Source organism: Oncorhynchus mykiss, chromosome 12 (assembly GCF_057628025.1).
Source record: "Oncorhynchus mykiss isolate SJ-2025 chromosome 12, ASM5762802v1, whole genome shotgun sequence".
In the NCBI taxonomy this organism is placed as follows: Eukaryota; Metazoa; Chordata; class Actinopteri; order Salmoniformes; family Salmonidae; genus Oncorhynchus; species Oncorhynchus mykiss.
In genome coordinates this window covers 13,032,790-13,097,500 of record NC_143033.1, presented here as the reverse complement: position 1 = coordinate 13,097,500, position 64,711 = coordinate 13,032,790, and the positions used below count along the sequence as shown (strand labels likewise).

General features: G+C 43.5%; 1 protein-coding gene across 1 annotated transcript; it reads right to left on the bottom strand.

Annotated features, from left to right (window-relative positions):
- Positions 1-5,744: 5,744 nt before the first annotated feature.
- dbh (dopamine beta-hydroxylase (dopamine beta-monooxygenase)) lies at positions 5,745-54,694 on the bottom strand. Its single transcript, XM_036936939.2, has 12 exons — positions 53,898-54,694; positions 49,976-50,122; positions 40,082-40,339; positions 38,487-38,663; positions 32,921-33,023; positions 32,201-32,367; positions 31,243-31,386; positions 30,184-30,222; positions 28,883-28,942; positions 23,958-24,085; positions 14,678-14,837; positions 5,745-6,376 (listed from the first exon to the last, which is right to left on the bottom strand). The coding sequence occupies exons 1-12, from the start codon at positions 54,261-54,263 to the stop codon at positions 6,239-6,241; spliced, it is 1,887 nt and encodes a 628-aa protein (XP_036792834.2). The 5' UTR covers positions 54,264-54,694; the 3' UTR covers positions 5,745-6,238.
- Positions 54,695-64,711: the final 10,017 nt, after the last annotated feature.

The following is a 64,711-nucleotide window of genomic DNA, read 5'->3' as shown; positions in this document are numbered from 1 at the left end:
AGATAAAGGAAAGGAGGGAGAGAGGGAATGGGAATCAGAGGACAGAAGGAGGGAGGAAAGGACAAGTGAGCGAGGGGATGAAAGACTAAGCATGAAGTACTGACAGGAAGAGAGACAGGAAGAGAAGAGAGAGGTGCGAAAGAGATGGTGTGAAATAACGATTTGGAATGGAGCAGGCTAAGGAGGGTCTTGGCTAGGCTGGGTCCATGGGTTAGAGGCTAGGCCAGTAGACTTTTACTGCGGTTGAGCTAGTGTCCAGGCTTGGGCCTGGGTTAGACAAGCCTCCAGACAAGCTCGTTTGTGGAACAGAGCCAAGGTTACAGCGCTGCGAAGGAAGGAAGCAAAGGAACAGACTCAAATGGTTTTGACATTGAGACGTGAATGAACTGGTGTAAGTGTTTTGTGACCTCATCAGAGTCTATCTTAGACCTCTTTTTTTAAATGCGGTTTTCATTAAAGAAAGAGACTACTGGTGGGACGGAGCTTTCGGGCCTGTAACCAAAAGGTTGCTGGATCGAATCCCGAATCTGACAAGGGAAAAATCTGTCGTTCTGCCCCTGTTCCCTGGGCGTCGAGGACGTGGATGTTGATTAAGGCAGCATCCCCCCTCACCGCTTTGATTCAGAGGGGTTGGGTTAAATGCGGAAGACACATTTAATTTGAATGCATGCATTCATTTCTACAACTAACTAGATATCCCCTCTCTTTCCCTATTTCCCTACTAAAATCCATTAGCTGATGTGTCCATGTAACTGTTGAATTGTTGGGAGCACTTCCTGTCTTTATTTTTCTACATTAAAGAAAAATAAATTCTAAAATGTTTAGCATGGAATAGTTATTTTGAAGAGAGGAGTCAGGTTTAGTTTAGTATCATTAAGAACAGTCTCAGGTTCTCTGAGCCGACAGTTCTTAAGGATGGATTAAGAACTGTCTTTAAACACTCTGGGCCAATTGCAACCATGGATGAGCCACCAGTTTATTGCCAACTGATCTCTCGTTAAACCATCAATACGCGCTGAAACCACCTGCACTGCTGATCTCAATTGCAACCAACATTGGCCCGCAATTTACCACAATCTAACTCAGATGTTGAGGTTATCTTTATTCTTGATGGCAGCCAACATTTTTCAAGACTATTTCGTCCCTCTGGTTGGTATTATCCTTGGAACAACCCCTTACAATAAAATATTGCAGTCAGAGTGCAGTATAACTGCAGTTAGAGTGGAGTATAACTGTAATACCGTGTGCTGCAAATACTGTATTCTTATCAGCAGACTTGGTTTCTCTAGTGACTGCCTCACCTGGTTCACTAACTACTTCTCAGATAGAGTTCAGTGTGTCAAATCAGAGGGCCTGTTGTCCGGACATCTGGCAGTCTCTATGGGGGTGCCACAGGGATCAATTCTCGGGCCGACTCTTTTCTCTGTATATATATCCAAGATCACTGACGTGATCTTCCTGTCTAGGTTGGCACACCCCCTTGGGTTGTGCCGTGGCAGAGATCTTTGTGGGCTATACTCAGCCTTGTCTCAGGATGGTAAGTTGGTGGTTGAAGATATCCCTCTAGTGGTGTGGGGGCTGTGCTTTGGCAAAGTGGGTGGGGTTATATCCTTCCTGTTTGTCCCTGTGCGGGGTTATCATTGGATGGGACCACAGTGTCTCCTGACCCCTCATGTCTCAGCATTCAGTATTTATGCTGCAATAGTTTATGTGTCGGGGGGCTAGGGTAAGTTTGTTATATCTGGAGTACTTCTCTTGTCTTATCCGGTGTCCTGTGTGAATTTAAGTATACTCTCTCTAATTCTCTCTTTCTCTCATTCTTTCTCTCTCCCGGAGGACCTGAGCCCTAGGACCATGCCTCAGTATTTCTACTTGCAGATCCTCATCTGCACATATGTCACTCCAGTGTAAATTGCTAAATTGTAATTACTTCGCCACTATTGGCCTATTTATTGCCTTACCTCCTTATTTCATTTGCACACACTGTATATAGATTTTTCTATTGTGTTATTGACTGTATGTTTGTTTATCCCATGTGTAACTCTGTGTCGTTGTTTTTGTTGCACTGCTTAATTTATCTTGGCCAGGTCGCAGTTGTAAATGAGAACTTGTTCTCAACTGGCCAACCTGGTTAAATAAAGGTGAAATTAAAAATGTTTTAAAAAAAGTCCAAAATAACAGTTTTTTTTGCTGCAGTAGTTTTGCTGTGTAACTGCAGTTACAGTACAATATAAATACAGTTTATTCTGCAATTACTGCGCCAAAATACCACAGTTACTGCACTTTAACTGCAATTTCAAAACTGCAATCTTTTTTTGTAAGGGAACTTAGTCCTATTTTATGAGCAGACTAAGGGCGACGTTGTCTATTTGAAAATCGTTTCATACAACTGAAATAAAGTATTTCCTCGTTTACTGTGGCAATTTACCCAACACGTTATATGAATGGAAAACCAATGTTAATGGTGTTGCATACTAGTATTATTTTATTAACAATTTTTTATATAAAATTTTCCAATGTGGTCATTTCTTATCAAGATTGTGGCAAAAATATCCCTGGACAGTCCATATTTGAAATGTTTAACTAAATCAAGTAAATAGTGATTGAGTTATTTAAACTTTTTTTAAAATCAAATTAAAATGGGGTCTAAAGTTATTTATAATGGCATGCACTATATTATTTAGCCTTTTAAGTGAAACATTTGAATGAAATATAGGCCTACTACTTCTCTATTCTGACATGAATACAGTGTTTTTACCTTGGTCTTTACTTATCTCTTCAGTATGATTGAGTGTAGTCTGTGCTAGGGGTGCGAAGGAGAACCGCAAGAAACTAGAGTGAAGAACCGCCCTTGCTCTCTCTCCCTGGCTGGCACCCCTCTCTCCTCTGAGATTCTCTATCTCTGACCCTATTACGGAGGCTGAGTCAATTGCTTACTATTGCTCTCCCATGTCGTCCCTGGAAGGGCTGCGTCCCGTCGTGCCAGGCTTTTTCCGCTATACTCGATTTGAGTGGGTAGAATCACTGACGTGATCTTCCTGTACGTTTGAAAATCTTGAAGAACGATGTGGCCTTAATGTAGAAGCTTCTACATCCGCATTGCTTGCTGTTTGGGCTTTTAGACTATGTATCTGACTAAACACATTTTATTTTTATTTATTTTATTTTACCTTTATTTAACTAGGCAAGTCAGTTAAGAACAAATTCTTATTTGCAATGAAGGCCTAGGAACAGTGGGTTAACTGCCTTGTTCAGGGGCAGAACATACAGTTAAAGTCTGAAGTTTACGTACACTTTAGCCAAATAAATTCAAACTAAGTTTTTCACAATTCCGGCCATTTAATCCTAGTGAATATTCCCTGTCTTAGGTCAGTTGGGATCACCACTTTATTTTAAGAATGTGAAATGTAAGAATAATAATAGAGAGACTGAAAAAAACACACGCTTTTTCAGTTCTGCCCACAAATGTTCTGTAGAATTGAGGTCAGGGCTTTGTGATGACCACTCCAATACCTTGACTTTGTTGTCCTTAAGCCATTTTGCCACAACTTTGGAAGTGTTCTTGGGGTCATTGTTCATTTGGAAGACCCATTGGCGACCAACCTTTAACTTCCTGACTGATGTCTTGAGATGTTGCTTCAATATATCCCCATCATTTTCCTGCCTCATGATGCCATCTATTTTGTGAAGTGCACCAGTCCCTCCTGCAGCAAAGCACCCCCACAACATGATGCTGCCACCCCCGTGCTTCACGGTTGGGAGAGTGTTCTTCGGCTTGCATGCCTCCCCCTTTTTCCTCCAAACATAAGGATGGTCATTATGGCCAAACAGTTCTATTTTTGTTTCATCAGACCAGAGGACATTTCTCCAAAAAGTACGATCTTTGTCCCCATGTGCAGTTGCAAACCGTAGTCTGGCTTTTTTATGGCTGTTTTGGAGCAGTGGCTTCTTCCTTGCTGAGCTGCCTTTCAGGTTATGGTGATATAGGACTCGTTTTATGGTGGATATAGATACTTTTGTACCGGTTTCCTCCAGCATCTTCTCAAGGTCCTTTGCTGTTGTTCTGTGACTGATTTCCACTTTTTGCACCAAAGTACGTTCATCTCTAGGTGAGAGTGGTATGACGGCTGTGTGGTTCCATGTTGTTTATACTTGCATACTATTGTTTTACAGATGAACGTGGTACCTTCAGGCATTTGAAAATTGCTCCCAAAGATTAACCAGACTTGTGGAGATCTACAATTTATTTTCTGAGGTCTTGGCTGATTTCTTTTGATTTTCCCATGATGTCAAGCAAAGAGGCACTAAGTTTGAAGGTAGGCCTTGAAATACATCCACAGGTACACCTCCAATTGACTCAAATTATGTCAATATCCTATCAGAAGCTTCTAAAGCCATTACAGAATTTTCTGGAATTTATCCAAGCTGTTTAATGGCACAGTCAACTTAGTGTATGTAAACCTCTGACCCGCTGGAATTGTGATACAGTGAATTGTAAGTGAAATAATCTGTCTGTAAACAATTGTTGGAAAAATGACTTGTGTCATGCACAAAGTAGATGTCCTAACCAACTTCCCAAAACTATAGATTGTTAACAAGAAATGTGTGGAGTGGTTGAAAAACTAGTTTTAAAGTGTATGTATACTTCCGACTTCAACTGTATGTGCTGATGTAAAAAGGTCTTCACAAATAATTGATTTATTTTATTTAACCTTTATTTAACTAGGCAAATCAGTTAAGAATGAATTCTTATTTACAATGATGGCCTACCAAAAGGTAAAAGGCCTCCTGCGGGGACGGGGGCCTGGGATTAAAAATAATAATAATAATAAATACAATATAATATAGGACAAAATACACATCACAACAAGAGAGACAACATAGCAAGGCAGCAACACATGACAACACATTTGGTTGATTGATCAGCCTTACGGTTTCCAATGCTCCTGATGGGTTGATATTTGGGGGCGAGAGTAGAGAATCTAGACCAGCTGTCTGGTATCGTAGTCACTTGACACGGTAACAACAGCAGATCAACTAATCTGATGGTTTATCCTTGTAGGTTTTTCCTAGCAATCAAGCTTCAGGGGTGAATGTGATCTCCTGTTAGTAGCATTGTAAGACATCCATCGCTAACCTGCAGGAGGTTAAGTTCTGCCTGTTCATTGCAATCAAGCCTCAGAGGTGTTGATTTAACCATGTTTGTGTGTGCTCTCTCTCTCTCATGTCAATGCTGACTTTTTAAAGATTGAGAAGTTCACTCTGGGGGGAATCGGAGTGGTATTCGAGGCTAAGGCATACCTCAAGTTGCACTTTGACCCCTCAAACAACTGCGTGAAGGACATTTACCCTGCCGACCACCTTATCCTAGAGAGATATACACGGTTATGAAAATGTCACATCAGGGTAAGCCTACACAAAACACAGCCCTTATTTGAACTATTTCTAAAATCCCCCATGGGAAAAATCTATGGTGGAAAACCGATTGGAACCATTTCCCTGTTTGACCGCTAGGGTTTATGGGTATTATGACTCTTACTGTGGCATTCTATATGTGAGCATGTTATATGATCCCATTGGTTTCATTTAGCTGTTGTGTTCATATTAGTGTTGTATACTGCGCTATGTTAATTGTAGAACTGAATACCCAGTGTTTTCTTCTTGATGAATTGAAGTCAATGATAATGAATTAACGAAAGATAATTACTTGCCTGTATAAAACAAAAGGTAGAACTGCTTGCCTGTGAATTCTTCAATACACTTTATTGATTCATTTCAAATGCAATGCAGGAATTCTTTCTTTGGGACAGACAATAATGTTATTTGTTAAGCATGGGACTAGAACTAGGCTTAATCTGTCTCTGGGAAACTAGTCCTATATGTCCAAATCAATTGAGTGACAGGTTTAGAAGACTTTAACATGTATCATTGATATGCAGTTCTTGATGTCAATGATTAACATACAGCTTAAAATGATAAACCACGACGACCAGTAAAATCAAGCTTCATATTTATCCACCAGTATCTTCACCCAACGATGTGACAATGTTTTCAGATTCATTGGACAAAACATATCTGGTGAGAGATGTTGGAGTATGTTGTCGTAATTCACTGTGTAATAATACTGGAATGTGATGATGACAGAGCTGATATCATGCTAGTCCTTGTGTTGTTGATGTGGTGGAGGTGAAGTAGATCACCAGAGAGAGAAAGAAGGGGGTTGATATTCAGAGGGGCATCAGACCTCCTCCCCCCTGTCAGGCTGCACCACGGTGGGCTCACTGCTCTGGGAGGGCAGCTTGCCCCCCTCACACGGGTAGCGGGGCCTCTGGAGCTGTGATGTCACAACAGGAAGCTCCTGCCTTTCCCAGTCGCCCTGGCACAAAAAAAAACACAGAAGCAGTCAGGCAAGGTGTGTGTGTGTGTGTGTGTGTGTGTGTGTGTGTGTGTGTGTGTGTGTGTGTGTGAACATCATTGTACTGTGAAGACCTTAAATGTACTGTGAACCTTTGACTTGTTTTGGGTGATGGTTAAGCGCACATTTGAACTGTGTGTTTGTGGAATTGTGGAATGTGTTTCTGTGCAGTGTTTCTCTATGAGAATATGCTCTATACGATAGAGTTAGTCTCCAGTCACCAGACTCTATACGATAGAGTTAGTCTCCAGTCACCAGACTCTATACGGTAGAGTTAGTCTCCAGTCACCAGACTCTATACGATAGAGTTAGTCTCCAGTCACCAGACTCTATACGATAGAGTTAGTCTCCAGTCACCAGACTCTATACGATAGAGTTAGTCTCCAGTCACCAGACTCTATACGATAGAGTTAGTCTCCAGTCACCAGACTCTATACGATAGAGTTAGTCTCCAGTCACCAGACTCTATATGGTAGAGTTAGTCTCCAGTCACCAGACTCTATACGGTAGAGTTAGTCTCCAGTCACCAGACTCTATATGGTAGAGTTAGTCTCCAGTCACCAGACTCTATATGGTAGAGTTAGTCTCCAGTCACCAGACTCTATATGGTAGAGTTAGTCTCCAGTCACCAGGTCTCTATACAAATCAAATCAAATCAAATTTATTTATATAGCCCTTCGTACATCAGCTGATATCTCAAAGTGCTGTACAGAAACCCAGCCTAAAACCCCAAACAGCAAGCAATGCAGGTGTAGAAGCACGGTAGAGTTAGTCTCCAGTCACCATGTCCCTATACGGTAGAGCTCCCGAGTGGCACAGCGGTCTAAGGCACTGCATCTCAGTGCAAGAGGTGTCACTACAGTCCCTGGTTTGAATCCAGACTGTGATTGGGAATCCCATAGGGCAGTGCACAATTGGCCCAGTGTCGTCTGGGTTTTGCTGGGGTAGGCCGTCATTGTAAATAAGAATGTGTCCTTAACTGCCTAGTTAAATAAAGGTTAAATAAATAAATAAAATTGAGTTAGTCTCCAGTCATCAGATGATTGGCTGGCATGGCCCTCAGGCCCTCTGAACACAGGGACCAGTCAGTCAAAGATCAATGGCCGCAGGTGGGGATACCATGGGATACCATGGTAAATTAAACACTCACTAAATGCCTCCCTCACCTTCCACTATCCTTGTCTGTTACTGTCCCAGCAGCCATCAGCCAGTCCAGTCAGCCGCATACACACCTCTCCAGCCAGCTATGCGCTCACCCAGACTACTGGTGAATGATTTCAGACTGACAGCGATGGGTGAGGAGGGTTGTTGTTATGGTGGTGCTCATATACGGTATCAGGGCCAGTCTGAGAGCAGAGTAGCAGTAAACTGAGACCGTAAATGATCAGAACAGACTGCACCCTGCAATCTATACTCCCATTTCGTTTACGCAGCATGCGCTGCGCAAACTCTTTTTAAAATTTTATGAATATCGTTTTGGATTTCCAGCAGCAGCTCAGAGTGTGTATGTACCGGTATTGTACTAGACTGTCCTGTACTATACTCACAGGGAAGAGCTTGGTGAAGGGCTGGTAACAGGCCATGGAGATGGGATAGGCGTTGTAGAGAGAGTTCAGCACCTCTCCACTGTCCTGAACTATACATAACTATACTCTACTGTACTGTCCTGAACTATACATAACTATACTCTACTGTACTATACATAACTATACTCTACTGTACTGTCCTGTACATAACTGTACTCTACTGTACTGTCCTGTACTATACATAACTATACTCTACTGTACTATACATAACTATACTATACTGTACTATACATAACTATACTCTACTGTACTATACATAACTATACTCTACTGTACTGTCCTGAACTATACATAACTATACTCTACTGTACTATACATAACTATACTCTACTGTACTGTCCTGAACTATACATAACTATACTCTACTGTACTATACATAACTATACTATACTGTACTATACATAACTATACTCTACTGTACTATACATAACTATACTCTACTGTACTGTCCTGAACTATACATAACTATACTCTACTGTACTATACATAACTATACTATACTGTACTATACATAACTATACTCTACTGTACTATACATAACTATACTCTACTGTACTGTCCTGAACTATACATAACTATACTCTACTGTACTGTCCTGAACTATACATAACTATACTCTACTGTACTATACATACCTATACTCTACTGTACTGTCCTGAACTATACATAACTATACTCTACTGTACTATACATAACTATACTCTACTGTACTGTCCTGAACTATACATAACTATACTCTACTGTACTATACATACCTATACTCTACTGTACTGTCCTGAACTATACATAACTATACTCTACTGTACTATACATACCTATACTCTACTGTACTGTCCTGAACTATACATAACTATACTCTACTGTACTATACATAACTATACTCTACTGTACTGTCCTGAACTATACATAACTATACTCTACTGTACTATACATACCTATACTCTACTGTACTGTCCTGAACTATACATAACTATACTCTACTGTACTATACATAACTATACTCTACTGTACTGTCCTGAACTATACTTTTCTGTACGGTACTGTCCTGTACTATACATAATTATACTCTTCTGTACTGTCCTGTACTATACAGAACTATACTCTACTGTACTATACATACCTATACTCTACTGTACTGTCCTGTACATAACTGTACTCTACTGTCCTGTGTTATACTATAACTGTACTACACTATCCTGTACTCCAACTGTACTCTACAGTCCTGTACTATAACTGTACTCTACTGTCCTGTACCATAACTCTCCTCTATTGTCCTTTACTATATTTTAAATATACTCTACTGCACTGTCATGTACGATACTATAACTATACTGTACTGTCTTGTAATATACTACACCTGTACTCTACTGTCCTGTAGTATACTATAACTGTACTCTACTGTACTCTACTGCCCTGTACTATACAATCAAATCTAAAGCCATATAATTGCATGAAATTGATTAGAATCATAAAATTATAATCAATTTATGTGTGTAGTGTTAGTCAGTAAAATTATAATAAATTGTGTGTGTAGTTTTAGTCATGATGTGTGTAGTTTAACTCAGAATTAGGGTAAAACAATATAACTGTAACAATGTCTATTATAGTATCTAAAAAACAGACTGTCTGAGCAAGTTTCGGTGCCGACCTTGGCTGGGGGCCACTGAGGGTACTTCCCAGGGTCTCCCTATCTTGAGAGAGGACGGGGAGTGATTCTCACGGACTCCCCTAATCTTTATCGGCTGGGTAGCAGGACAGTGTGTGCGTAGGATGCCTAATGTTTGTTTGTGAAAGTATGTGCGTAAGAAGCCAGTATAAAATGAATGGTTTTGTACAACTAACCAGCTCTCTCGTGAATAAACCTTATTGACTATTTTTGTTACGGTGAGTGAATGAGGACCCAAAAGCGAACTAACTTAAACAGAGCTTCTTTAATAACCAAACATAGGTAGGCTCAGATAGACCGGCAGATTCCGACAGGACAGGACAAGGTTACAGCAAACATGACGATAGTCTGGCTCAGGCATGAAACACAACAAACAAGAATCCGACAAGGACAGGAACAAAAACAGAGAGAGATATAGGGGACTAATCAGAGGGAAAAGGGGAACAGGTGGGAGAAGGGGTGACGAGGTAGTCAAGAGGAGACAAGGAACAGCTGGGGGAAAGCGGGGGAGAAAAGGTAACCTAATACGACCAGCAGAGGGAGACAGGGTGAAAGGAAAGGACAGAAAGACACAACATGACAATACATGACAGTACCCCCCCACTCACCGAGCGCCTCCTGGCGCACTCGAGGAGGAAACCTGGCGGCAACGGAGGAAATCCTCGATCAGCGCACGGTCCAGCACGTCCCGAGAGGGAACCCAACTCCTCTCCTCAGGACCGTTAGACTGGGGGTGAAAGCCGGAAGAGAGACTGACGGAAGCCCCAATCAAACGGCAAAACTCCCTCCAAAATTGAGACGTGAATTGCGGACCTCTGTCCGAAACGACGTCTGACGGAAGGCCATGAATTCTGAAAACATTCTCGATGATGATTTGTGCCGTCTCTTTAGCAGAAGGAAGCTTAGCAAGGGAAATGAAATGAGCCGCCTTAGAGAACCTATCGACAACCGTAAGAATAACAGTCTTCCCCGCTGACGAAGGCAGTCCGGTGACAAAATCTAAGGCGATGTGAGACCACGGTCGAGAGGGAATGGGAAGCGGCCTGAGACGGCCGGCAGGAGGGGAGTTACCGGACTTAGTCTGCGCGCAGACCGAACAAGCAGCCACGAAACGACGCGTGTCATGCTCCCGGGTGGACAGGCGATGAGAAAAATACGCGCATGGGTGGACCTTGTCGTCAGAGAGGGAGCGCTGAGAAAGAATGGCTCCCACGCCCACCTCTGACGCGTCAACCTCGACAACGAACTGTCTAGAGACGTCAGGTGTAACAAGGATAGGAGCGGATGTAAAACGATTCTTGAGGAGATCAAAAGCTCCCTGGGCGGAAACGGACCACTTAAAGCACGTCTTGACAGAAGTAAGGGCTGTGAGAGGAGCTGCCACCTGACCGAAATTACGGATGAAACGACGATAGAAGTTCGCGAAGCCGAGAAAGCGCTGCAGCTCGACGCGTGACTTAGGGGCGGGCCAATCAATGACAGCTTGGACCTTAGCGGGATCCATCTTAATGCCTTCAGCGGAAATAACAGAACCGAGAAATGTGACGGAGGAGGCATGAAAAGTGCACTTCTCAGCCTTCACAAAAAGACAATTCTCTAAAAGGCGCTGGAGGACACGTCGAACGTGCTGAAGATGAATCTGGAGTGACGGTGAAAAAATCAGGATATCGTCAAGGTAAACGAAAACAAAGATGTTCAGCATGTCTCTCAGGACATCATTGACTAATGCCTGAAAGACAGCTGGAGCGTTAGCGAGGCCGAAAGGAAGAACCCGGTATTCAAAGTGCCCTAACGGAGTGTTAAACGCCGTCTTCCACTCGTCCCCCTCCCTGATGCGCACGAGATGGTAAGCGTTACGAAGGTCCAACTTAGTGAAAAACCTGGCTCCCTGCAGGATCTCGAAGGCTGAAGACATAAGAGGAAGCGGATAACGATTCTTAACTGTTATGTCATTCAGCCCTCGATAATCTATGCAGGGGCGCAGAGACCCGTCCTTCTTCTTGACAAAAAAAACCCCCGCTCCGGCGGGAGAGGAGGAGGGGACTATGGTACCGGCGTCAAGAGCTACAGACAAATAATCCTCGAGAGCCTTACGTTCGGGAGCCGACAGAGAGTATAGTCTACCCCGGGGGGGAGTGGTTCCCGGAAGGAGATCAATACTACAATCATACGACCGGTGTGGAGGAAGAGAGGTGGCCCTGGACCGACTGAACACCGTGCGCAGATCGTGATATTCCTCCGGCACCCCTGTCAAATCACCAGGCTCCTCCTGTGAAGAAGAGACAGAGGAAACAGGAGGGATAGCAGACATTAAACATTTCACATGACAAGAGACGTTCCAGGAGAGGATAGAATTACTAGACCAATTAATGGAAGGATTATGACAAACTAGCCAGGGATGGCCCAAAACAACAGGTGTAAAAGGTGAACGAAAAATCAAAAAAGAAATGGTTTCGCTATGATTACCAGAAACAGTGAGGGTTAAAGGTAGCGTCTCACGCTGAATCCTGGGGAGAGGACTACCATCCAGGGCGAACAAGGCCGTGGACTCCCTTAACTGTCTGAGAGGAATGTCATGTTCCCGAGCCCAGGTCTCGTCCATAAAACAGCCCTCCGCCCCAGAGTCTATTAAGGCACTGCAGGAAGCTGACGAACCGGTCCAGCGTAGATGGACCGACAAGGTAGTGCAGGATCTTGAAGGAGAGACAGGAGTAGTAGCGCTCACCAGTAGCCCTCCGCTTACTGATGAGCTCTGGCTTTTACTGGACATGAAGTGACAAAATGACCAGCAGAACCGCAATAGAGACAGAGGCGGTTGGTGATTCTCCGTTCCCTCTCCTTAGTCGAGATGCGGATACCTCCCAGCTGCATAGGCTCAGCTCCCGAGCCGGCAGAGGAAGATGGTAGTGATGCGGAGAGGGGGGCAACGGAGAACGCGAGCTCCTTTCCACGAGCTCGGTGACGAAGATCAACCCGTCGCTCAATGCGAATAGCGAGTTCAATCAGGGAATCCACGCTGGAAGGGACCTCCCGGGAGAGAATCTCATCCTTTACCTCTGCGCGGAGACCCTCCAGAAAACGAGCGAGCAAAGCCGGCTTGTTCCAGCCACTGGAGGCAGCAAGAGTGCGAAACTCAATAGAGTAGTCTGTTATGGATCGATTACCTTGACATAGGGAAGACAGGGCCCTGGAAGCCTCCTCCCCAAAAACCTGTATCATCTCCTCCTTAAAGTCCTGATACTGGTTAGTACACTCAGCCCTTGCCTCCCAGATTGCCGTGCCCCACTCACGAGCCCGTCCAATAAGGAGAGATATGACGTAGGCGACACGAGCAGTGCTCCTGGAGTAAGTGTTGGGCTGGAGGGAAAACACAATATCACACTGGGTGAGGAACGAGCGGCATTCAGTGGGCTCCCCAGAGTAACACGGCGGGTTATTGATTCTGGGCTCCGGAGATTCGAAAGCCCTGGAAGTGGCCGGTGGATCGAGGCGGAGATGGTGAACCTGTTCTGTGAGGTTGGAGACTTGGGTGGCCAGGGTCTCAACGGCATGTCGAGCAGCAGACAATTCCTGCTCGTGTCTGCCTAGCATCGCTCCCTGGATCTCGACGGCTGAGTGGAGAGGATCCGGAGTCGCTGGGTCCATTCTTGGTCGGATTCTTCTGTTACGGTGAGTGAATGAGGACCCAAAAGCGAACTAACTTAAACAGAGCTTCTTTAATAACCAAACATAGGTAGGCTCAGATAGACCGGCAGATTCCGACAGGACAGGACAAGGTTACAGCAAACATGACGATAGTCTGGCTCAGGCATGAAACACAACAAACAAGAATCCGACAAGGACAGGAACAAAAACAGAGAGAGATATAGGGGACTAATCAGAGGGAAAAGGGGAACAGGTGGGAGAAGGGGTGACGAGGTAGTCAAGAGGAGACAAGGAACAGCTGGGGGAAAGCGGGGGAGAAAAGGTAACCTAATACGACCAGCAGAGGGAGACAGGGTGAAAGGAAAGGACAGAAAGACACAACATGACAATACATGACAATTTTAGCTTGGCCTCCGTCTGTTTCATTTCCACCAGTATCTTACAAATCCTGGTTAGTAGACTGAGTAGTTAATTGAATTGGTTTATGAATATCGAGAACATAATTCTCATAACAGGAATACAGCTCATTCAATGCTGTCTTAGTGCCAGCCTCTGACTGTGATGGTATGTAAACAGCTACGAAAAATACAGATGAAAACTCTCTAGGTGGATAGTGTGGTCTACAGCTTATCATGAGATACTCTACCTCAGGCGAGCAATAGCTCGTGACTTCCTTAGATATCGTGCACCAGCTGTTATTTACAAAAATACATAGTCCGCCGCCCCTTGTCTTACCATATGCAGCTGTTCTAGCCTGCCGGTGCAGCATATAACCAGCCAGCTGTATGTTGATGACGTTGTCGTTCCGCCACGACTCCGTGAAGCATAAGATATTACACTTTTGAATGTCCCGATGGTAGTTTAATCTTCCGTGTAGGTCATCTATTTTATTCTCCAAAGATTGCACGTTTACTATCAGAATGGAAGGAAGTGGGGGTTTATTCGATCACCTACGAATTCTCCGCCTCCTCTTTACGCATATCACAGGGATCTGGGCCTGTTCCTGAGAAAGCAGTATATAGTTTGCGTCGGGCTCCTCAGACTCATGAAAAGAAAAAAAGGATTCTGACAGTCCGTGGTGAGTAATCGCAGTCCTGATGTCCAGAAGTTATTTTCGGGTCATAAAAGCTGGTTGCGGCAACATTATGTACAAAATAAGTACAAAAATAAGTTACAAACAATGTAAATAAACAAATAAAAAAATACAATCGGTTGGAGACCCTTAAAACGACTGCCTTCTTCTCCGGAACCATATTTAGAATATTTACTATAACTGTAATCTATTTTCCTGTACTACACTATAACCGTACTCTACTGTCCTGTCCTATACTATAACTGTACTTTACTGTCCTGTACTATACTCACAGGGAAGAGCTTGGCAGAGGACTGGTTACAGGCCATGGAGATGGGAGCGGTGTTGTAGAGAGAGTTGAGAACCTCTCCACTGAAGGAGTCCCAGGACAAAGAGGAGAACTGGTCCGTCACACTGGCCTGACCACAGCTACACACATCACCACCCTGGAACCTGAGAGGAGGAGAGGGGAGGGGGAGGGGAGGGAGGAAGGTGAGGTAGGGGGGTGGGGGGAGAAAGAGGGAAAGAGGGGGAGGATGAGAGGACAGTGAAGGAGGGTGAAGTAGGGAGAGGGGGAATAAGAGGAGGAGGAGGAGAGGACAGTGAAGGAGGGTGAGATAGGGGGAGGGAGGAGGGTGCAGGGGGAGGGAGGGAGGGAGGGAGGGAGGGAGGGAGGGAGGGAGGGAGGGAGGGAGGGAGGGAGGGAGGGAGGGAGGGAGGGAGGGAGGGAGGGAGGGAGGGAGGGAGGGATGAGAGGACAGTGAAGGAGGATTGGTAGGGGGGAGGAGGGAGCGGGAGGAGGATGAGAGGACAGTGAAGGAGGGAGGGAGGGAGGGAGGGAGGGAGGGAGGGAGGGAGGGAGGGAGGGAGGGAGGGAGGGAGGGATGAGAGGACAGTGAAGGAGGATTGGTAGGGGGAAGGAGGGAGCAGGGGGAGGATGAGAGGACAGTGAAGGAGGATTGGTAGGGGGAAGGAGAGAGCAGGGTGGAGGATGAGAGGACAGTGAAGGAGGATTGGTAGGGGGAAGGAGGGAGCAGGGTGGAGGATGAGAGGACAGTGAAGAAGGATTGGTAGGGGGAGGAGGGAGCAGGGTGGAGGATGAGAGGACAGTGAAGGAGGATTGGTAGGGGGAGGAGTGAGCAGGGGGAGGATGAGAGGACAGTGAAGGAGGATTGGTAGGGGGGAGGAGGGAGCAGGGGGAGGATGAGAGGACAGTGAAGGAGGATTGGTAGGGAGAAGGAGGGAGCAGGGTGGAGGATGAGAGGACAGTGAAGGAGGATTGGTAGGGGGGAGGAGGGAGCAGGGTGGAGGATGAGAGGACAGTGAAGAAGGATTGGTATGGGGAGGAGGGAGCAGGGTGGAGGATGAGAGGACAGTGAAGGAGGGTGAGGGAGGATGAGACATTGAATGTCCAAGCATGGTCATGCTCATGCTCATTTTAGTACTCCCTCATAGACAGAGCTTGTTGTGAAAACAAATAAGGAGCATACGGAGAACCAGGTTTATGTGAATGAATATGGAGTGGGAGGTAGATCATCTATGAAAGAACTGGAATCTATCAAATACCATTACCTGCATCCTTTCTAATCCCCTTTTATACTGTGTCTTCAGAAAGTATTCAGACCCCTTAACTTTTTCCTCATTTTGTTACGTTACAGCCTTATTCTAAAATTGATTAAATACAAAATCCTCAGCAATCTACACACAATACCCCATAATGACAAAGCAAAAACAGGTTTTTAGATTTTCTGCAAATGTATTAAAAATAAAAAACAGAAATGTACATAAGTATTCAGACCCTTTGCTATGAGACTCAAAATTGAGCTCAGGTGCATCCTGTTTCCATTGATCATCCTTGAGATGTTTCCACAACTTGATTGGAGTCCACTTGTGGTAATTCAATTGATTGGGCATGATTTGGAAAGGCTCACACCTGTCCATATAAGGTCCCACAGTTGACAGTGCATGTCAGAGCAAAAACCAAGCCATGAAGTCAAATGAATTGTCCGTAGAGCTCCAAGACAGGATTGTGGGAAGGGTACCAAAAATTTCTGCAGCATAGAAGGTCCCCAAGAACACAGTGGCCTTCATCATTCTTAAATGGAAGAAGTTTGGAACCACCAAGACTCTTCCTAGAGCTGGCCGCCCGGCCGAACTGAGCAATCAGGGGAGAAGGGTCTTGGTCGGGGAGGTGACCAAGAACCTGATGGTCACTCTGTCAGAGCTCTAGAGTTCCTCTGTGGGATGGGAGAACATTCCAGAAGAACAACCATCTCTGCAGCACTTGACCAATCAGGCCTTTGTGGTAGAGTGGCCAGACGGAAGCCACTCCTCAGTAAAAGGCATATGACAGCCCGCTTGGAGTTTTCCAAAAGGCACCTAAAGACTATCAAACCATGAGAAACAAGATTCTCTGGTCTGATGAAACCAAGTTTTAACTCTTTGGCATGAATGCCAAGCATCACGTCTGAAGGAAACCTGGAACCATCCCTACGGTAAAGCATGGTGGTGGCAGCATCATGCTATGATGCTATGGGGATGTTTTTCAGGGGCAGGAACACTAGTCAGGATCGAGGGAAAGATGAACGGAGCAAATTACAGAGAGATCCTTGATGAAAACCTGCTTCAGAGCTCGGTTCACGTTCCAACAGGACAAAGACCCTAAGCACACAGCCAAGACAATGCAGGAGTGTCTTCGGGACAAGTCTATGAATGTCCTTGAGTTGCCCAGCCAGAGCTTGGACTTGAACCCGATCGAACATCTCTGAAGAGACCTGAAAATAGCAGTGCAGCAACACTCCCCATCCAACATGACAGAGCTTGAGAGGATCATTAGAGAAGAATGGGAGAAAATCCACAAATACAGATGTGCCAAGCTTGTACATCATACCCAAGAAGACTCGAGGCTGTAATCGCTGCCAAATGTGCTTCAACAAAGTACTGAGTAAAATGTCTGAATACTTATGTAAATGTGATATTTCCGTTTTTTTATTTAATACTCAGCATTTAATACTCTGGGGTTTTGTGTGCAGATTGATGAGGGGGGAAATGTATTCATTTTCTGTAACCTACAAAATGTGGAAAAAGTCAAGGGGTCTGAATACTTTCCGAAGGCACTGAGTGTACAAAACATTAAAAACTATTTTCTTGACATAGACTGACCAGGTTGTTAAATCCACCAATCAGTGAAGATGAAAGGGAGGAGACATGTTAAAGAAGCATTTTCATGCCTTGAGACAAATCGAGACATGGATTCAGAGGACAAATGGGCAAGACAAAAGATTTAAGCGCCTTTGAACAGGGTATGGTAGTCACTGCCAGTCGCACTGGTTTGAGTGTGTCAAGAACTGCAACGCTGCTGGGTTTTTCAATCTCAATAGTGTCCCGTGTATCAAGAATGATTCTCTACCCAAAGGATATCCAGCCAATGGCAGGCCAGTGGTCGAAAATGGGTTATTAATGAGAACAAACAACAAACATTGTGCATAGCAATAGAAGGGCTACAGTTAGTCAACAGACAGTCCAACATTGGTGCCCAAAGAGCCATAAAATAATGCAAACTTGTTGTACCTTGACATGAATGGGGCAATGGCAGCCGACGACCGTATAGAGTTCCACATCTTTCAGGAAAAAACAAGAAACTGCGGTTGCAGTGGGCTACGGAACATAAACACTGGAGAATTGGAAAAACATTGGCTGGTCCGATGAATCCCACTTCCTGCTGTTTCACGCTTAACTAGAAACCCAGAGTACATGCATCCATCATGCCACGTGTCAACATTTCAGGCTGGTACCCAGGGTTGGAGAGTAACGGACTACATGTAAAGGAGTACCAAAAAAACGGTAACTGTAATCCGTTACGCGATGTACGAGATCATCAGTTTCTTGGCAATTTCTCGCATGGAATAGCCTTCATATCTCAGAACAAGAATAGACTGACAAGTTTCAGAAGAAAGTTCTTTGTTTCTTGCCATTTTGAGCCTGTAATCGAACCAACAAATGGTGATGCTACAGATACTCAACTAGTCTAAAGAAGGCCAGTTGTATTGCTTCTGTAATCAGAACAACAGTTTTCAGCTGTGCTAACATAATTGCAAAAGGGTTTTCTAATGATCAATTAGCCTTTTAAAATTATAAACTTGGATTAGCTGACACAACGTGCCATTGGAACACAGGAGTGGTTTCTGATAATGGACCTCTGTACACCTATGTAGATAGTCCATAAGAAATCAGACTTTTCCAGCTACAATAGTCATTTACAACATTAACAATGTCTTCACTTGTATTTCAGATCAATTAGATGTTATTTAATTGGACAAAAACATTTGCTTTTCTTCCAAAAACCAGGTCTAAGTGACCCCAAACACTTGAACGGTAGTGTATATCCACTGATTCTTGAAGAATATAACTTAAATGCCTCATGAGCTTAGTTCAATTGACACATTCCATGAGAACCCGAAATATAAGCTTGTTTATATGCAATGTTTATAAGTATTGTGAATGTAAACAAACACTGTATAGCCTCGTAACACGGTTAAAACAATAATGTTGATATCATGGATGGCCAGTCCTTGCATCCATAGCTCTGTCTATTAACCTCAGAGTGGTTACATTTCTCCAGGCCCATCCCTCAGCTTTTTACCAAAATAGAGGCGGGTCAACCGTTTTGTTATTGTTTCATCTGTGAATTTGCACTTTAAACAGCTGCATATTATCAATATCTCAAAGTGTCACCAACAAAAAGGTAAACAATAGGCCTTTAGCAACTGCAGAATATGGCATTCATTTTTCACATGTAAATAGCAGTTTTCTGTAGTGCTCAAAGCATGCCATTCCATGAGCGCAAAATCATAAACAACAGAGTAGGGCTGGCTAATAAGTCCTTAGTTGTGGGGTTATGCTCAGGTAAAACAGTTTGGCTAATCTATACTTCCATATTTCCAAGTCCTATTCCTGATGATCAAGGGTTATAACAGTAGGCCGTCATTGTAAATAGGAATTTGTTCTTAACTGACTTGCCTAGTTAAATAAATAAATACAAATAAAATGCATTTATTGGAATGACTGAACTTCTGATAGACTTTGGTTTTTAATGTAAATATATAATTTAATCATATTATTATGTTTGGTAGAAAGTGATGGGTTAGAAGAAGCCTACATAACCAAACCATAAAGTAAAAGTTTAAATCCATGTATGGCCAGCTATGTAAACTTTAACATTGATTTATCCTGCAATAGATGTCATTCAATTGGGAAACTGCTTTTTTGTCTTCTTCTAATGCCTCTTAAGATTAAGAGGAAAGTCATCTAAAAGTAACGGAATGTAATCAGATTATGTTACTGACTTTGGTTGATCCAAAACTTACGTCACTGATTACAATTTTGGACGGTTAACTAGTACCTGTAACAGATTACATTTAGAAAGTAACCTACCCAATCCTGCTGGTACCAGGTGGTGGTGTGGGGTGTGTTTTCATGGCGCACATTGGGCTCCTTGATAAAAGTGGAGCAACGTTTGAAAGCCACAGGATACATCATTGTCAATCAGGTGCATCCCTTCATGGCAGCAGTGTACCCATCTCCCCCCCCAAAAATTCAGCAGGATAATGGTCCTTGACACAAGGTTAGGAATGTCCAGGAATGGATTCATAAACATGACAGTGAATTCAGCTTACTGCAGTGGCCTTCCCAGTCACCAGATCTCAATCCAACTGAGCATCTGTGGGATGAGATGGAATGAGCTGTTCGGAGTAGAAATCCACTACCAGCCATCTTGACACAACTATATGGGAAGCATTGGAGTCAACATGGGCCAACGTCCCTATGGAATGCTTTCGACACCTTGTAGACTCCATGCCCCAATGTCTTGGTGGAAAACATTACAATTCAATATAAATTAAGTAAGTATTCACACCCCTTAACTTCTTCCACATTTTGGTTGTATTACTGCCTGAATTTAAAATGGATTAAATGTAGATTGTGTGTCACTGGCCTACACACAATAACCCTTATTTCAAAGTGGAATTTTGAAATAAGTTTTTCATTTTTAGAAATGAATTACAAATAATTGAGCACGAAACTGAAATATCTTGATTCAATAAGTATTCAACCCCTTTTTTAGGGCAAGCCTATTTAAGTTCAGGAGTAAAAATTCACTAATTCTTTGTACCCCACATACAATTATCTGTAAGATCCGTCAGTCGAGAAGTGAATAAAAAAAAGATAATTACGCATCCTTTTGGCAATAAGGCACTAAAGTAAAACTGCAAAAAATGTAGCAAAGAAATTAACTTTATGTCCTGAATACAAAGCATGGTGGTGGCTGTATCATGTTATGGGTATGCTTTTCATCGACAAGGACAAGCACATTTTTTAAGGTAAAAAAAGCATAGGCAAAATCACAGACACTGGGAGACAAATTTACCTTTCCGCAGGACAATAAGCTAAAACACAAGGCAAAGTATAAACTGGAGTTGCTTACCAAGATGACTTTAAATGTTCCTGAGTGGACTAGTTACAGTTTTGACATAAATCGGCCTGAAAATCTATGGCAAGACTTGAAAATGGCTGTCTAGCAATGATCAACAACCAATTTGACAGAGCTTGAAGAATTTTGAAAGAATAATGTGCAAATATTGTACAATCCAGATTAGAGACCTACCCAGAAAGACTCATAGCTGTAATCACTGCCAAAGCTGATTCTAACATAAATTGACTCAGTGTGAATACTTATGTAAATGAGATATTTCTGTATTTCATTTTCAATACAATGTCTAAAACCATGTTTTAACTTTTTCATTATGGGGTATTGTGTGTAGACGGGTGAGATGTTTTGTTTAATTCAGGCTGTATCACAACAAAATGTGGAATAAGTGTATACAGTGCCTTCGGAAGTATTCAGACCCCTTGACGTTTCCACATTTTGTTACATTACAACCTTATTCTAAAATTGATTATTTTTTAAATGCTCATCAATCTACACACAATACCCCATAATGCCAAAGCAAAAACAGGTTTTTATAAATGTTTGCTAATTTCTTAAAAATGAAAAACAGAAATATAACATTTACATAACTATTCAGACCCTTTACTCAGTACTTTGTTGAAGCAGCCTTGAACAGCAATTACAGCCTCAAGTCCTCTTGGGTATGACGCTACAAGCTTGGCACACCTGTATTTGGGGAGTTTCTCCCATTCTTCTCTGCAGATCCTCTAAGGCTTTGTCAGGTTGGATGGGTGCACATTGCTGCACAGCTATTTTCAGGTCTCACCAGAAATGTTCAATCATGTTTGGTATTTGGTATTTTAGAAGGATCCCCATTAGCTGTTGCAAAAGCAGCAGAATCTCTCTGTACTTTGCTCTGTTCATCTTTCCCTCGATACTAACTAGTCTCCCAGTGCCTGCCCCTGAAAAACATCCCCACAGCATGACGCTGCCACCACCATGCTTCACCGTAGGGATGGTGCCAGGTATCCTCCAGACGTGATGCTTGGCATTCAGGCCAAAGAGTTTCATTTTGGTTTCATCAGGCCATCTGTTTCTCATGGTTTGAGAGTCTTTCGGTGCCTTTTGGCAAACTTCAAGCGGGCTGTCATGTGCCTTTTACTGAGGAGCGGCTTCAGTCTGGCCACACTACCTAAAGGCCTGATTGGTAGAGTGCTGCTGAGATGGTTGTCCTTCTGGAATGTTCTCCCATCTCCACAGAGGAACACTAGACATCTGTCAGAGTGACCATCGGGTTCTTGGTCACCTCCCTGATCAAGCTCTAGGAAGAGTCTTGGTAGTTCCAAACTTCTTCCATTTAAGAATGATGGAGGCCACTGTGTTCTTGGGGACCTTCAATGCTGCAGGCATTTTTTGGTACCATTCCCCAAATCTGTGCCTCGACATAATCCTGTCTTGGAGCTCTACGGACAATTCCTTTGACCTCATAGCTTGGTTTTTGCTCTGACATGCACTGCCAACTGTGGGACCTTATATGGACAGGTGTGAGCCTTTCCAAATCATGCCCAATCAATTGAATTTACCACACGTGGACTCCAATCCAGTGTTAGAAACATCTCAAAGATTATCAATAGAAACAGGATGCACCTGAGCTCAATTTCGAGTCTCATAGCAAAGGGTCTGAATACTTATGTAAATAAGGTTTTTATGTTTTTATGTGTAATAATTTTGCCAACATTTCTAAACACTGTTTTAGCTTTGTCATTATGGGGTATTGTGTGTAGATTGGTGAGGATACATTTTTTTAAATCCATTTTAGAAAAAGGCTATAATGTAACAAAATTTGGAAAAGGTCAAGGGGTCTGAATACTTTCTGAAGGGACTGTATATAGTTTATATCCTAATCGTACTGGATTCCAATTATATTGGCCAATCAACCAATCACTCTAATCTTAATTCCAACCCTCAGATGTCTACAGACTAACCCATCTTTACCCATTTACTCTTTCCTTTTGCAATACATCCCTCTATTTTACTGTGATGTCTTACGAGGGTCACAAACCTCTCTATTCCGTACCATTTCTATTGAGATTTCCCTGAAAATACTTTACCTAAGAGCATAATCATATTTCCTTTTGATTGTGGATTTTCAGATCTCCTAACAATACTGCTTGTAGGTCCATCTGAACACAGACATTATGACTTCATAACCACCGAAGGACAGTACCAAGAGAAATGATCCATTCATTCTGTTTTCTCGTGGCAGTCTGCACAGTCTGACTGTTCAATGCCCCATGGATAGATGTTTTTATTGTTTTGTGACGATAATTTATAAATTTTGTTTAAATTGAATAGGACATTTTGATGCGTACATTGCTGTTGTTGTATATCAGTTCATAAACACGATGCCATGGTATTGGGACATCACAAATCTGTTCCCAAACTCTTTGAGTTTTATGTGACATAGTTGTCACACCTCTCGACCTTGTGTTGGTGATTGTTTTATATAAGGAATGGAATGAGCAGTTTTCTTCTGCTGGTTCGTGTGAAGTCTGTGTGAGTGGATTTCATCTGCTGAACAATAACAGCTGTTTGATGAGGAGAATATTGATTGTTCTCCAGAGATTGATTTTCTAATGGTAGCTGAGTCAGCAAAAAACAGAAATGAAGATGCAGTGTGTGTTTGGTTAAAGATGACAGCCAGCTCTTCTTAATAAAGAGGATGGGTGTTACCTGGAAATGAAGCTATCCTGTGTGTGTGTTACCTGCCGATGAAGCTACAGTACTGTGTGTGTGTGTGTGTGTGTGTGTGTGTGTGTGTGTGTGTGTGTGTGTGTGTGTGTGTGTGTGTGTGTGTGTGTGTGTGTGTGTGTGTGTGTGTGTGTGTGTGTGTGTGTGCACACGTGCCCGCCCACTCCCCCAAGTTGGTGTGCCCATCACAGGAGGTTTGTGGCACCTTAATTTGGGAGGATGGGCTCATGGCTGGAGCAGAATTAATGGAATGGTATCAAAAACATCAGGGAATCGTATCAAACACATGCCATTTCATTCACTCCGTTCCAGACATTATTATGAGCTGTCATATCCCCTTTACCAGCCTTCTGTGGTGCCCATGTTCTGTATATTACCTGTTGATGAAGCTGAAGTACTTCTGCAGGTATCCAGGGTCAATGTTACTCTTACAGAGTTCTAGTTGAGTTCTGGGGTAGTAGTGTACATAGTTCACACACATCTCCTCCATGATCCCAAAGCCTCCCTGGATTAAAATGAGGAGAGAGCGACAGAGCAAAAGATAGGGAGAGAGGGGGAAACAGGGGGAGAGAAAGACAGGGAGAGAGAGGGAGGGAGAGGAAGGGAGAGAGAGATAGAGAAAGAGAGAGAGAGAGAGAGAGAGAGAGAGGGGGAGAGAGAGACAGAGAGAGAGACAGAGAGAGAGACAGAGAGAGAGACAGAGAGAGAGAGAGAGAGAGAGAGAGAGAGAGAGAGAGAGAGAGAGAGGGGGAGGAGTCAGGTTCCTGGGTTTAGCTCCATGCCTTCATCATAACCCCAGAAACAGCTAGTTCAGGCATCACTGACGACAGTGTGTGAGTTCAAAAAAACATCCTTACCCCAGTATACTTCATCTGCTGACTATCATTCCTTACCCCAGGATACTTCATCTGCTGACTATCATTCCTTACCCCAGGATACTTCAACTGCTGACTATCATTCCTTACCCCAGGATACTTCAACTGGTGACTATCATTCCTTACCCCAGGATACTTCAACTGGTGACTATCATTCCTTACCCCAGGATACTTCAACTGGTGACTATCATTCCTTACCCCAGGATACTTCAACTGGTGACTATCATTCCTTACCCCAGGATACTTCATATGCTGACTATCATTCCTTACCCCAGTATACTTCAACTGGTGACTATCATTCCTTACCCCAGGATACTTCAACTGCTGACTATCATTCCTTACCCCAGGATACTTCAACTGGTGACTATCCAGGAAAATAAAGAAAAAGCAGCTCTCCGTTGCTGGGTAAATCTGATAGATTTATTGACAGGACAAGAAAACAATCAGCTTACATTTCCGCATCAATCGTTTTCTTCAGAGCTTTGAGTAGAAAAAGGGTGGGAGGCACCTATATATCCTCCCAGGGGAGTGTCCCGCTCATTATGTCAATCAAACGTGTCAATAATATCAATACTGTCAGTAGTAGCGACTACACAGGTTATTCAAGCAAGAGTATGATCATCAGTCAAGATTCCTCTCATACATTCTAGATTCCTCCCATACATTCCAGACCCCTCCCCATATATTTACATTCCAGAACCCTCCCATACATTCCAGACCAATCCCCATACATATACATTCCAGACCCCTCCCCATACATATACATTCCAGACCCCTCCCCATACATATACATTCCAGAACCCTCCCATACATTCCAGACCAATCCCCATACATATACATTCCAGACCCCTCCCATACATTCCAGACCCCTCCCCATACATATACATTCCAGACCCCTCCCCATACATATACATTCCAGACCCCTCCCATACATTCCAGACCAATCCCCATTTCAGACTCCTCCCATGCATTCCAGACCCCTCCCTATACATATACATTCCAGACCCCTCCCATACATTCTGGACCCCTCCCCATACACATACATTTCAGACTCCTCCCATGCATTCCAGACCCCTCCCCATACATATACATTCCAGACCCCTCCCATACATTCTAGACTCTTTCCTATACATTCCAGACCCTCCCCATACATATACATTCCAGACCCCTCCCCATACATATACATTCCAGACCCCTCCCATACATTCCAGACCCTTCCCCATACATATACATTCCAGACCCCGCCCATACATTCCAGACCCCTCCCCATACATATACATTCCAGACCCCTCCCATACATTCTGGACCCCTCCCCATACATATACATTCCAGACCCCTCCCATACATTCCAGACCCCTCCCCATACATATACATTCCAGACCCCTCCCCATACATACAGTGCCTTGCGAAAGTATTCGGCCCCCTTGAACTTTGCGACCTTTTGCCACATTTCAGGCTTCAAACATAAAGATATAAAACTGTATTTTTTTGTGAAGAATCAACAACAAGTGGGACACAATCATGAAGTGGAACGACATTTATTGGATCTTTCAAACTTTTTTAACAAATCAAAAACTGAAAAATTGGGCGTGCAAAATTATTCAGCCCTTTTACTTTCAGTGCAGCAAACTCTCTCCAGAAGTTCAGTGAGGATCTCTGAATGATCCAATGTTGACCTAAATGACTAATGATGATAAATACAATCCACCTGTGTGTAATCAAGTCTCCGTATAAATGCACCTGCACTGTGATAGTCTCAGAGGTCCGTCAAAAGCGCAGAGAGCATCATGAAGAACAAGGAACACACCAGGCAGGTCCGAGATACTGTTGTGAAGAAGTTTAAAGCCGGATTTGGATACAAAAAGATTTCCCAAGCTTTAAACATCCCAAGGAGCACTGTGCAAGCGATAATATTGAAATGGAAGGAGTATCAGACCACTGCAAATCTACCAAGACCTGGCCGTCCCTCTAAACTTTCAGCTCATACAAGGAGAAGACTGATCAGAGATGCAGCCAAGAGGCCCATGATCACTCTGGATGAACTGCAGAGATCTACAGCTGAGGTGGGAGACTCTGTCCATAGGACAACAATCAGTCGTATATTGCACAAATCTGGCCTTTATGGAAGAGTGGCAAGAAGAAAGCCATTTCTTAAAGATATCCATAAAAAGTGTCGTTTAAAGTTTGCCACAAGCCACCTGGGAGACACACCAAACATGTGGAAGAAGGTGCTCTGGTCAGATGAAACCAAAATTGAACTTTTTGGCAACAATGCAAAACGTTATGTTTGGCGTAAAAGCAACACACCATCCCCACTGTCAAACATGGTGGTGGCAGCATCATGGTTTGGGCCTGATTTTCTTCAGCAGGGACAGGGAAGATGGTTAAAATTGATGGGAAGATGGATGGAGCCAAATACAGGACCATTCTGGAAGAAAACCTGATGGAGTCTGCAAAAGACCTGAGACTGGGACGGAGATTTGTCTTCCAACAAGACAATGATCCAAAACATAAAGCAAAATCTACAATGGAATGGTTCAAAAATAAACATATCCAGGTGTTAGAATGGCCAAGTCAAAGTCCAGACCTGAATCCAATCGAGAATCTGTGGAAAGAACTGAAAACTGCTGTTCACAAATGCTCTCCATCCAACCTCACTGAGCTCGAGCTGTTTTGCAAGGAGGAATGGGAAAAAATGTCAGTCTCTCGATGTGCAAAACTGATAGAGACATACCCCAAGCGACTTACAGCTGTAATCGCAGCAAAAGGTGGCGCTACAAAGTATTAACTTAAGCGGGCTGAATAATTTTGGGGGGCCCAATTTTTCAGTTTTTGATTTGTTAAAAAAGTTTGAAATATCCAATAAATGTCGTTCCACTTCATGTATGATTGTGTCCCACTTGTTGTTGATTCTTCACAAAAAAATACAGTTTTATATCTTTATGTTTGAAGCCTGAAATGTGGCAAAAGGTCGCAAAGTTCAAGGGGGCCGAATACTTTCGCAAGGCACTGTATACATATGTATCTCGAATCCAAAATTAAATCTAGAATCGGCTTCCTATTTCACAACAAACCCTTCTTCACTCATGCAGCCAAACTGACCATCCTACCGATCCTCGACTTCGGCGATGTCATCTATAAAATAGCCTCCAACACTCTACTCAACAAATTGGATGCAGTTTATCACAGTGCCATCCGTTTTGTCACCAAAGCCCCACCACTGTGACCTGTACGCTGTCATTGGCTGGCCACCGCTTCATACTCGTCGCCAAACCCACTGGCTCCAGGTCATCTACAAGTCTCTGCTAGGTAAAGCCCCGCCTTATCTCAGCTCACTGGTCACCATAGCAGCACCCACCCGTAGCACACGCTCCAGCAGGTGTATTTCACTGGTCACCCCCAAAGCCAATTCCTCCTTTGGCCGGTCTCCTTCCAGGTCTCTGCTGCCAATGACTGGAACAAACTGCAAAAATCTCTGAAGCTGAAGACCCTTACCTCCCTCACTAGCTTTAAGCACCAGCTGTCAGAGCAGCTCACATATCACTGCACCTGTGCATAGCTCATCTGTAAATAGCCCATCCAATCTACCTCATCCCCATAATGTATTTATTTATTTATTTTGCTCCTTTGCACCCCAGTATCTCTACTTACACATTCATCCTCTGTACATCCATCCATCCATATCAACAAAGGAAAAATGTATTTACCAAAACAGACAGATGTTCATTCAGACTTTGTGGCTCAATGCAATCTGATTGCAGATGATCCAAAGTATCTCTCTCTGTAACAATCTCCTCACTATATTGCAACCTCTGGAGGAAAGAGAAACTTTCTCAATTCCCCAGAATTTCCTCCTTGCCCTTATCGTAACCCCAGAATCACTGAGGACAGTGTGTGAGTATGTGTGTTTATATTTGTGCGTGTGTCTGTTCGTGCAATTGTACGTGCGTGAGAGTGAGTGTGTGTGTCCACTTCTGTCCACTGCTCTCAGCATCAGAGGAGAGGAGGAGAGAGCATCATCATCATCATCATCCTCCAGCCCAGAGCCTCCTTCTCACTGTGTCTGACCCCAGATTACTGAGATCTGGGCAGGGCAGTAGAGCCGCTCTGAGCCCTGTCTGTCTGTGGTAGGAGGATATACCCACATTAAACACATTAAGCTGGTTGGCTAAAGTTACTGGATAGATGCTTCGAACACAGCCACTGCTGTGAAGAGCAACGAAACCGTTATGTATCATTATGTATCATGGGTAGATCGTGATTAACTGACTTACTATTCTACAAATAGTATTGAGTTATTTATGAAGGTGATTTGTAGATCAGTCAGTCTAGACTCGTCTTCAAGTGCATGTGTGCATGTTTGCGGTCTGCATAACCATTTGCTACATTTCAGGGCTGCACTTGTAGTGAAAACCAAACATACTCACCACCGTAGGCTGGCTCCTGTCCTCTGTGTTGTATGTACACTTTGTCAAGAGGACGTCCCCCTGTTGGGGACACACACACTCAAATCAGGCAATGTTCTGCAGTAGTTGTAGTAGTACTGTGTATCATCTCTGTTGATCTGCAGAAGAGCAGAGACAGACTGTAGCTGTAGTAGTACTGCGTATTATCTCTGTTGATCTGCAGAAGAGCAGAGGCAGACTGTAGCTGTAGTAGTACTGTGTATCATCTCTGTTGATCTGCAGAAGAGCAGAGGCAGACTGTAGCTGTAGTAGTACTGTGTATCATCTCTGTTGATCTGCAGAAGAGCAGAGACTGACTGTAGTTGTAGTAGTACTGTGTATCATGTCTGTTGTTCTGCAGCAGAGCAGAGACAGACTGTAGCTGTAGCAGTACTGTGTATCATCTCTGTTGATCTGCAGAAGAGCAGAGACAGACTGTAGCTGTAGTAGTACTGTGTATCATGTCTGTTGTTCCGCAGCAGAGCAGAGACAGACAGTAGCTGTAGTAGTACTGTGTATCATCTCTGTTGTTCTGCAGCAGAGCAGAGACAGACTGTATTTGTAGTAGTACTGTGTATCATCTCTGTTGTTCTGCAGAAGAGCAGAGACAGACTGTAGCTGTAGTAGTACTGTGTATCATGTCTGTTGTTCTGCAGCAGAGCAGAGACAGACAGTAGCTGTAGTAGTACTGTGTATCATCTCTGTTGTTCTGCAGCAGAGCAGAGACAGACTGTATTTGTAGTAGTACTGTGTATCATCTCTGTTGTTCTGCAGAAGAGCAGAGATAGACTGTATTTGTAGTAGTACTGTGTATCATCTCTGTTGTTCTGCAGAAGAGCAGAGACAGACTGTATTTGTAGTAGTACTGTGTATCATCTCTGTTGTTCTGCAGCAGAGCAGAGACAGACTGTTGCTGTAGTAGTACTGTGTATGATCTCTGTTGTTCTGCAGAAGAGCAGAGACAGACTGTATTTGTAGTAGTACTGTGTATCATCTCTGTTGTTCTGCAACAGAGCAGAGACAGACTGTTGCTGTAGTAGTACTGTGTATCATCTCTGTTGTTCTGCAGCAGAGCAGAGACAGACAGTAGCTGTAGTAGTACTGTGTATCATCTCTGTTGTTTTCGTCTTGTTTCGCCCTCAGTCATCTTCTCTTCCTTCTTTCTCTCACTGCCCCCGTTCCCTTTACTGGATCTTATTCCAGAGACAAAACCCACCGTACTGTGTGGTATCTTATCCCACCTGCTGAGACAGCTGTGACAGTAGAAAGAGGAGCATACTTACAGGCAGCACTGTCACCATCTTCCTCAGCATTCTGATTATCTGCAGGAGGAGACAACAACATTCTCATCGATTGAATTGCTTTCAAAACACAATGATCCAGTGAAAAACATGAGCCAAGAAAAGTTAGTAGAGGTGCTGACCAACGGCGAGTAAACTGTAGGCTATAAAAAATAATAATAAAGAGATTCGCTCTCACTCTATACAGTATAAACTCCCAGTAATTGAATTGGTCAAACACCAACAATCCACCTTCATCCTGAAGAAGTCACTGTGATGCTGAAACATTGGTGGTGTTTTACCCAATAAATTACTGGCAGCTTGTATATACAGAGTGTAACTCTCTTTATTTATTTTTTATAAAACACACTGATCTGGCTGTGATTTCTTGCTTTGATGTTGCTTAAAGTTGTCTTGTATCTAGACTAATCAGAAGATATGAGCTGGATACAAGGAAGAGTGTTGTACAGGCAGGAGGTTAGAAGATACGAGGAAAATAGTTGTAATACATGCAGAGAGAGTCTCAATAGAAAGTCTTACACGACACTTCTTTTGTATTGCTAGGTATTACTACACTGTTGGAGCTAGAAACACAAGCCTTTCGCGGCACCTGCGATAACATCTACAAATAAAATGGTTTGAATACAGGTCTGTTAGAGAAAGGATATGAATACAGGTCAGTTAGAGAAAGGATATGAATACAGGTCAGTTAGAGAAAGGATATGAATACAGGCCAGTTAGAGAAAGGATATGAATACAGGCCAGTTAGAGAAAGGATATGAATACAGGTCAGTTAGAGAAAGGATATGAATACAGGCCAGTTAGAGAAAGGATATGAATACAGGTCAGTAGGAGAAAGGATATGAATACAGGTCAGTTAGAGAAAGGATATGAATACAGGTCAGTAGGAGAAAGGATATGAATACAGGTCAGTTAGAGAAAGGATATGAACCTTGGAGAATTTAGTAGTACCTTGAGAGAGAGAGAGAGAGAGAGAGAGAGAGAGCTCTGTGTGCGCTTGTGTATTTGTTGGTGCATACCTGATGTACCCAGAGGGGTTACCTGATAGTGGGTGCTGAAATGCTTATCCTCCTGTACCACCTTCACCTCTCTTCCACCCCTCACCAGAACCGTCCTCACCCCTCTCCCAGCCAAGTGGGTGTGCAGCTGGGACGCAAAGATGTTGATCCCCCCTGAAGGAAGGGCCTGGTGGAGGTCATGAGAGGAATTGGACATGTTAAGAAAGGTCCATTTGTCACGTTCTGACCATAGTTCTGTTATTTTATTCTTTGTTTTAGTATGGTCAGGGTGTGAGTTGGGGTGGGCAGTCTATGTTTTTTTTCTATGTTGGTTTTTGTTTTCGGCCTAGTATGGTTCTCAATCAGAGGCAGGTGTCGTTAGTTGTCTCTGATTGAGAATCATACTTAGGTAGCCTGGGTTTCACTTTTGGTTTGTGGGTGTTTGTTTCCGTGTGAGTGTTTGGGCCACACGGTACTGTTTCGGTTTTGTATATTCACGTCATTGTTTATTGTTTTGATTCAGTGTTCAGTGCTTTCTTTTATTAAAATCATCATGAACACTTACCACGCTGCGCTTTGGTCTGATCCTTCTTCCACCGACGACAACCCTTACACCATTATGATATTCTAACTCCTGTCAGTTCCATTTGTACTGAGATACTGTAGTTCTGGCCATGTAAGTAGAAATAGTATCTGATTACAATAAGACTAAGGGGGTCATTTATGCTCATGACAAGTATTACAATGCATTACAACCACATCTTAATGCTTTTACCTGGGGGTTTTGAGTAAAATGTTACCAGCTACCAAAATGTTCCATTGTTATAGAAGGTCCAGGAGTGGTTTCAGTCCTGTATCTACAGTAGACATCCCTGAGGGATATTGTAGCCTACCAACAGTCTGTGAGCACGTTTTCTAAGGATTTATGTTAGAAGGATATTGTACCAACAGTCTGTGTGCACGTTTTCTGAGGATTTATGTTAGAAAGATATTGTACTAACAGTTTGTGTACACTTGGACGTGCAGAATCCTGTGAGATGGAAGTTCTGTTCTCTGGGTGGTATGGCCATGACCGGGGTGTAGACCAGCCCAAGCTCCATGATGCCCGCGTCGTACCTCCTTAAGCTGGAGGTGTGGTAGAGACGCACCCCAGAGTTGTCCTTACGACCTGCATGGGGACACAGCACAACCAGAACCTGTCAGAGAGGAGGGGAGACAGGAAGGAGGAGAGGTAGAGGGAGGGGGCGGGACTGAAGGGAGGTAAGTGGGGGAAGAAGGGGGTAGAGGGGGAAGGAAAGGGGGAGGGGAGATAGAAGTGGTGTAGGAAGGGAGGGAAGAGGAGTAGTGGGGGAGGAGATCAAATTTGAGAGAAGGATGGGGTTTAGGAAGAAGGGGTAGAGGGAGTGATGGATGACGTAGGGAGGGGAGAGATGAAGACGGGTGTTGAGTAGAAGGAAGATGGAAGAAGCAGGGGAGATATTGGGAGACTATAGAGCAGAGCTAATCAACTGGTACTTCTGGTTTTCATTCTCTGCCTCCAATCAGGGAACACCTAGTGGGTGGACTGTTGACAATCAGTGACAGTAATTGATCAATTTACCACCAGGTAGAAAATAAAATGAGCTGTACTACATTGCTGAGGGGTGGTAATATAATAACCAAGCTCTAAGGTTCTTAGGGGTTGAATAGTATATAACTCTGTGATGGGTAGGTCGTTTTACCTGATATGAGGAGTGGGTTGTGGTAGTGCACCTCTAGTCGAAGAAACCTGGAAGACGCTGGTCCTCCTAGAGGCAGCCCTGCATCAGTTGGGTAGTAGAAAGACTACACATGCACACACACACACAGATGCATTCTTTTTATCATTGAACATTGCGTTATTTTTATCATTTAACATCACACTCTTTTTAACATTGAACATCACATTATTTTTTATCATTGAACATCACATAATTTTTATCATTGAACATCACATTATTTTTATCATTGAACATCACATTATTTTTATCATTGGGAACATCACATTAGTTTTATAATTGAACATCACATTATTTTTGTCATTGAACATTACGTTATCTTATCATTGAACATCACGTTATTTTTGTCATTGAACATTACGTTATTTTATCATTGAACATCACGTTATTTTTAGAATTGAACATCACATTTATTTTTATCATTGTGAACGTCACATTATTTTTACAATTTAACATCATGTTATTTTTTATCATTTAACATATTTTTTTTATCATTCCACATCATGTTATTTTATCATAGAACATCACATTATTTTATCATTTAACATCACGTTATTTTATCATTGAACATTGTGTTATTTTATCATAGAACATCACATTATTTTATCATTTAACATCACGTTATTTTATCATTGAACATCGTGTTATTTTATCATTGAACATCACGTTATTTGATCATTGAACATCGTGTTATTTTATCATTGAACATCATGTTATTTTATCATTGAACATTGTGTTATTTTATCATTGAACATCGTGTTATTTTATCATTGAACATCATGTTATTTTATCATTTAACATCACGTTATTTTATCATAGAACATCACATTATTTTATCATTTAACATCACGTTATCTTATCATTGAACATCACGTTATTTTGTCATTGAACATTACGTTATTTTATCATTGAACATCACGTTATTTTTAGAATTGAACATCACATTTATTTTTATCATTGTGAACGTCACATTATTTTTACAATTTAACATCATGTTATTTTTTATCATTTAACATATTTTTTTTATCATTCCACATCATGTTATTTTATCATAGAACATCACATTATTTTATCATTTAACATCACGTTATTTTATCATTGAACATTGTGTTATTTTATCATAGAACATCACATTATTTTATCATTTAACATCACGTTATTTTATCATTGAACATCGTGTTATTTTATCATTGAACATCACGTTATTTGATCATTGAACATCGTGTTATTTTATCATTGAACATCATGTTATTTTATCATTGAACATTGTGTTATTTTATCATTGAACATCGTGTTATTTTATCATTGAACATCATGTTATTTTATCATTTAACATCACGTTATTTTATCATAGAACATCACATTATTTTATCATTTAACATCACGTTATTTTATCATTGAACATCGTGTTATTTTATAATTGAACATCACGTTATTTTATCATTGAACATCGTGTTATTTTATCATTGAACATCACGTTATTTTATAATTGAACATCACGTTATTTTATCATTGAACATCGTGCTATTTTAGCATTGAACATCGTGTTATTTTATCATTGAACATCATGTTATTTTATCATTGAACATCATGTTATTTTATCATTGAACATCACGTTATTTTATCATTGAACATCACATTATTTTTATCATTGAACATCACATTATTTTTATCATTGGGAACATCACATTAGTTTTATAATTGAACATCACATTATTTTTGTCATTGAACATTACGTTATCTTATCATTGAACATCACGTTATTTTTGTCATTGAACATTACGTTATTTTATCATTGAACATCACGTTATTTTTAGAATTGAACATCACATTTATTTTTATCATTGTGAACGTCACATTATTTTTACAATTTAACATCATGTTATTTTTTATCATTTAACATATTTTTTTTATCATTCCACATCATGTTATTTTATCATAGAACATCACATTATTTTATCATTTAACATCACGTTATTTTATCATTGAACATTGTGTTATTTTATCATAGAACATCACATTATTTTATCATTTAACATCACGTTATTTTATCATTGAACATCGTGTTATTTTATCATTGAACATCACGTTATTTGATCATTGAACATCGTGTTATTTTATCATTGAACATCATGTTATTTTATCATTGAACATTGTGTTATTTTATCATTGAACATCGTGTTATTTTATCATTGAACATCATGTTATTTTATCATTTAACATCACGTTATTTTATCATAGAACATCACATTATTTTATCATTTAACATCACGTTATTTTATCATTGAACATCGTGTTATTTTATCATTGAACATCACGTTATTTTATCATTGAACATCGTGTTATTTTATCATTGAACATCACGTTATTTTATCATTGAACATCACGTTATTTTATCATTGAACATCGTGCTATTTCATCATTGAACATCATGTTATTTTATCATTGAACATCATGTTATTTTATCATTGAACATCACGTTATTTTATCATTGAACATTGTGTTATTTTATCATTGAACATCATGTTATTTTATCATTGAACATCATGTTATTTTATCATTGAACATCACGTTATTTTATCATTGAACATCGTGTTATTTTATCATTGAACATCATGTTATTTTATCATTGAACATCACGTTATTTTATCATTGAACATCGTGTTATTTTATCATTGAACATCATGTTATTTTATCATTTAACATCACATTATTTTATCATAGAACATCACATTATTTTATCATTTAACATCACGTTATTTTATCATTGAACATCATGTTATTTTATCATTGAACATCATGTTATTTTATCATTGAACATCGTGTTATTTTTATCATTGAACATCATGTTATTTATCATCGAACATCACGTTATTTTATCATTGAACATCATGTTATTTTTCTCATTGAACATCGTGTTATTTTTTATCATTGAACATCGTGTTATTTTTTATCATTGAACATCATGTTATTTATCATTGAACATCATGTTATTTTATCATTGAACATATAATTTTTTGGACATGTGAATCATCCACCATAAAAGTAGGAGTTTCAGCCAACGCAGGAAGGAAATAGCTCTTATTGATCCAGAGAAGACTAAAACAGCACCGAGTCTGTTTGTCTCTATTTCTATCTTCTACATTCATCACTATACATCTCTATGGTATATGTTCCCCTAACGTGTTCTGAGGATCTGTTCATAAAAGAGATAGACGATTAAACAAAAATACTTTTGGAGATAAAAACTTATTTTCATATCAATCTTATTAGCATTCCGGAGAGGAGAGGAGAGCTTGTGAATCGTTTCTCTCCCCCGGCCTGGCAGCATCCCTAGGACTATTTTACATAACTGGTCTTTCTCTTCCTCCTCATCGTCCTCCTCCTCCTCCACACTCTCCCCTATCTCTCTCTTCCCTCTCTCTTTCTTTTTCTCGCCTTCCTCCTCTTCTTTCGCCTCCCTTCTTTTATAATGCCAGATTTCCCTTTAGATGTGTGTGGGATCCAGAATGTGCTAAATCTGAACAGGCCTGTATATTTCCTAGCTAATCTCATCTCTCCAGCTCTGCTTCTACCCTCGCCACTCAGCAGAACACATGATTTCTGTTTTGTTTTCGCCGTCTGCTAATCCAATGGGAGGGCTCAGAGGCTTGGCACTAGGCACCAGTTCTCTGGCTGTGATGTGATTCTTATCCAGTAAGATGTGTCTTCCTCTGCTTCACACATCCCAGAGCATCACCACCACCTACATGAACACACACACAAACACACACACACACACACACACACACACACACACACACACACACACACACACACACACTCACACACACTCTCGCACACTATCACGTACACACACACACACACACACACTCACTCACTCACTCTGACACACACACACACACACACACACACACACACACACTCACTCACTCACTCACTCACTCACTCACTCACTCACTCACTCACTCACTCACACACACACACACTCACACAGATTCCCACACTCACACTCACACAGATTCCCACACTCACAGACACACACACACACACACACACACACACACACACACACACACACACACACACACACACACACACACACACACACACACACACACACACACACACACACACACAGATATTCACAAACTGACACATGCACACACACACCAATGCACAGAGGCACATACAAACACACACACACACGCTCCTCTCCTCTCGTTTCACCACCATGCACCAGCTCCTCTAGAGACTGCTTCCCTGCTCTCATCAAAACATACTTCTATTGAACCAGACATGACATTATTCAGAGATAGGTATTTTCCTAGTAACATTCTCTGACGCTTTCATGGTTTCTCTGAGTTTTTTCCTCCGTTTGTCTCTGTTTCTGTGGATCTCTAGTCTCTCAGACTTTACCACCCTGCCTCTCTACTACTGTGACTTACCTGGTTGAAATGTCTGTGTTCAATATGGAAAGAATTGAACAGCAGGCTCTTACTGTTCAGGATTTTACTATGTTAACCAATTATGCCCTCAAAGTGTCAGTGTGCCTATAGTGCCTTCAGACAGTATTCACGCCCCTTGACTTTTTCCACATTTTGTTGTGTTACAGCCTACACACAATACCCCATAATATTAAAGCTGGAATGTCTTGAGTCTATTCAACTCCTTTGTTATAACAAGCCTACATAAGTTCAGGAGTAAGTTAAAGTCACATAATAAGTTGCATGGACTCACTCTCTGTGCAATAATAGTGTTTAACATGCTGATCCATCCTCAGTTTTCTCGTATCACAGCCATTAAACTCTAACTGTTTTAAAGTCACCATTGTTCTCATAGTGAAATCCCTGAGCGGTTTCCTGTCTCTCCGGCTGCTGAGTTAAGAAGGGCGCCTGTATCTGTGTAGTGACTGTGTACATTGATACAATATCCAAAGTGTAATTAATAACTTCACCGTGCTCAAAGGGATATTCAATGTCTGCATTTTTTTATTTTATAGTTTACCCATCTACCAATAGGGGCCCTTCTTTGCGAGGCATTGGAAAACCTCCCTGGTCTTTGTGGTTGAATCTGTGTTTGAAATTCACTGCATGACTGAGGGACCTTACAGATAATTGTATGTGTGGGGTACAGAGATGAGGTAGTCATGAAAAAATAATGTGAAACACTATTATTGTCCATGCAACTTATTATGTGACTTGTTAAGCACATTTTTACTCCAGAACATTTTTTAAGCTTGCCATAACAAAGGGGTTGAATACTTATTGACCCAAGACATTTCAGCTTTTCATTTTTAATTAATTTGTAAACATTTCTCAGAACATCATTCCAGTTTGACAGTATAGAGTATTGTGTTTAGGCCAGAGACAACAAAACAATCTACATTTAATATTTTTTAAATTCAGGCTGTAACACAACAAAATGTAGAAAAGGTCAAGGGGTGTGAATACTTTCTGAAGGCACTGTAAGCACTTGAAAAAAAGGGAATACTATTTGAACCCAGTTCTGGTGTCTGTGTGTGTATTACCTTAGCCCCCATAGCCCAGGCCGCCAGAACATGGCGACAGTAGTTGAGGCTGGCGGGCTTCATCTTGGAGTCACAGGACCCGCTGTACTGTGGGACTGTACTCATCTCAGGAGAACACTCAAACACTTCCATGTGGTGCACTATGGCCTCGTTACCAGGGGTTACCACCGACTCATACTGGGGTGGGGGTGATGAAGATGGAGGAGGAGGAGGAGGAGGAGGAGGAAAGAAGAGGTGGAGATTGATTGGTATTGACTCTACTGTTGTGATTTTCAAACTCATTGCCATTCCCAAGGATTGGGTAGGGCTAAGCAATAAGGATGGGAGGGATATTGTCATGTTGATTACATTCATACACTTATCCAAGTCTATATCGAATGCCTAGGGACCAGGGTTTGATGGAATTGGACTCGATGGTTCCATCCATAGAAATATAATTACTGAGAATAATCCTAATAGAATAACTAAATGTCATTCTAATTCTATGGAATAACTAAATGTCATTCTAATTCTATGGAATTACTAAATGTCATTCTAATTTTATGGAATAACTAAATGTCATTCTAATTCTATGGAGCTACTAAATGTCATTCTAATTCTATGGAATAACTAAATGTCATTCTAATTCTATGGAATTACTAAATGTCATTCTAATTGTATGGAATAACTAAATGTCATTCTAATTCTATGGAGCTACTAAATGTCATTCTAATTCTATGGAATAACTAAATGTCATTCTAATTGTATGGAATTACTCAATGTCATTCTAATTCTATGGAGCTACTAAATGTCATTCTAATTCTATGGAATAACTAAATGTCATTCTAATTCTATGGAATAACTAAATTTCATTCTAAATGTATAGAATTACTCAATGTCATTCTAATTCTATGGAATAACTAAATGTCATTCTAATTGTATGGAATAACTAAATGTCATTCTAATTCTATGGAATAACTAAATGTCATTCTAATTCTATGGAATTACTCAATGTCATTCTAATTCTATGGAATAACTAAATGTCATTCTAATTCTATGGAATAACTAAATGTCATTCTAATTCTATGGAGCTACTAAATGTCATTCTAATTCTATGGAGCTACTAAATGTCATTCTAATTCTATGGAATAACTAAATGTCATTCTAATTCTATGGAGCTACTAAACGTAATTCTAATTCTATGGAGCTACTAAATGTCATTCTAATTCTATGGAATTACTAAATGTCATTCTAGTTCTATGGAGCTACTAAATGTCATTCTAATTCTATGGAGCTACTGAATGTCATTCTAATTCTATGGAGTTTCTAAATGTCATTCTAATTTTATGGAGCTACTAAATGTCATTCTAATTCTATGGAATAACTAAATGTCATTCTAATTCTATGGAATAACTAAATGTCATTCTAATTCTATGGAATAACTAAATGTCATTCTAATTCTATGGAATAACTAAATGGCATTCTAATTCTATGGAATAACTAAATGTCATTCTAATTCTATGAAATAACTAAATGTCATTCTAATTCTATGGAATAACGAAATGTCATTCTAATTCTGGTTCCATAATTGAAAAGGACTAGGTTTAGCGGTTTACCATGACAATGTGGTTCTTGGGCATGTTGGGTGTCAGTTGGAAGATGTGGCACCAGTAGGTGGTCTCCTGGGTGGGGATGGTGATGTCGGGGGTCCGGACCTCCAGGGTTTGTACGTCTCGGGGCAGGGAGGGGGGTGGGGTGTCTGGGCGCAGCAGGAGGGCCCTCTGCACTCCCGTCTCAATCTGGGACAGGTTGAGCTGCTGGAGCGAGCGGATTGGCTGATCCAACACTCCGTAGATCAGGTGAACAGTACCCTCCTGCCAATCAGAACCAAGCACCGTCTTTATTATTCCTCTCTTTACCGCTTTTCACCTGCTATACTGTCCTCTCTCTGTCTCTCTCTGTCTCTCTGTTTTCACCTGCTATAGTGTCCTCTCTCTGTCTCTCTCTTTTCACTTGCTATACTGTCCTCTCTCTGTGTCTCTCTTTTCACCTGCTATACTGTCCTCTCTCTGTCTCTCTCTGTCTCTCTCTTTTCACCTGCTATACTGTCCTCTCTCTGTCTCTCTCTCTGTCTCTCTCTCTCTCTCTCTTTTCACCTGCTATACTGTCCTCTCTCTGTCTCTCTCTCTGTCTCTCTCTTTTCACCTGCTATACTGTCCTCTCTCTGTCTCACTCTGTCTCTCTGTCTGTCTCTCTCTGTCTCTCTCTGTCTCTCTCTTTTCACCTGCTATACTGTCCTCTCTGTCTCTCTCTTTTCACCTGCTATACTGTCCTCTCTCTGTCTCTCTCTGTCTCTCTCTCTGTCTCTCTGTCTCTCTCTTTTCACCTGCTATACTGTCCTCTCTCTGTCTCTCTCTTTTCACCTGTTACACTGTCCTCTCTCTGTCTCTCTCTGTCTCTCAATTCAATTCAATTCAATTCAATTCAATTCAAGGGCTTTATTGGCATGGGAAACATGTGTTAACATTGCCAAAGCAAGTGAGGTAGACAACATACAAAGTGAAAATATAAAGTGAAAAACAACAAAAATTAACAGTAAACATTACACATACAGAGGTTTCAAAACAGTAAAGACATTACAAATGTCATATTATATATATATATACAGTGTTTTAACAATGTACAAATGGTTAAAGGACACAAGATAAAATAAATAAGCATAAATATGGGTTGTATTTACAATGGTGTGTGTTCTTCACTGGTTGCCCTTTTCTCGTGGCAACAGGTCACAAATCTTGCTGCTGTGATGGCACACTGTGGAATTTCACCCAGTAGATATGGGAGTTTTTCAAATTTGGATTTGTTTTCGAATTCTTTGTGGATCTGTGTAATCTGAGGGAAATATGTCTCTCTAATATGGTCATACATTGGGCAGGAGGTTAGGAAGTGCAGCTCAGTTTCCACCTCATTTTGTGGGCAGTGAGCACATAGCCTGTCTTCTCTTGAGAGCCATGTCTGCCTACGGCGGCCTTTCTCAATAGCAAGGCTATGCTCACTGAGTCTGTACATAGTCAAAGCTTTCCTTAATTTTGGGTCAGTCACAGTGGTCAGGTATTCTGCCGCTGTGTACTCTCTGTTTAGGGCCAAATAGCATTCTAGTTTGCTCTGTTTTTTTGTTAATTCTTTCCAATGTGTCAAGTAATTATCTTTTTGTTTTCTCATGATTTGGTTGGGTCTAATTGTGCTGTTGTCCTGGGGCTCTGTAGGGTGTGTTTGTGTTTGTGAACAGAGCCCCAGGACCAGCTTGCTTAGGGGACTCTTCTCCAGGTTCATCTCTCTGTAGGTGATGGCTTTGTTATGGAAGGTTTGTGAATCACTTCCTTTTAGGTGGTTGTAGAATTTAACGGCTCTTTTTTCTCTCTCTGTCTCTCTCTTTTCACCTGCTATACTGTCCTCTCTCTGTCTCTTTCTGTCTCTCTCTCTGTCTCTCTCTGTCTCTGTCTCTGTCTCTCTCTGTCTCTCTCTGTCTCTCTCTCTGTCTCTCTGTCTCTCTCTTTTCACCTGCTATACTGTCCTCTCTCTGTCTCTCTCTGTCTCTCTTTTTTCACCTGCTATGCTGTCCTCTCTCTGTCTCTCTCTGTCTCTCTATCTGTCTCTCTGTCTCTCTCTTTTCACCTGCTATACTGTCCTCTCTCTTTCTCTCTCTGTCTCTCTCTTTTCACCTGCTACACTGTCCTCTCTCTGTCTCTCTGTCTCTCTCTCTGTCTCTCTCTTTTCACCTACTATACTGTCTCTCTCTGTCTCTATCTTTTCACCTGCTATACTGTCCTCTCTCTTTCTCTCTCTGTCTCTCTCTTTTCACCTGCTACACTGTCCTCTCTCTGTCTCTCTGTCTCTCTCTCTGTCTCTCTCTTTTCACCTACTATACTGTCTCTCTCTGTCTCTCTCTTTTCACCTGCTATACTGTCCTCTCTCTGTCTCTCTCTGTCTCTCTCTCTGTCTCTCTGTCTCTCTCTTTTCACCTGCTATACTGTCCTCTCTCTGTCTCTCTCTCTCTCTTTTCACCTGCTACACTGTCCTCTCTCTGTCTCTCTGTCTCTCTCTCTGTCTCTCTCTTTTCACCTACTATACTGCTATAGTGTCCTCTCTCTGTCTCTCTCTTTTCACTTGCTATACTGTCCTCTCTCTGTGTCTCTCTTTTCACCTGCTATACTGTCCTCTCTCTGTCTCTCTCTGTCTCTCTCTTTTCACCTGCTATACTGTCCTCTCTCTGTCTCTCTCTCTGTCTCTCTCTCTCTCTCTCTCTTTTCACCTGCTATACTGTCCTCTCTCTGTCTCTCTCTCTGTCTCTCTCTTTTCACCTGCTATACTGTCCTCTCTCTGCCTCACTCTGTCTCTCTCTCTGTCTCTCTCTGTCTCTCTCTGTCTCTCTCTTTTCACCTGCTATACTGTCCTCTCTGTCTCTCTCTTTTCACCTGCTATACTGTCCTCTCTCTGTCTCTCTCTGTCTCTCTCTCTGTCTCTCTGTCTCTCTCTTTTCACCTGCTATACTGTCCTCTCTCTCTCTCTCTTTTCACCTGTTATACTGTCCTCTCTCTGTCTCTCTCTGTCTCTCTCTGTCTCTTTCTGTCTCTCTCTCTGTCTCTCTCTGTCTCTGTCTCTGTCTCTCTCTGTCTCTCTCTGTCTCTCTCTCTGTCTCTCTGTCTCTCTCTTTTCACCTGCTATACTGTCCTCTCTCTATCTCTCTCTGTCTCTCTTTTTTCACCTGCTATGCTGTCCTCTCTCTGTCTCTCTCTGTCTCTCTCTCTGTCTCTCTGTCTCTCTCTTTCACCTGCTATACTGTCCTCTCTCTGTCTCTCTCTCTCTCTCTCTTTTCACCTGCTACACTGTCCTCTCTCTGTCTCTCTGTTTCTCTCTCTGTCTCTCTCTTTTCACCTACTATACTGTCTCTCTCTGTCTCTCTCTTTTCACCTGCCAAACTGTCCTCTCTCTTTCTCTCTCTGTCTCTCTCTTTTCACCTGCTATACTGTCCTCTCTCTGTCTCTCTCTCTGTCTCTCTCTTTTCACCTGCTATACTGTCCTCTCTCTGTCTCTCTCTTTTCACCTGCTATACTGGCCTCTCTCTGTCTCTCTCTGTCTCTCTCTCTGTCTCTCTCTTTTCACCTGCTATACTGTCCTCTCTCTGTCTCTCTCTTTTCATCTGATATACTGTCCTCTCTCTGTCTGTCTCTCTGTCTCTCTCTGTCTCTCTCTGTCTCTCTCTCTCTGTCTCTCTCTCTCTTTCTCTCGGTCTCTCTCTGTCTCTCTCTCTGTCTCTCTCTTTTCAACTGCTATACTGTTCTCTATCTGTCTCTCTTTTCACCTGCTATACTGTTCTCTATCTGTCTCTCTTTTCACCTGCTATACTGTTCTCTATCTGTCTCTCTTTTCACCTGCTATACTGTTCTCTATCTGTCTCTCTTTTCAACTGCTATACTGTTCTCTATCTGTCTCTCTTTTCACCTGCTATACTGTTCTCTATCTGTCTCTCTTTTCACCTGCTATACTGTTCTCTATCTGTCTCTCTTTTCAACTGCTATACTGTTCTCTATCTGTCTCTCTTTTCACCTGCTATACTGTTCTCTATCTGTCTCTCTTTTCACCTGCTATACTGTTCTCTATCTGTCTCTCTCTTTTCACCTGCTATACTGTTCTCTATCTGTCTCTCTTTTCACCTGCTATACTGTTCTCTATCTGTCTCTCTCTTTTCACCTGCTATACTGTTCTCTATCTCTCTCTCTTTTCACCTGCTATACTGTTCTCTATCTGTCTCTCTTTTCACCTGCTATACTGTTCTCTATCTGTCTCTCTCTTTTCACCTGCTATACTGTTCTCTATCTCTCTCTCTTTTCACCTGCTATACTGTTCTCTATCTGTCTCTCTTTTCACCTGCTATACTGTTCTCTATCTGTCTCTCTCTTTTCACCTGCTATACTGTTCTCTATCTGTCTCTCTCTTTTCACCTGCTATACTGTTCTCTATCTCTCTCTCTTTTCACCTGCTATACTGTTCTCTATCTGTCTCTCTTTTCACCTGCTATACTGTTCTCTATCTGTCTCTCTCTTTTCACCTGCTATACTGTTCTCTATCTGTCTCTCTTTTCAACTGCTATACTGTTCTCTATCTGTCTCTCTTTTCACCTGCTATACTGTTCTCTATCTGTCTCTCTTTTCACCTGCTATACTTGTTTACGTGTTGCTGTGCGTTTTGTTGCCAACCTTACTTTGCTACCTGACAACTTTACGGATTTACATTTTAATTATCATTTATATTTTTTGTTTTTCCCTCACTCAACTTTTTTTTTCATTCAACTTTTTCACTCCGGACACTTTATCTGGACGTGGTTCGTCAGGACCTCCAACAGCCAAAGCTAAGTAGTAACATTAACATGATGCCTTCTAATTGCAGTCGCTGTACTCATAATAAACAGGAGAACGATCGCCTTACGTTAGGCAAGGGTAATTTCAGTGTATGAAAGGATGAAACAGTGTCTGTGCCACCAGTAAGTACAGATAGTAACGTTAGTATAAATCCCCTCGCTCTGCGTCATTTCCGTTCCAATTTTCTGGAAGCTTGCTTCAGAGCTCGGGTATTTTCTGTATACCAGGGAGCTAGTTGGAAGCAGCTCTTTCAGTAGTTTAGTTGGAATAGGGTCCAGTATGCAGTACATTTTGGTGTTCCGTTTTAGGACCGCTATTGTTCTCACTATATATTTTACCTCTTGGATGTCATTCGAAAACATAATGTTAACTTTCACTGCTATGCAGATGACACACAGCTGTACATTTTAATGAAACATGGTGAAGCCCCAAAATTGCCCTCGCTAGAAGCCTGTGTTTCAGACATAAGGAAGTGATGGCTGCAAACGTTCTACTTTTAAACTCGGACAAAACAGAGATAGTTGTTCTAGGTCCCAAGAAACAAAGAGATCTTCTGTTGATTCTGACAATTAATCTTGATGGTTGTACAGTTGTCTCAAATAAAAATGTGAAGGATCTCAGTGTTACTCTGGACCCTGATCTCTCTTTTGACGAACATATCAAGACTGTTACAAGGACAGCTTTTTTCTGTCTAAGTAACATTGCAAAAATCAGAAACTTTCTGTCCAAAAATGATGCAGAAAAATGTATCCATGCTTTTGTTACTTCTAGGTTAGACTACTGCAATGCTCTACTTTCCGGCTACCCGGATAAAGCACTAAATAAACTTCAGTTAGCGCTAAATACGGCTACTAGAATCCTGACTAGAACCCCAAAAAATTAAGGGCTGATTTCAAGGTTTTACTGCTAATCTACAAAACATTACATGGGCTTGCTCCTACCTATCTTTCCGATTTGGTCCTGCAGTAAATACCTACACGTACGCTACAGTCACAAGACGCAGGCCTCCTAATTGTCCCTAGAATTTCTAAGCAAACAGCTGGAGGCATGGCTTTCTCCTATAGAGCTCCATTTTTATGGAATGGTCTGCCTACCCATGTGAGAGATGCAGACTCGGTCTCAACCTTTAAGTCTTTACTGAAGACTCATCTCTTCAGTGGGTCATATGATTGAGTGTAGTCTGGCCCATGAGTGTGAAGGTGAACGGAAATCCTCTGGAGCAACAAACCGCCCTTGCTGTCTCTGCCTGGTCAGTTCCCCTCTCTCCACTGGGATTCTCTGCCTCTAACCCTATTACAGGGGCTGAGTCACTGGCTTACTGGTGCTCTACCATGCCGTCCCTAGGAGGGGTGCGTCACTTGAGTGGGTTGAGTCACTGACGTGATCTTCCTGTCTGGCTTGGTGCCCCCCCTTGGGTTGTGCCGTGGCGGAGGGCTATACTCGGCCTTGTCTCAGGATGGTAAGTTGGTGGTTGAAGATATCCCTCCAGTGTTGTGGGGGCTGTGCTTTGGCAAAGTGGGTGGGGTTATATTCTGCCTCTTTGGCCCTGTCCTGGGGTATCATCGGATGGGGCCACAGTGTCTCCTGATCCCTCCTGTCTCAGCCTCCAGTATTTATGCTGCAGTAGTTTGTGTCGGGGGGCTAGGGTCAGTCTGTTATATCTGGAGTACTTCTCCTGTCTTATCCGGTGTCCTGTGTGAACTTATGTATGTATGCTCTCTCTAATTCTCTTTTTTTCTCTCTCCCGGAGGACCAGAGCCCTAGGACCATGCCTCAGGACTACTTGGCATAATGACTCCTTGCTGTCCCCAGTCCACCTGGCCGTGCTGCTGCTCCAGTTTCAACTGTTCTGTCTGTGGCTATGGAACCCTGACCTGTTCACCGGACGTGCTACCTGTCCCAGACTTACGGTTTTCAACACTCTAGAAACAGCAGGAGTGGTAGAGATACTCTTAATGATCGGCTATGAAAAGCCAACTGACAATTTACTCCTGAGGTGCTGACTTGCTGCCCCCTCGACAACTACTGTGATTATTATTATTTGACCATGCTGGTCATTTATGAACATTTGAACATCTTGGCCATATTTTGAATCTCAAACCGGCACAGCCAGAAGAGGACTGGCCACCCCTCATAGCCTGGTTCCTCTCTAGGTTTCTTCCTAGGTTTTGGCCTTTCTAGGGAGTTTTTCCTAGCCACTGTGCTTCTACACCTGCATTGCTTGCTGTTTGGGGTTTTAGGCTGGGTTTCTGTACAGCACTTTGAGATATCAGCTGATGTAAGAAGGGCTATATAAATACATTTGATTGATACTGTTCTCTCTTTGTCTCTCTCTTTTCACCTGCTATAATGTTCTCGATCTCTCTCTCTCTCTCTGTCTCTCTCTTTCTCTCTCTCAATTCAAGGGGCTTTATTGGCATGGGAAACATGTGTTAACATTGCCAAAGCAAGTGAGGTAGATAATATACAAAAGTGAAATAAACAATAAAAACTAACAGTAAACATTACACATACAGAAATTTCAAAACAATAAAGACATTACAGATGTCATATTATACATATACATACAGTGTTGTAACAATGTACAAATGGTTAAAGAACACAAGGGAAAATAAATAAGCATAAATATGGGTTGTATTTACAATGGTGTTTGTTCTTCACTGGTTGCCCTTTTCTTGTGGCAACAGGTCACAAATCTTGCTGCTGTGATGGCACACTGGAATTTCCCCTAGTAGATATGGGAGTTTATCAAAATTGGATTTGTTTTCGAATTCTTTGTGGATCTGTGTAATCTGAGGGAAATATGTGTCTCTAATATGGTCATACATTGGGCAGGAGGTTAGGAAGTGCAGATCAGTTTCCACCTCATTTTGTGGGCAGTGTGCACATAGCCTGTCTTCTCTTGAGAGCCAGGTCTGCCCACAGCGGCCTCTCTCAATAGCAAGGCTATGCTCACTGAGTCTGTACATAGTCAAAGCTTTCCTTAAGTTTGGGTCAGTCAGTGGTCAGGTATTCTGCCACTGTGTACTCTCTGTTTAGGGCCAAATAGCATTCTTGTTTGCGTGTTTTTTTTGTTAATTATTTCCAATGTGTCAAGTAATTATATTTTTGTTTTCTCATGATTCGGTTGAGTCTAATTGTGTTGCTGTCCTGGGGCTCTGTGGGGTGTGTTTGTGTTTGTGAACAGAGCCCCAGAACCAGCTTGCTTAGGGGACTCTTCTACAAGTTCATCTCTCTGTAGGTGATGGCTTTGTTATGGAAGGTTTGGGAATCGCTTCCTTTTAGGTGGTTGTAGAATTTAACGTCTCTTTTCTGGATTTTGATCATTAGCAGGTATTGGCCTAATTCTGCTCTGCATGCATTATTTGGTGTTCCTGGAGGATATTTTTGCAGAATTCTGCATGCGGAGTCTCAATTTGGTGTTTGTCCCATTTTGTGAATTCTTTGTTGGTGAGCGGACCCCAGACCTCACAACCATAAATGGCAATGGGTTCTATAACTGATTCAAGTATCTCCTAATTGATATGTTGAATATTATGTTCCTTTTGATGGTGTAGAATGCCCTTCTTGCCTTGTCTCTCAGATCGTTCACAGCTTTGTGGAAGTTACCTGTGGCGCTGATGTTTCGGCCGATGTATGTATAGTTTTTTGTGTGCTCTAGGGCAACAGTGTCTAGATGGAATTTGTATTTGTGGTCCTGGCGACTGGACCTTTTTTGGAACAGCATTATTTTGGTCTTACTGAGATTTACTGTCAGGGCCCAGATCTGACAGAATCTGTGCAGAAGATCTAGATGCTGCTGTAGGCCCTCATTGGTTGGTGACAGAAGCACCAGATCATCAGCAAACAGTAGACATTTGACTTCAGATTCTAGTAGGGTGAGGCCGGGTGCTGCAGACTTTTCTAGTGCCCTCGCCAATTCGCTGATATATAAGTTGAAGAGGGTGGGGCTTAAGCTGCATCCTTGTTTCAACCCACGGCCCTGTGGGTCTTGTTTTTTGCCTTTTAGCCTTTCATAATGTTATATGTTTTTCCCCCAACACCGCTTTCCATCAATTTGTACAGCAGACCCTCATGCCAAATTGAGTCAAAGGCTTTTTTGAAATCAATAATGCATTAAGGGGCGGCAGGTAGCCTAGTGGTTAGAGCATTGGACTAGTAACCGAAAGATTGCAAAATCAATTCCCCCGAGCTGACAAGGTGAAAATCTGTCGTTCTGCCCCTGAACAAGGCAGTTAACCCACTGTTTCTAGGCCGTCATTGAAAATAAGAATTTGTTCTTAACTGACTTGCCTAGTTAAATAAATATTTTAAAAAGACTTTGCCTTTGTTTGTTTGTCAATTAGGGTGTGCAGGGTTAATACGTGATCTGTCGTACGATAATTTGGTAAAAAGCTAAATTGACTTTTGCTCAGTATATTGTTTTCACTGAGGAAGTGTAGGAGTCAATTAAAATGTTAATGAAAATGCAGAGGATTCTCCCAAAGTAACTGTTGATGCATATCCCACGGTAGTTATTGGGGTCAAGTTTGTCTCCACTTTTGTGGATTGGTGTAATCAGTCCTTGGTTCCACATATTGGGGAAGATGCCAGAGCTAAGGATGATGTTAAAGAGTTTAAGTATAGCCAATTGGAATTTGTTGTCTGTATATTTGATAATTTCATTAAGGATACCATCAACAACACAGGCCTTTTTGGGTTGGAGAGTTTTTATTTTGTCCTGTAGCTCATTCAAGGTAATTGGAGAATCCAGTGGGTTCCGGTAGTCTTTAATAGTTGATTCTAAGACTTGTATTTGATCATGTATATGTTTTTGCTGTTCTTTGTTATAGAGCCAAAAATATTGGAGAAGTGGTTTACCCATACATCTCCAATTTGGCTAGATAATTATTTGTGTTGTTGTTTGTTTAGTGTTTTCCAATTTTCCCAGAAATGGTTAGAGACTATGGATTCTTCAATTACATTGAGCTGATTTCTGACGTGCTGTTCCTTCTTTTTCCATATTGTATTTCTGAATTGTTTTAGTGATTCACTCCCTCTCTCTCTCTTTCACCCTCTCCCCCTGTGTGTGTGTCTCTCTCTGTCTCTCACCTCTATGATGTAATCTCTGGGGTCGCAGGTGCTGAAGGGTCTCTTGAACAGCAGGGAGAATCCCTCAGGTGTCTGCCTGGTGTCCATCAGCTGGTAGTCCTGTTGGCTGTCCAGACTCACATGACCCTGACTGTCACTCCACGCATCCTGGAGTAACACACACAGAGAGAAACAAACACACACACAAAGGTCCGAATACACACACACGCACGCACACACACACACACACACAAAGACAGATACTAGATCAATTTTATGGGCAGCAATCCACATGCTGGGCAATTGCAATTAAAGAACCCTAGAGATCTCCCAGCCAGCCAAGTATGTATTTCCATAAACATTCTGTGACATCTAACCCTAACACCAACCCTATGAGACAGCGATGCCAAGCAATGGCCAAGTGAGCGTGCAAGATGCAAGTCCCAGGAGCCAATGGTAACAACTGAATCTGTCTCCTCCAATCACATCGTTCGCATGTAAAATGCATCGAAATAGAACCAGCCATCCAATACATGTTTGTTCCACCTTGCATGATTGCTTGAGGTTGGGTCAAAGTGTAAAGACTCCAAAGTAGCCACACATTTATTAAAAAGCCCAAATTAACCAGGAACGCTCCATGTGTCAGAGTTAGTTAGGCTCTGTGCGCCTCAGACTCCATTTTGAAGCAGTTTCGCTGTGCTGTTGTGACCAAAGTGGTTCTAGGATTTTAACAGAAGTTCTGAGTTATCTCTCTATCCTCATCCCTCACCCCTCTCTCCCCTTTCATCCCTCTCTCTCTCTCCACTCATCTCTCCCTTTTGGACCTACTCCCTTGTACAGGGATTCGAGGGGCCATTCAACATTAATTTGGAGAGAGGGCGCAGAAGGAAGCTAGCCAGTTTTTCACAGAGAATCAGGCAGGCAGAGAATCAGGCAGACCAGGGACAGGTCCAGGCAGAGAATCAGGCAGACCAGGGACAGGTCCAGTCAGAGAGTCAGGCAGATCAGGGACAGGTCCAGGCAGAGAGTCAGGCAGACCAGGGACAGGTCCAGGCAGAGAATCAGGCAGACCAGGGACGGGTCCAGGCAGAGAATCAGGCAGACCAGGGACAGGTCCAGGCAGAGAATCAGGCAGACCAGTGACGGGTCCAGGCAGAGAGTTATGCAGACCAGGGACGGGTCCAGGCAGAGAATCAGGCAGACCAGGGACGGGTCCAGGCAGAGAGTCATGCAGACCAGGGACGGGTCCAGGCAGAGAGTCAGGCAGACCAGGGACGGGTCCAGGCAGAGAGTCAGGCAGACCAGGGACGGGTCCAGGCAGAGTGTAAGGCAGACCAGGGACGGGTCCAGGCAGAGAGTTATGCAGACCAGGGACGGGTCCAGGCAGAGAGTTATGCAGACCAGGGACGGGTCCAGGCAGAGAGTTATGCAGACCAGGGACGGGTCCAGGCAGAGAGTTATGCAGACCAGGGACGGGTCCAGGCAGAGAGTTATGCAGACCAGGGACGGGTCCAGGCAGAGTGTAAGGCAGACCAGGGACGGGTCCAGGCAGTGAGTTATGCAGACCAGGGACGGGTCCAGGCAGAGAGTTATGCAGACCAGGGACGGGTCCAGGCAGAGAGTCAGGCAGACCAGGGACGGGACCAGGCAGAGAGTTATGCAGACCGCGGACGGGTCCAGGCAGAGAGTCAGGCAGACCAGGGACGGGTCCAGGCAGAGAGTCAGGCAGACCAGGGACAGGTCCAGGCAGAGAGTCAGGCAGACCAGGGACGGGTCCAGGCAGAGAGTCAGGCAGACCAGGGACGGGACCAGGCAGAGAGTTATGCAGACCGCGGACGGGTCCAGGCAGAGAGTCAGGCAGACCAGGGACAGGTCCAGGCAGAGAGTCAGGCAGACCAGGGACAGGTCCAGGCAGAGGCAGGAGGAGTGAAAAGGGATGTATAATGCATGTGTGCTGCCCCACAGCAGATTAGTACAGAGAGAGAGATTTTTATTTTTTATTGTTTATTTCACTTTTGTATATTATCTACCTCACTTGCTTTGGCAATGTTAACACATGTTTCCCATGCCAATAAAACCCCTTGAATTAGAGAGAGAGAGAGAGAGAGAGAGAGAGAATCTGTGAATGGCTGGCACACCATTGTGACCTTTATGCTCCCAACAGCCTTTCCCTAAGGCTGGGAAAGAGGATATCATCCCACATAGACAGACATATGGCTTGGATAGAGGATCTCATCCCACATAGACAGGCAGTAGGCTGGGAAGAGGATCTCATCCCACATAGACAGACATATGGCTTGGAAAGAGGATCTCATCCCACATAGACAGACAGACGTTCCTTCCTATTATAAGACTCCTGTCCTCACATGGAAAGTGAGATGTTCTTTTGAGAGCATTGCAAAATTTAGCAGACATTAAATGTTTATTTTGAGAAAAGTATATTTTCCCTTGGTGGGGGGAAACTTTTGGATGATCTTAAGATTCTACTAGTTTATTGAGTATACAGCATTTCCTGAAATTGGTTTTCACATGATGTCAACATTCAACATTCAATGTCTTTTTTTGTCCATGCAGTTTGGATCTATTAATTCCTAATCTTGTCAAAAGTTTGATATGCAACAAATGCCCATTTCAATGGCCTTATTTATTATCTACTTTAGGATGATGTGGACACATCCTGCCTGGCAGTCTACCATCAACAGAACCAGCTCTTACGTAAAGCAATATAACGGGTACCAGCCACAATGTGGCAGATTGGCGTGTTTCTTACTCAATCTTGTTCTGGGGGCAGCTCTGCCTCGAGGGCAGAAACAAATGGGATTGGTTAAATTTAGGCAAGTAATCCTAATTGGTTAAGGTTAGGCGTTGTGCTTTCTTTCTTTCACGCAATCATTCACATTTGTTCTGCCCTGTAGGCAGCACTGCACTCTGAATCAGATTGAATAAGGAAAACACCACTGAGCTACAGCATTATCCCTTCCATGTGGGAATGAAGCCCTCAACCTTGGTAAACATCACACTCTCTAATGAACGTGCCAAGTCATTGGAAACACATTGAGCCACTGTCTCTCTTATACTAGCAGAAGCACCCCTTATTGAAAGCAACAGAACAGGACCCAAATGCTATTCCCTATATAGTACACTACTTCTGACCATAACCCTGGTTTAAAATAGGTCACCTCATAGGAAATAGAATGTTATTTGGATGCAAACTAGGACTAGGGCACTTCCTTTCTCCAAACTAGGACTAGTGCACTTCCTTTCTCCAAACTAGGACTAGTGCCCTTCCTTTCTCCAAACTAGGACTAGGGCCCTTCCTTTCTCCAAACTAGGACTAGTGCCCTTCCTTTCTCCAAACTAGGACTAGGGCCCTTCCTTTCTCCAAACTAGGACTAGTGCCCTGCGTTTCTCCAAACGAGGACTAGTGCCCTTCCTTTCTCCAAACTAGGACTAGTGCCCTGCCTTTCTCCAAACGAGGACTAGTGCCCTTCCTTTCTCCAAACTAGGACTAGTGCCCTTCCTTACCCCAAACTAGGATTAGGGCCCTTCCTTTCTCCAAACTAGGATTAGTACCCTTCCTTTCTCCAAACTAGGACTAGTGCCCTTCCTTACCCCAAACTAGGATTAGGGACCTTCCTTTATCCAAACTAGGATTAGTACCCTTCCTTTCTCCAAACTAGGACTAGTGCCCTGCCTTTCTCCAAACGAGGACTAGTGCCCTTCCTTTCTCCAAACTAGGACTAGTGCCCTTCCTTTCTCCAAACTAGGACTAGGGCCCTTCCTTTCTCCAAACTAGGACTAGTGCCCTTCCTTTCTCCAAACTAGGACTAGGGCCCTTCCTTTCTCCAAACTAGGACTAGGGCCCTTCCTTTCTCCAAACTAGGACTAGTACCCTTCTTTACACCAAAGTAGGACTTGTCCTTACAATATGCCACTTCCTTACCCCAAAGAAGGACTGGTGGCCGTCGTCCCAGAGGACCACCAGGTCAGCGTTGGTGAGCTCCCCGCGGTCGGACATTCCCAGGACCAGGCCATGTTTCATCTCACTGCAGCGCACCTCCAGATACAGCTCCTGGAGGGGGTAGGAGATGTTCCAAGAGAGCTGGAGGTGTCCGCGGGGGTCCAGGGGCATATGGTAGGGCAGCTGCACCGGTGTGGAGGTGGAGGTTGGGGTGGATCCTCCCCTGGAGGGGCTGGCAGCAGGATCTACCTGGTAGGAGGCTACCAGGATCACCACCAGGGTGGCTAAGACGGTCAGGTACATCAGAGTCACGTCCTGCAGCCTCAGGTTCTTGTTGAAGAGGCGCATACTGTGCAGAGACTATTGTCTGGGTGATGGCTTGGTTAGTCGGTTGGTCAGTTAGCCGGTGTCAGTAGGATGGTGAGTTGGTTAGTTGGTTGTTTGGTCTGTTAGTCTCAGTGTAACTCAGTCCTCACAAAGAGCATCTGAAGTGCCTCTCATTCTCTTGTCTACCAGTTGTTTTTTCACAGTATCGCTCTCTTCTCTTTCTCCTTATTTCTCCAGGTGGTTCCTCAAGCCAATGTCTGGTTAGTGGGTTATCCGTTTTTTTCACAGTATCCTGTCTTCTCAGTTCCTCATCTTTTTCCAACTAGTCTCTTTTTCTCTCGATTGAATGCCATCGAACACCGTCTTCTTCTTTTTCTGTTTCCTGTCTCTTCTTGGTTGGTGTCTCTCCTCTGGCCTGTGTCTCTCTCTGTCTCTGCGACCTGTCTCATCCCTCTCATTCTCTTTCTAGTCTTTTAAAGGAAATCCCATGTGACCCCTGACTCTTTATCTAATTTAACGACATTATGTTTGTTGACCAAAATTCAATTGTTTTCATTAAGCCCTCGGGTCAAGCACGGTTTTCGACATCTGCCAGTCCATAATTGATCCTAATGGACCATGGACATTATCAATGGCAATCCAGACAGACTAACTGAGTTTTATTGCCTATTCAATCTCCTCTGGTTTTGGCCTCATAGGCCAATTGGGGATGTATGGCTGGATTTAAGGGAAGTCTGATGCTCAAACTCTGACCTTGGTTGCTATCTGTCTGATCAGGCAGAAGACCAGCCACAACGTGTACGTGAGCCATTCTAGCACCGCATCACCTGACCAGTCAAAACTCTGGGACCTTTCACCATGACAACTGCTTTGAGATTATGATCTGAGGAAATAACAAAAAAAAAAAAATGTTGTTATTTTAGTTTGTCGTGACATGATATCAAAACAGACTTTACGGCTCTCTGGTTAACTCTCACGTTCTTCTGCAGATGATGCTTTCATTGATTTTAATCAACAACAAATAGCACTGACAGAAAGGCCTGTAATAACGGAAACAGAAATATTCATCATTAATGAGAAAACATTTTATGAATATGCCAATGTTAGTCCTTGTAGAGTAATTATTTTATTCTGGAGTAAGACACACAATTTGCTATTTGTCCTTGTTGCTGAAAGCTGGTATCATGCTATCGATCTCACCAGGTGTTGGTTTTCAAGGAACAATCCTCCTTCACCTGGCTTTCACCTGGCTTTCAACTGGCTTTCACCTGGCTTTCACCTGGCTTTCACCAGTCTTCACCTGGCTTTCACCTGGCTTTCACCTGGCTTTCAACTGGCTTTCACCTGACTTTCAACTGGCTTTCACCTGGCTTTCAACTGACTTTCACCTGTTTTTCACCTGGCTTTCAACTGGCTTTCACCTGTTTTTCACCTGGCTTTCAACTGGCTTTCACCTGTTTTTCACCTGGCTTTCAACTGGCTTTCACCTGTTTTTCACCTGGCTTTCAACTGGCTTTCACCTGACTTTCACCTGGCTTTCAACTGGCTTTCACCTGACTTTCACCTGGCTTTCACCTGGCTTTCACCTGACTTTCACCTGGCTTTCAACTGGCTTTCAACTAGCTTTCACCTGACTTTCACCTGGCTTTCACCTGACTTTCACCTGGCTTTCAACTGGCTTTCACCTGACTTTCACCTGACTTTCACCTGGCTTTCACCTGACTTTCACCTGGCTTTCAACTGGCTTTCACCTGACTTTCACCTGTTTTTCACCTGGCTTTCAACTGGCTTTCACCTGGCTTTCACCTGTTTTTCACCTGGCTTTCAACTGGCTTTCACCTGGCTTTCAACTGGCTTTCACCTGGCTTTCACCTGGCTTTTCAGGAGGCTAATTCAAACAGGAGGCACAATGTCTCTGAAGTAAAATAACATTAACCCTCACTATTGTCCTGCCCTCCTCTTTGCGTGTGCATGTGCATGTGTGTGTGTGTGTGTGTCAGATAACCCACCATTAATCCCCACCATTACCCACCCCTCCAGGGTTAGAGGAAGATACAATCAGAAGGCTGTCAATAGCATTGTGTTTTTCTCAATGAAGATACATGGACACCTTCTTGTTTACCGAAAAGGTCAGCAGGGGATGGAGGGAGCTAAGCGTAGCAGAGAGGCAGCATGGGTAATGTAATGATGGGCTGTGCCCTGAAGCCATGGGGCTGCTGTGTCTTATAGCCTCAGAGACATGACAATGCACCAGGCAGGCCCACACGTAGCTGGCTGAGACTATACAGGCTGCTTCTACTAGCTCCAGTTCCTTCCTTCCTTCCGCCACTGACACAGTAGCGACACACAAGACAAGCCACAAAAGAAGGATGTGAACTAGAGAAAAGAGAGAGAGGAACAGAGAGCTAGAAAGAGCGGGAGAGCGAGAAAGCAAGAGAGCGAGAGCAAGAGCGAGAGCGAGAGGGAGAGAGAGAGAGAGAGAAACAGAGAGATTGAAAGAGTGAGAGAGCAAGAGACAGAGAGAGAGAGAGAGAGAGAGAGAGAGAGAGAAAGAGAGACATGACTAGAGACTGGGACAGTGAGTTGAACTGGGACTAGAAAGCTTGAGGCCCTCACTGACATTATTCAGCCTGGAACAAGCCAGTCACTCCTCCTGGAACAAGCCAGTCACTCCTCCTGGAACAAGCCAGTCACTCCTCCTGGAACATCCCAGCATACTGTACTGTGCTCGGCTAAGCCAGGACAGGACGGGGTAGGACATGACAGGACAGGATGGGGTGGGACATGACAGGACAGGACAGGGTGGAACATGACAGGACAGGACGGGGTGGGACATGACAGGACAAGACGGGACAGTCTGGACTAGGACAGTCTGGACTAGGACAGTGTGGGTGGGGTTCTGGACTAGGACAGTGGGGCTGGGGGTCTAGACATGGACAGTGGGGGTGCGGGTCGGGACTAGGACAGTGAGGGTGGGGGGCTGGACTAGGACAGTGAGGGTGGGGGGCTGGACTAGGACAGTGGGGGTGGGGGGCTGGACTAGGACAGTGAGGGTGGGGGTCTAGACATGGACAGTGAGGGTGGGGGGCTGGACTAGGACAGTGAGGGTGGGGGTCTAGACATGGACAGTGAGGGTGGGGGGATGGACTAGGACAATGAGGGTGGGGGAGCTGGACTAGGACAGTGGGGGTGGGGGACTGGACTAGGACAGTGGGGGTGGGGGTCTAGACATGGACAGTGAGGGTGGGGGGCTGGACAAGGACAGTGAGGGTGGGGGGCTGGACTAGGACAGTGGGTGTGGGGGGCTGGACTAGGACAGTGAGGGTGGGGGTCTAGACATGGACAGTGAGGGTGGGGGGCTGGACTAGGACAGTGAGGGTAAGGGGGGCTGGACATGGCAGCGGGGGTGGGAGGCTGGACTAGGACAGTGAGGGTGGGGGGCTGGACTAGGACAGTGGGGGTGGGGGGCTGGACTAGGACAGTGGGGGACTGTCGTAGGACAGTGGGGGTGGTGGTCTAGACTAGGACAGTGGGGCTGGGGGGCTGGACTAGGACAGTGGGGGTGGGGGTCTAGACATGGACAGTGGGGCTGGGGGGCTGGACTAGGACAGTGGGGGTGGGGGGCTGGACTAGGACAGTGGGGGACTGTAGTAGGACAGTGGGGATGGGGGTCTAGACATGGACAGTGGGGCTGGGGAGCTGGACTAGGACAGTGGGGGTGGGGGGCTGGACTAGGACAGTGTGGGTGGGGTCTAGACATGGACAGTGGGGGTGGGGGGCTGGACTAGGACAGTGGGGGTGGGGGTCTGGACTAGGACAGTGGGGGTGGGGGTCTGGACTAGGACAATCTGGACTAGGACAGTGGGGGACTGTAGTAGGACAGTGGGGGTGGGAGTCTGGACTAGGACAGTGGGGGTGGGGAGCTGGACTAGGACAGTGGGGGTGGGGGTCTAGACTAGGACAGTGGGGCTGGGGGCTGGACTAGGACAGTGGGGGTGGGGGGCTGGACTAGGACAGTGGGGGTGGGGGTCTAGACATGGACAGTGGGGCTGGGGGGCTGAACTAGGACAGTGGGGGTGGGGGGCTGGACTAGGACAGTGGGGGACTGTAGTAGGACAGTGGGGGTGGGGGTCTAGACTAGGACAGTGGGGCTGGGGGGCTGGACTAGGACAGTGGGGGTGGGGGGCTGGACTAGGACAGTCTGGACTAGGACAGTCGGGATGGGGAGCTGGACTAGGACAGTGGGGGTGGGGCTCTAGACATGGACAGTGGGGCTGGGGTCTAGACATGAACAGTTGGATTGGGGTCTAGACATGGACAGTGGGGGACTGTAGTAGGACAGTGGGGGTGCCATTTTGGCAATTATTATTGCATGAATTCTGTTGGTTGTCTGTCTGTCTGTCTGTCTGTATGTATGTCTGTCTGTCTGCATGAGTTGTGTGTCTTTGTCTCTGTGGAAGAGCTGTATGTCTGTATCTCTGTGTAGGCTGTCTGTCTCTGCCTGTGTGGGAGGGCTGTCTGTCTCTGCCTGTGTGGGAGGGCAGTCTGTCTCTGTCTGTCTGGGAGGGCTGTTTGTCTCTGTCTGTCTGGGAGGGCTGTATTGTCTCTGTCTGTCTGGGAGGGTTGTATTGTCTATGTCTGTGAGGGCTGTATTGTCTTTGTCTGTCTGGGAGGGCTGTACTGTCTCTGTCTGTCTGGGAGGGCTGTATTGTCTCTGTCTGTCTGGGAGGGCTGTATTGTCTCTGTCTGTCTGGGAGGGCTGTATTGTCTCTGTCTGTCTGGGAGGGTTGTATTGTCTCTGTCTGTCTGGGAGGGCTGTATTGTCTCTGTCTGTCTGGGAGGGCTGTATTGTCTCTGTCTGTCTGGGAGGGCTGTATTGTCTCTGTCTGTCTAGGAGGGTTGTATTGTCTCTGTCTGTCTGGGAGGGCTGTATTGTCTCTGTCTGTCTGGGAGGGCTGTATTGTCTCATGGGAGAGCAGGAGGAGAACAGAATAAAATAACCTCACTTCTGTCTTCCTACATCTATGAATAATACAGATCTTCGTCACTACAGAGATGGACTAGGAGAGGAGAGAGGGCAAGAGGGAGAAAAAGAGAGAGATTTGTGACCTGTTGCCACAAGAAAAGGGCAAACAGGGAAGAACAAACCAATTTTTATGTTTATTTATTTTCCTTTTTGTACTTAAACTATTTGCACATCATTACAACACTGTAAAAATACATTGTTTTTAACAATCACTTTGGCACTAATTTCAGAACCTTGTGGTCATTTTTCAAAACTCTAGACACAAACTCAAAATGGTCATCACTTGTAACACAGTCTGTCCATTGTTCAAAACATTGCATTGTGCATTCATATCTTTAAAGAAACCTTGCACTTGCAGAATCATTGGTTCAAATAACTAATTTATCATGAAATACCATAGGAACATTAATTTAGCTCACCCACACACACGATACCAATAGTTTCACTGTGTAGTTGTTCGTCCAATCATTAAATACTGTAGTACAAAATATGTGATACATGTTTCATTATGGTACTACACGTAAATACATCACTGTAAAAGAACTAGTAGAGAGAATACTACAGACACAGTGAAATCATTGAACAAAATATGACATGTATTGATGAAACAATAAAATCACAACATAGGTTTCTTTTGAATCAAAGCAAAAATAATTTGCTACAAAAAAAGACAAAACAGTTAAAGGTCAACTGCAGGTTCCTCACCTGGCTTACTGTAAAACATCACTGCAGTGTTCCTCACCTGGCTTACTGTAAAACATCACTGCAGTGTTCCTCACCTGGCTTACTGTAAAACATCACTGCAGTGTTCCTCACCTGGCTTACTGTAAAACATCACTGCAGTGTTCCTCACCTGGCTTACTGTAAAACATCACTGCAGTGTTCCTCACCTGGCTTACTGTAAAACATCACTGCAGTGTTCCTCACCTGGCTTACTGTAAAACATCACTGCCGTGTTCATCACCTGGCTTACTGTAAAACATCACTGCAGAGTTCCTCACCTGGCTTACTTTAAAACATCACTGCGGTGTTCCTCACCTGGCTTACTGTAAAACATCACTGCTGTGTTCCTCACCTGGCTTACTGTAAAACATCACTGCGGTGTTCCTCACCTGGCTTACTGTAAAACATCACTGCAGTGTTCCTCACCTGGCTTACTGTAAAACATCACTGCAGTGTTCCTCACCTGGCTTACTGTAAAACATCACTGCCGTGTTCCTTACCTGGATTACTGTAAAACATCACTGCCGTGTTCATCACCTGGCTTACTGTAAAACATCACTGCAGTGTTCCTCACCTGGCTTACTTTAAAACATCACTGCAGTGTTCCTCACCTGGCTTACTGTAAAACATCACTGCCGTGTTCCTTACCTGGATTACTGTAAAACATCACTGCCGTGTTCCTCACCTGGCTTACTGTAAAACATCACTGCAGTGTTCCTCACCTGGCTTACTGTAAAACATCACTGCAGTGTTCCTCACCTGGCTTACTGTAAAACATCACTGCAATGTTCCTCACCTGGCTTACTGTAAAACATCACTGCGGTGTTCCTCACCTGGCTTACTGTAAAACATCACTGCTGTGTTCCTCACCTGGCTTACTGTAAAACATCACTGCGGTGTTCCTCACCTGGCTTACTGTAAATCATCACTGCAGTGTTCCTCACCTGGCTTACTGTAAAACATCACTGCAGTGTTCCTCACCTGGCTTACTGTAAAACATCACTGCCGTGTTCATCACCTGGATTACTGTAAAACATCACTGCCGTGTTCATCACCTGGCTTACTGTAAAACATCACTGCAGTGTTCCTCACCTGGCTTACTTTAAAACATCACTGCAGTGTTCCTCACCTGGCTTACTGTAAAACATCACTGCCGTGTTCCTTACCTGGATTACTGTAAAACATCACTGCCGTGTTCCTCACCTGGCTTACTGTAAAACATCACTGCAGTGTTCCTCACCTGGCTTACTGTAAAACATCACTGCGGTGTTCCTCACCTGGCTTACTGTAAATCATCACTGCAGTGTTCCTCACCTGGCTTACTGTAAAACATCACTGCAGTGTTCCTCACCTGGCTTACTGTAAAACATCACTGCCGTGTTCCTTACCTGGATTACTGTAAAACATCACTGCCGTGTTCATCACCTGGCTTACTGTAAAACATCACTGCAGTGTTCCTCACCTGGCTTACTTTAAAACATCACTGCAGTGTTCCTCACCTGGCTTACTGTAAAACATCACTGCCGTGTTCCTTACCTGGATTACTGTAAAACATCACTGCCGTGTTCCTCACCTGGCTTACTGTAAAACATCACTGCAGTGTTCCTCACCTGGCTTACTGTAAAACATCACTGCAGTGTTCCTCACCTGGCTTACTGTAAAACATCACTGCAATGTTCCTCACCTGGCTTACTGTAAAACATCACTGCGGTGTTCCTCACCTGGCTTACTGTAAAACATCACTGCTGTGTTCCTCACCTGGCTTACTGTAAAACATCACTGCGGTGTTCCTCACCTGGCTTACTGTAAATCATCACTGCAGTGTTCCTCACCTGGCTTACTGTAAAACATCACTGCAGTGTTCCTCACCTGGCTTACTGTAAAACATCACTGCCGTGTTCCTTACCTGGATTACTGTAAAACATCACTGCCGTGTTCATCACCTGGCTTACTGTAAAACATCACTGCAGTGTTCCTCACCTGGCTTACTGTAAAACATCACTGCAGTGTTCCTCACCTGGCTTACTGTAAAACATCACTGCAGTGTTCCTCACCTGGCTTACTGTAAAAACATCACTGCAGTGTTCCTCACCTGGCTTACTTTAAAACATCACTGCAGTGTTCCTCACCTGGCTTACTGTAAAACATCACTGCAGTGTTCCTCACCTGGCTTACTGTAAAACATCACTGCAGTGTTCCTCACCTGGCTTACTGTAAAACATCACTGCCGTGTACCTCACCTGGCTTACTGTAAAAAAAAAATGTAAAAAGATTGATTACTGTACTTCTATTTTCCATCAACCCTGTCTTGTGGATTTGGCCACAGGTTCTCATCCACATCACAATGGATGTTTTCATTAGCCAAATATCTTGGGAAGAATCTTCGGGCATCCAGGGCTGACACTGGTCTGCCGGGAAGTCATTGCATGTGTCATCCATGGCCTGGAGAAGGGCGACTTGTTCGTGAGGGCGCCTATCATATACCTTCCACCTCCATATGGAGAAAAATGCCTCAATCGGGTTAAGGAAAGGAGAATATGCACAGGGTGAGCACAGGGTGGTAAATTGTGGATGGGCCTGAAACCATGCAAGCCTGACATTATCCCACACAATGACATAGGTCACGCCATCAGCTCTACAGACCTGATTTAGCTCATCAAGGAAGGTTACATTCGAACAGCGAATCATGTGGCTGCCTGCAACTCAATATATCAAGTATATAGAGTAGAGAGCTTTAGTTGTTGTTCGACCTAACATTAGAACAGGCAAGATGAGTAATCTAAGCAACTTTGACCATGGTATGATTGTTGATGCAACACATGGGGGTTCCAGCATCTCAGAAACAGCTGCCCTCCTGTGTTTTTTACGCACTACAGTCTCTAGAGTTTACAGAGAATGGTGCGATTAACAAAACACATTCAGTGAGCGGCAGTTCTGTGGGGAAAAACACCTTGTTAATGAGAGAGGTCAGAGGATAATGTCCAGACTCATTCCAGCTGACAGAAAGGCCACAAATGCTCAAATAACAGCTGTTTAAAACAGTGGTGTGAAGAATGGCATCTCTTAACGTACCATGAATAATTCAGGCTGTTGTGGTGACAAAAGGGGGCTCTGCCCAGTACTAGATAGGTGTACCTAATAAAGTGGCCGGTGAGTGTACAGTAATGTCAAATCTGAAAACATGGTCTGGAAAAGTGGAAGATGGGACCATAGAAACAGTGTCTGATAAAGAATGATGATGAAATATTACATCCATAGATAATGTAGTCTAATTGGTTCATGTTCCATGGTAATTGGTGTCAATGGATCTCGTTATCCTGAAACTTTCATGACCTAAACATGGAATTTTGTTTGTCAGTTTGGTAATACTGGTAATACTTTGATGTTAAGTTGTGTCATTTTGAACAGGTGATTTTAGTTCAATGAACAAATTATCTTAGCTTTATGTGTATTGTATCCAAGCAATTGGAAAAAGTGTTAGAGTTTTGAAAAATGTGCATTTTGATCGTTGGTTGTGAGTTTTGTGGCTAGAGTTTTGAAAAATGGCGTCAAGGTTCCGAAATTAGTGCCAAAGTGATTGTAAAAATCTGTAATATGACATTTGAAATGTCTTTATTCTTTTGGAACTTTTGTAAGTGTAATGCTCCAGTTTCAACTGTTCTGCCTGCAGCTACGGAACCCTGACCTGTTCACCTGGCCGTGCTGCTGCTCCAGTTTCAACTGTTCTGCCTGCGGCTACGGAACCCTGACCTGTTCACCTGGCTGTGCTGTTGCTCCAGTTTCAACTTTTCTGCCTGCGGCTACGGAACCCTGACCTGTTCACCTGGCCGTGCTGCTGCTCCAGTTTCAACTGTTCTGCCTGCGGCTACGGAACCCTGGCCTGTTCACCTGGCCATGTTGCTGCTCCAGTTTCAACTGTTCTGCCTGCGGTTACGGAACCCTGACCTGTTCACCTGGCCGTGCTGCTGCTCCAGTTTCAACTGTTCTGCCTGCGGCTACGGAACCCTGGCCTGTTCACCTGGCCGTGCTGCTGCTCCAGTTTCAACTGTTCTGCCTGCGGCTATGGAGCCCTGACCTGTTCACCTGACGTGCTACCTGTCCCAGAGCTGCTGTTGTCAACTCTCTAGAGACAGCAAGAGCGGTAGAGATACTCTTAATAATCGGCTATGAAAAGCCAACTGACATTTACTCCTAAAGTGTTGACCTGTTGCACCCTCTACAACCACTGTGATTATTATTATTTGACCCTGCTGGTTATCTATGAACATTTGAACATCTTGGCCATGTTCTGTTTTAATCTCTACCCGGCACAGCCAGAAGAGGACTGGCCACCCCTCATAGCCTGGTTCCTCTCTACCCAGCACTGCCAGAAGAGGACTGGCCACCCCTCATAGCCTGGTTCCTCTCTACCCGGCACAGCCAGAAGAGGACTGGCCACCCCTCATAGCCTGGTTCTTCTCTACCCGGCACAGCCAGAAGAGGACTGGCAACCCCTCATAGCCTGGTTCCTTTCTACCCGGCACAGCCAGAAGAGGACTGGCCACTCCTCATAGCCTGGTTCCTCTCTAGGTTTCTTTCTAGGTTCCGGCCTTTATAGGGAGTTTTTCCTAGCCACCGTGCTACTACACCTGCATTGCTTGCTGTTTGGGGTTTTAGGCTGGGTTTCTGTACGGCACTTTGTGACATCAGCTGATGTAAGAAGGGCTTGAAATTGGAGGGT

Coding starts and splice junctions, on each gene's coding strand:
- dbh (XM_036936939.2), bottom strand. CDS start 54,263: ATGCGCCTCTTCAACAAGAACCTGAGGCTGCAGGACGTGACTCTGATG. Junction 33,024..38,486: donor CCTGGGCTATGGGGGCTAAG/GTAATACACACA, acceptor GTGCATGTGTAG/TCTTTCTACTACCCAACTGA. Junction 32,368..32,920: donor CAACCCACTCCTCATATCAG/GTAAAACGACCT, acceptor GTCCCCATGCAG/GTCGTAAGGACAACTCTGGG.